The following is a 60,948-nucleotide window of genomic DNA, read 5'->3' as shown; positions in this document are numbered from 1 at the left end:
CTTTATACATGTTAAATTCTGTGCACAGTGTAAGAATTGCTTGCAACCAGTGAACTTGGAGGAATGAGAAGTGAGATCGAACTGTGAACCAAGTAACTTTTCTGAACTTATACACACATTACATACATGTGCGCTTAGAATTAGAAGGGGGTTAAGTTAGGTTAGAGTTAAGTTAAAGTGTGATTCTATTTTCATGTTTAAAGATAATTAAAAACAACTTTTGTTTCAATAACCATTTGTCTTGGTGAATATCTATTGCTGCTGGGTTTTGTGGTCCTCTGGGCTCATAACAAAAACTTCTCCCCTTTCACCCTTAAACCGTGTTTGTATCTCACTGAACCTCAGTGGAATAAGTCTACTTGCAATTACTCAGTCTAAATTTTTGATCACCTCTAGCAAATTTCTCATTCTTCTATGCTCCAGGGATCCAATTCCCAATCTGTTTAACCTTTCCCTGTAACTCAGTTCCTCAAGTACTGGCAACATGCTTGTAAATGAAAAAACACAAAATTCTGGTGAAGCCCGTCAGGTCAAACAGTGTCCTTTATGTAGCAAAAGTAAAGATACAGAACCATTGTTTCGGGCTTGAGCCCTTCATCAAAGTATGAACAAAAGGGTGGGGGGGGGGGTAGAGAAGGGGGGTAGCAAAGGTAGATGATAGGTGGAGAAAGGAGGGAGGGGACAGCAACAATGAGGGGATGGGAAGATGGATGGGTGGCTGGAAGAACTTAGAAGACAGGAAAGGGGAAAGAAAAAGCAAGCAGGTTTAATGGAAAGCAGTTAAAGGTGATGTTCATGCCATCGGGCTGGAGGCTATTCAGATGGAAAATAAGGTCTTGTTCCTCCAATTTGCAGGTAGTACATGGACAGACATGTGAGTGTGGGATTGAGATTCACAATTGAAGTGGAGGTTGCTGATATTACGGACGGAGAGGAGGTGCTGAGCGAAGCAATGTCCCAGTCTCTGACCAGTCTCTTCAATGTTGAGGCGGCCACAAAGGGAGTACCGGATCCAGTAAATCAGTCCTCCTGATGTACAAATGAAGTGTTGCTTCACAGTTTGGGGACCCAGACCGTGGAGGAGGCAATGTAGGCACAAGTTTTACACCTCCTGCAGGCACAGGGGAAGGTGCTGGGGGGTACAATGGGTGGGGAGGGATGAATTTGCAAACGGAGCGGTCCCAGCGTAAGGCAGAAAGGGTGGAAGAAGGAAAAATGTGTCTAGTGGTGGCATCCTGAAGTAAGTGCCAGAAATTATGGTGGATGATGTGTTGGATGGTAGGTGAGGATGAGGGGGATTCTATATTTGTTGTTTGGGGGGCAGAGGGGTCCAGGTTAGATAAGTGGGGAATGGAGGAGAGGCAGGTGAGGACTGAGTTGATAGTGGAGGATGGGAAGCCACAATTGTGGCAGGCAGGCATTTTGGAAGATCTGGACTGGAAGACCTCATGTTGGGAACAGATGTGGCAGAGACGGAGACATTGGATGGAATCTTTGTGGGGGACAAGATGTGAGGGACAAGATGTGAGGAGGTGTCATCCAGGGAGATGGAGGGTTTATAGTATATGTCAGTGGAAAGCTTGCCTCCTGAGATGGAGACAAAGAGATCCAGGAAGAGGAGAGTGTTATCGGAGACAGACCAGGTGAGTTTGAGATCAGGGTGGAAGTTGGTGGAAAGGAAGGTGTGGGTGGCAAGTGTTAGCATTTGCTGTGTCATGTGTAGGTTCCGAAGGGCGATGATTGGGAAGGGAGGAGTGGACAACAGAGTCATGGAGGGAGATGAAGAGGTGCTCGGTGCTGAGATGAATGTGGACGAATGAGATGGGACCCAATAGAGGTGTACAAGATGATGAGAGGATTGATCATGTAGACAGCCAGGGGCTTTCTCAGTGGGCTGAAATGGCTGACATGAGGGCGCATAGATTTAAGGTACTCTGGGCTAAGTACAGGGAATTGTAAGAGGCAAGTTCTTCACACAGTAGTGGGTGGGTGCATGGAATGTGTTGCCAACAACATTGGTGGAATCAGGTCCATAAAGTATCTTTGAAGAGCTGTGCACATGGAACTGACAGATCTTGGCCTGTACAATGGAATTTTACAGAATGAGGGTGTGAATCTAAATGAAACATTTTGAATGTTGAAAGGCATGCAGAGTAGATGTAGAAATGTTGCTTCCCATGGTGGGAAAGTCTAGGTCAATCGGGCACAACTTCACCAGGACTGAAGGGCATCCGCTTAGAACAAAGATGCAAAGGAATTTCTTTCGCCAGAGGGTGGTGAATCTGCTGCCACAGATGGTTACGGAGTCCAAGTCACTGGGTATATTTAAGGCAGAAATTGATAGGTTATTGATTAGTCAGGGCATCAAAGGTTATAGGGAGAAGGCCAGGCAGTGGATGAGTGGGAAAATGGATCCTCATGATTGAATGGTAGGACAGACTCGATGGCTGAATGGCCTGTCTTTGCTCCTGTGTCCTATGGACTTGTGCAGCGGGGAATTTCTAGGCAGGCTTGAGACTGGCTGAAAGGGTACTGGGTGTTGGAGCTGGGATGCAAGAGCACTGAAGGTTTCCTCATCATGTCAGAGGTTCAGATCTGGAGCTCAGGCTGCTACTGGATTCTGCGTGGCTGTGGGAGTGCAGAGGCAAATCAACGGGCACTCGGTGTCTCTGAGGGAACTCTCTTTTGCTTCTCTTTCTCTGACTGTAAGAGGTGCTTCAGGCATTTTCTACCGATGGCGGATCTGTCTGTCTTTCGGCAGACTAAAGCAAATTCTATTTAATATTGCACTGTTTTTAATTACTCGACAATAAAGGAATCTTGTACCATGAAGTAGGTTATATGAGCATTGCAGTTCAGGCCCACAACATTGTGTTGACCCAAGTAACCCTCCTTAAAAAAACATTCTGCACCTCATTTACTACAAAGTTGCCTCAATTGGAGAATGCGTCTTCTGAGGCAAGGTTAACAGCCGGTGTTTCGGAGTGAAGAAAATGAGAGGTGACCTACTAGTGATCTACAAGTGGACAGTATCAAATACCAGGACACCCAAAGGCGATGAGGGGAGGAACGTTTAGGGGAGAGGTCAGGGGTAGGTTTCTTACAGAGAGTTGTGGGTGCCTGAAATTTATTGGCAGGGGTGGTGGTGGAGTCTGGAACAGGCCCATGAATTTAAGAGAAAGTTATGGGTATGAGGGAGGGAAGATTTAGATTGTTGAGTAGTTGTGTAGAGGTTGACACCTCATCCTGGGCTGAAGGGCCTGCACTGTATTGAAATATTCGATAAATGCTTCAGTGGTTTCTCTGTTGCTTGAGAGGGGAGGGAAGAGGTGGTAAGGTATAGACGGTGATGGAGAGGAGTGGGAAGGTTATGCACTGTAGATGAGGTCGATGAAGGGGAAACAGAGAAACATAGAAGATAGGAGCAGGAGTAGGTCATTCGACCCTTCGAGCCTGCTCCACCATTCAACGAGATCATTGCTGATCTTAAAGTTCAGTACCCCGTCCCCGCCTTCTCTCCGTAACCTTTAATACCCTTATACTGAAGAAATATATCTAATTCCCTCTTAAATATATTTAATAAACCTGCCTCTACTGCCCTCTGTGGCAATGAATTCCACAGATTCATCACCCTCTGGGTAAAGAAATTCCTCCTCATCTCGGTCCTAAATGGTTTGCCTATTATCCTCAAACCATGGCCCCGGGTTCTAGATTTTCCCATCATTGGAAACATCCCATCTGCATCCATTCTGTCCAGTCCTGCCAGAATTTTATATGTCTCTATGAGATCCCCTCTCAATCTTCTAAACTCCAGCGAGTACAATCCCAATTTGTGCAATCTTTCCTCATAAGTCATTCCTGCCATTCCAGGTATCAGCCTGGTGAATTGCCTCTGCACTCCCTCCATTGCAAGAACATCCTTCCTTAGATAAGGTGACCAAAACTGCACACAATAGTCCAGGTGGGGTCTCACCAAGGCCCTGTACAGCTGCAGTAAGGTATCCTTGTTCCTATACTCAAACCCTCTTGATATGAAGGCCAACATACCATTTGCCTTTTTAACCACCTGCTGTACCTGCATGCTCGCCTTCAGAGACTGATATACAAGTACCCCTAGGTCTCTCTGCACTTCCCCATCTCTTAATCTATTGCCATTCAAATAGTAATCTGCCCTCTGGTTTGTATTACCAAAGTGGATAACCTCACATTTATCCACATTGTAGTGCATTTGCCATGTATCTGCCCAGTCCGTCAATTTATCCAAATCACACTGGAGCTTCCTGACCCCCTCTTCCGTGCACACAACCCCTCCTAGCTTAGTGTCATCTGCAAATTTGGAGATATTACATCCAATCCCCTCATCCAGATCATTAATGTAAATTGTGAACAGCTGGGGTCCCAGTACAAATCCCTGTGGCACCCCACTGGTCACCGCCTGCCACTCAGAAAATGAGCCATTTATCCCAACTCTCTGTCTTCTACCTGCCAGCCAGTTCTCAATCCACATCAATACTTTGCCCCCAATCCCATGAGCCTTGATTTTGGAAGCCAGTCGTTTATGCGGGACCTTATCAAAGGCCTTTTGGAAGTCCAGGTACACCACATCCACTGGCTCTCCCCCATCTATTTTACCTGTCACCATCTCAAAGGGTGATGAGGTGCAGATGGAGTTGATGGAGGAGGTTATGAGGTTGACACGGACTCATTTGAGATGAGGGAGTGTGATAAAGAGCAGACAGAGTTGATGAAGGGGAGGAAGTGTAAAGAGGCGTGGACGGAGTTGATTGATGAGGTGTAAATGAAGTTGTTGGGGGAAGAGGGTGGTGAGGTGTGGACAGAGATGAAGCAGGGGAGGTGATGAGATGTTGATGGAGGGATTAGAGCTCATCCCTTGGAGACTCTGCTCTCTCCGCCCTGTCCTTTTTGACTTCCCGCCTCCTCCCTCCATCCCGTCCCTGCCTCCCCCACCCCCCTTCCATCTGCTCGCTTCCCCCTCGAAGGTCAACTCTGCCAGGGGAGGTGTCCGGATAAGGTTCAGGAAAAAGGTGGGTCCTCAAGGCTTCGATCTGTGCGTTCTCCTGGTGAGAGATTGAGAGAGAGACATAGTGACAGAGGGCAGAAAGTGATTCGGTGGGGGGGGGGGGTGAAGAGGGCAGAGAGAGGAAGAGGGGCAGAGGGGGTGGGAGGGAGGGAGAGGGGAGGTGGGGGAAGGGAGCGGAGGTGGGGGAAGGGAGTGGGGGTGGGGGAGGTAGGGATGGAGAGAAATGGGGCAGTGAGAGAGGGGGTAGGGGGAGGCAGGGGAGGGAGAGCGAGAAATGGGGCAGAGAGAGGGAAATAGGCGAGGGATAATGGGAGGGATGGGAAAAAGAGTGTCAATCGGTTATATTTATGGGGTGGTTCTTGGGAGGGGAGGGGCAGGTGGATGGAGGCTGGAGGGACAATGCAGGTGGGAGGGCAGATGTAGGGAGGAGGGACAATGGAGGGGTGGACACAGGCTGGAGGGAGGGGCGGATGCAGGAGCAGGGAGGGGCAGAAGTGGGAGCAGGGAGGGCAGAAGCAGGAGCAGGGAGGGCGGATGCGGAGGCAGAGAGGGGCGGATGGAAGGGGGAGGGCGGAGTGGCAGAGCTGGGGTGAATAGAGGGGCATGGGGACAGGGGGCATTGGGGAGGGATAAGAAGGGCAGACCCACTCACCTCGCTGGGGATGGAGTCCAGGGTGAACCACAGGGTGAGAGCACAGCGCTGACCCCCAGTCACCTCTCCCACTTTGACATATGTCCCGTTCCAGCACCGGTAGCTCAGGACCCGCCCACAGGTCGGGGTGACATACTGCTGTGGGGGGCAGACCAAGGGGTTTAGGTCAATATCGTGGGTCAGAATCCTTCCACACCGTCCGATTGCACACTTCCGGGGTGGAACACAGAGTGAAGCTTCCTCCATACTGTCCCATCACACACTCCGGGGTCAGACACAGATGGAAGCTCCCTCCACACCATTCCATCGCACACTCCCATGGTAGAACAGTGAAACTCCCTCGCCTCTGTCCCATTGCACACTCCCGTGGTAGAACAGAGTGAAGCTCTCTCCACACCATCCCATCGCACACTCCCGTGGTAGAACAGAGTGAAGCTCCCTCCATACCGACCCATCGCATGCACCCGTGGTAGAATAGAGTGAAGTTCCCTCCATACCGACCCATCACACACACCCAGGGTCAGACACAGAGTGAAGCTACCTCCACACCTTCCCATCGCAGTCACGTGGTGGAATACAGTATGAAGCTGCCTCCACATTGCCCCATCACACACTCCTCCTGTGGGACAAAGAGTGAAGCTCTCTCCACACACTCCCAGGTAGAATATAGCGTTGAGCTCCCTCCGCACTATCTGAACACAAATCTCTGGCATGGGACATAGAATGGAGCTCCCATCACATTGTTCCATCACACACTCCACCTATCACCACCAGAAACATTTCATTTCCTTGCCTCATCAGAGAGGGAGGAGGCGATAGAGAGGGGGAGTGAAGAGGTGGGAGGGAGGGGAGGTATCTGAACAAAAGGGAGAAGAGTGGTGTCAAAACTCACCATGACTGCCCCCGTTTCGAGATCCGTGAGGATTGATCTCCCCCCTTCAAACTCATCGTTTAGATAGAGGTGCACGCTGGGAAAAGAGAGATAGAGCAATGCAGGGGGAGAAGGAGGGAGGGAGAAAGGGGGGGAGGAAAGGGGACAGAGAGAGAGAGAGAGAGAGAGAGAGAGAGGAAGGGAATGGAAAGGGAACAAAGAATGAATTCCTGTGTTCTATCCCTAGCGATATGATCCCAAACCTTGTAATGTGAGAATTGGCATGCTGAACGGCGGGGAGTGTTGTCAAACTGAGAGACCTCAAAGTACGAGGTCCGACGCAGTAAATGGTGAGGAGTGCTTTAGAACAGAGAGACTTTGGGTAACAGTGTTGTGGAGCAGAGGGTTCTCGGGGTATTAGGACTGACACGGTGAATGGTGGGGAGTTTTGTGGAGCAGAGAGAGCTTGGAAAATGGTGAATAACATGGTGAATGTTGTGGAGAGTGTCGGAAAACAACAGAAAATATGGGCTATGGGAACCAATGGTGAACGGTGGGGAGTGTTGTAGAATAGAGAGGCCTAGGGGAACAACAGTGACATGGTGATTGGTTGGGAGTGTCGTCAAGCAGAGAGAGCTCAGGATATGGGGACAAACGTGATGAATGGTGGCAGGTATTGTAGAAGAGAAATACCACGGAGTACAAGCAACCACATGTTAAACAGTGGGGATATTGCCGAAAGAGAGACCTTGGGTTGAGGATGGACACAAAATGGTGGGATGTGTCAGGGAACAGAGTGATGATGGGGTACAAGTAACGGCACTCTGAACGATGGGCTACAGGAGACCACAGTGTTATAGAACAGAGATCTTGGTACAAAGTCCGATGTGGTGAATGGTAAAGCATGTTGTGGAACAGAGAGATCTCAGGGCTATGAGACTGACACCGGTGAAAGGTGAGCAATGTAGTTAATCAGGAAGACACCCAACATGGTAAATGGTGGATAGTGTTGTATAATCAAGAAACTTTGGGGTATGTGGACTGACACGGTGAATATTGGGGACCGTCATAAAGCAGAGAAACCTCAGGCTATGTGGACTGACAGACACGGTGAATAGTGCAGAGTGTTGTACAACAGAGAGACCTTGTACGGAGACTGACAGGACGAACAGAGGGGACTGTCAGAGAACAAAGTCATCCAGGTACAGGAACTGACATGAAGAACTGTGGACAGTGTGGTAAAACAGTGAAACCTTGGGCTACGTGGACCAACACATGAAGGGTGGGTTTAAAGAACAGGAGACCTCAGGGTATGAGGACTGGCAGGGTAAATGCTGGAGAGTGTTATGGAACAGAGAGACCGTGGGACTATGAGGATTGACACGGTGAATGGTTGCGAGTGTTATATAATGGAGAAACCTCTGTGGACTTACACAGTGAAATTTGGAGTGTGTAGCTCAGAAAGATTTTGGGGAATGGTGACTGATATGGTGAATGGTGGGAGAGTCCTGTAGAATAAAGACATTGGGGTATGGTGACTGACTCTGTGTATGGTGACGAGTGGTGTAGAACCAAGATACCTCAATGGGAAGTAACAGAGTGAACGATGGGGACTGTCAGAGAACAATGAGATCTCAGGATATGACGTCTGATACAGTGAACAATGGGAAGTGTTTCAGAACAGAGAGATCTACTGAACAGTTAAGAGTGTTGAAGAGCAGAGATTCCACGGGGTGTAAGGATGGACATGCTGAACAGTGGGGTGTGTTGCAGAACGAGACCTTGGGTTATGAGGACTGACATAGTGAATGGAATGGAGAGACGTCGGCATATGAGGAATGGCACCCTGAACAATGGGGAGTGCAGTGGAACAGAGAGTTCTCTGTGTACAGGGACAAATATGGTGAATGACTGTTAACGAACCAGGAGCCTTGGGTATAGAGGAACCGACATAGTGAACTGTATGGATAGTTGGAGAACCGAGATCTCGGGATATGATGACTGACAGTGAATAGTGAGAAGTGTTGCACTTCAGAGAGACCTCAAGGTATGAGGACTAACACATAAAAGGTGGAGAGCATTATTGAACAGACAGACCACATTATAGAACAGACAGACCTTGGGGTCTGAGGACTGACACGGTGAACACTGGGGAGAGATTTGTGGAACAGAGACACCTTGGGATGCATGGAATGACATAGTGAATGGTGGAAAGTATTGTAGAACAGAAAGACCTTGGGGGAAGAAGAACAATGCAGTGATTGGTGGAGTGTGTTGTAGAACAGAGACCTCATGGTACAAGATGATGAGGAATGGGGATGGTTGAGAACGGTGATCTTGGTGCTTGAGGATTGACAAGGTGAGGGTGGGGAGAGATGTAGAACAAGATGTCCTTAGGGTGCAGCGACAGACAATGTGAAAGACGGGGAGTGCTCTTGAACAGAGAGACCTTGGGGTATGAGGACGATTGGAAAATAGAGAAACCTCGGGGTTGGAGAACTGACGGTAAATGGCGGGGAGTGTTGTCAAACAGGGAACTTATAATACAGTAACCGACATGGTGAACTGTGGGGAATGTTGCAGAACAGAGAGACCTCAGTATGGGAACTGACACTTTAAACAGTAGAGAATGATGTAGAACAAAGAGAACTCATTGTATGGGGACCTAACAGTGAATGGTGGGGAATGACATGTAGGACAGAGAGACCTCGGCGTACAAGGTCTGACACAGTGAACAATGGGGAGTGCTGTCGAAACGAGAGACCTCGGGACTAACAGTAACAGGTGGGGTATGTCGGAGAATAGATACCCCTGTGGTGTATGAGATCTGATAAGGTAGTGTTGTTGAAGTGACACTGGAATATGAGTATCGACACGTTGAACTGTGGGAAGTGTTATAGAAAAGGAGACCTCAGTGTATGGGGACTGACACAGTGGCGATGGGTAATGTAGTGGAACAGAGAGTTCTCTGGGTTCCAGAACTGACACGGTGAACAGTGGAGTACATCATGCAACAGAGAGACCTCTGGGTATAGGGACCAACATAGTGAACAGTGGGGAGTGTCGATGAACCAAAGGCCTTCAGGGTATAGGAATGATAACAGTGAATTGGGCAGATTGTTGTAGAACAGAGAGGCTCAGGGTAGGAGGACTGACATGGGGAACGATGGGGGGCTGTCATAGAACAGAGAAACCTTGAGGTAGGTAGACCAACATGGGGTATGGTGGGGAGTTTTGTAGAAAAGAGCAAGGGGGTACAGGAACCGACATAGTGAACAGTGGGGAGTGTTGTGGAATAGGGCGGCATGGTTAAAATAGCAGTTGGCCCAGCGATCAGTATGGGTTCAAATTCCGTGCTGTTTGGAAGGAGTTTGTATGCTCTCTTCACGTCTGTGTGGGTTTTCCCCAGGGTTTTCAGTTTTCTCGTACTGTTCAAAACATACTGGGGGGGCGTAGCTCAATTGGGTGTAAATTGGACAGCACAGACTTGTGGACTGACATGGCCTGTAATCATGCTGTATGTCTAAATTAAGTTATAGATACTTCAGGGTACAGGGACCAATATGAACTGAGGGGAGTGTTGTGGAGCAGAGAAATCTCGGGTTACAAGGACTGACACGGTGAACGGCAAATTGTGTTGTTAAACAGACAGATGTTGGGGTACGAATAATGACACTCTGCATGGTGGGGAAGATTGCTGAACAGAGTTCTTTGGTTCTGGGGACTGACATGTTGAATGGTGCAGTGTTGTAAAATAGAAATACCTCCGTGTATGAGGGGGGGGGGGTTACTGGGGTCATTTGCGGGGTGTTGTAATATAGGTTACTGGGGGAATTTTGGGGTGTTAATCTTTACCTGAAGACTCCTGCTCCACAACGATTTCCGTCACGACTGGTCTCGGGGTCCCAGGTTGGGGATGGGACCTCCCTTCTGTTACCTAAGGGGGGAGGAGAGGGACAATTATCGTCAGGAGGGAGTGGGTGCAACGGTTGGCCTGTAAGTTGCCATTCAGAAGCCTGAGACCTGGTCTGTGGATTTTGCCCTCACTGACCTGCAGAGGCCAACTGACAGCGCAGGTGGGAGAGGCCGAGGTGCAGGGATCCGTCGGGTTTGTACAGGTGGTCAACGATGGTTCGACCTCTCTCCGTCACCTCGTGGAAGAGGCGGGTGGCCTCCTTCTCGACCAAACCATCTCGGGCAAGCTGCAGGCAAAGAGCGGGACGTGAGTCCTTTGCCTGTTGCCCATGCGACAGGTTGAGAGGTGTGGCCCTCTCTCTCAACTCCCTCTTTCCCCCACTCTTCTTCTCACCCCTCCTTCCCCATTCTCCCTTCCTTCTGTCCGCTCTCCTCCCCTGCTCACTCTCTCGGCCCCCTCTCACCTGCCTTCCCATTTCTCCCTCCCACCTCCTATTCCACCACCTCTGTCCACACTCTCCTTCCTCTTGCCTCTCTCCCCCTCCCTCACACACCCAACACCTCCACCCTCTCTCCCTCACCTGCAATCCCCCCACCCTTTCTCCCTCTCCCACATTCCCCTCACTCACAATCCCCCCTTCCTCCTCCTCTCTCCTGTCTCTTCTCTCTCTCCCCTCCCTCACACACCTGACAACCCCCACCCTCTCACCTCCATCACCTTCAGGAGGGAAATACCCCCCAGGAGTCTTGCATCCTTGTTCGATTTCCCTGGTGTCAACCTGTCCACAGCCTGAGGAGGAGTAAGGGCATGGAGTGTTATAACCTCAATCTCCACACCTTCCTACTGTTTCCCCCTCACTCACTCACTCACTGTGTCCCTCCCCCTCCAACCCCATCACCTCTTTGTCCTTCCTCTCCCTCCTTCCCCCCTCTTTTCCCATCCCCTTTGCTTCCCCCTACTTCCTTTCTCTCCCACTTCCCTCTCCTTCTCCATCCCTCCTGTCATGTCTCTGTGTTACTTGCGAGGATTATTAAATAACGTAGAGATGCAAGATTCAAATAACAGAAGAGACTTTACTTATTGATGCCTTCCACCATCTCAGGAAACTATTCACACACACACATACACATATGCCCCACAGTGGTGCACTACATTTACTACAGTAGAAGGGCGTATTCTTACACGGGTACAAAATAGTTCACATTATCCCGACTATATAACATCCCTCCTTCTCAAGATAAAGAAAAAATGTGCTCTTTATCACTTTCTTTCCAGTGCAACTTAAGTAACTGAACTTGTACACTAGTTTATTTACACTATTTTTATATTTATTTTCACACAAGCTTGTACATTACCATCATTGGAAACTCGTATTCCAATGTACATATACCCCAGGCTTGTGTCTTTCCCAGCTCCCTCCACATCTAATACAGTTCAGCTCATCCAGACTTTGACCAACAACAAAAAAACTTTCTACACCAGGGAAATAAATAATAATTAGGGAACAGGGATTGTTGCGGTTCAGTGGGTGGCTGTTGTGCCTCTATATGTTCCTGACTTTCCTTGATCGGGATTAGTGTGGGGGAATGGGGGGGGAGGATGCCACAGCAGGGAACGGGGGAATCAATCACCGCCCTAAGCCTATACAATTGCCAGATCCTTCGAAAGGTGGTGTCATATTTGTGTTATGATGTTATTTTCTCCAGGGGAATGCAGCTCTGCATTTCTACATTCCACGGTCCAATACTGAGATTAGAGTCGGTCTTCCAAGTAGTCACAATGTACTTCCTGGCCACTGCCAATTCCAATAACACAGATTGGATTTGAAATTTGGACATCTTCATTGTAAGCCTTATGCCCATTATGTTTCCCAGCAGGAACAATTCTGGATCCTGCGGGAATCATTTACCTATGATTTTCTTCAGGGCTTGGCCTAGATCAACCCAGAAGGGACTCACCAGGTTACATACATGAAAGTCCCAGTCGCAACGCCAAATCTAAAGCATTGGTCCGAGAGTTCTGGTTTTGATCTGTTTATTTTCTGCGGCGTTGGATACAGCTGGTGCAGAAAATTATATTGCACCAACCTGTACCTTGCATTGATGATCATGGTCATGCTTTCCCGGCATAAGTTGGACCAGCATCTCTCATCAATTACAGTACCCAAGTCCGATCCCCATATTTCTCTCGGCCCGGTTTGGGTCCATCTGACTGGAGCAGTAAATACATTGCAAAAATGAATTTCTTTCCACTCCCCCTTCGAATCATGGTCTCTATAGCACTGTACCGAGGTAGGGCCATATTTGGACCCAATATGTCCCGTAAAAGAGATCTTATTTGAAGATAGCAGTGGAATGTCTGGATTGATAAGTCATATTTGTTTTTGAGTTGCTCAAACGACATTAAATGCCCCTGCTTGTAACAGTCCTCTCTGCACCTGATGCCAGGTGTCCAGGATCTTGTTACCTACCATTAATGGTATTAATTTATTAGGAGTCGGAGCGTTTTTGGGGACAGCCCCACTTTGATGTTCAGATTATTGGTTAATTTTATTCCCGATATTAATCACTTGTTTTAATGTGGAGCTGCCTTTCTTTCCTGACAGCAATTTGGCATCCCGTTTATAAATAAAGTCCTCTGCTGTCCTCTCGCCCACCAGGTGCAGATCAATCTGTGCCCACCTCCTGTCTGGAAGAAAGAAGCGATGTATTTCAATTGAGCTGCCCAATAGTATTTTTTAAAGTCTGGCATTCTCAGTCTGCCCAGACTATAATCCCATGTTAATTTTTCCATGGAGACCCTTGCCACCTTTTCTGACCTTGTGTAGCAGCGGTTTGAAGAAACCCCGGGGCAACGGCATGGACAATGTTTGAAAAAGATACCGGAATCTTGGCAACACATTCATGTGATGCTGTTAACCCTGCCCACTAATGTTATGGGCAGGGGCATCCATCTGTTTAAGTCCTCCTCAGCTCTCTCCAGCAAGGGGGTGCAATTTAACTTGTACAAATTATTCAAGTTGTCACCAATATTAACTCTTAGGTATTTAATCCCCTCCTGTGGCCACTTTAAATTGCTATTTTCTTTAAGTTGCCTCTAATTCCACTCAGTGAGTGGCATCACCTCACTTTTTTCCCCTAAATTGATCTTATATCCAGTTTCCCATAGTCCTTCAGTACCACATTCAGTCGAGGCAAGGATGTCGCAAGGTCTGTCAGATATATCAGCAAATTAGTTGATTTTCTGCTCCTCCTGGCCCACTCTATAACCTTTAATGTCTGGGTCCTGGCAAATGGCCTCAGCCAATGGTTCCATTGCTAGCACGAAGAAAGCTGGTGATAGCAGGCACCCTTGTCTACTAGATCTGGTAAGTGGGAAAGCTGAAGAAATTTATCCATTGGTCACAACCTTGGCCTTGGGGGAATGGTATAGCGCCTTAATCTAATTTGTGCCAAATGCATTACATTCAAAAGTCTGCCAACATTGTCTGCTGCTTGTCTCTCCTACACAAAGCCTGCCTGGTCTTTGTTTATTAATTTCAGCAGATGCAATACCAATCTGTTTGTCAGAGACTTGGCAAGGACCTTGTAATCAGTATTCAGCAGAGAAAATGGTCTGTAAGAGGAGGGCAAAAGTGGATCTTTACCCTTCTTCAAGATCGTGGTAACAATCGCCATTGTGAAAGATTCTGGGGGGATATTCGTGTTTCCCTTCCCTGGTCTATCACCTTCATATACAGGGGCATTAGCAAGTCCGTAAATTCTTGATAAAACTCAGGTGGGAATCCATCATCCCTTGGAGACTTGCCAGTTTGTAGTGCACTCTATGATTTCCCCAGCTCTTCCTCTATAAAAGGAAAGTCTAGTCCCATCTGCTCCTCCGGGTTTAAATTTGGGAGATCCAATCTGGCCAGAAACTCATCTGTTTTATTAGGATCCCCAGTCAATTCAGATTTGTACAGTCCTTCATAAAATTCTCTGAAGGTCTTATTAATTTCCTTTGGTTTATGAGTTATGGCCATTCCCTGATTGTATTGCATTAATTATTCTAGAGGCTTGTTTTGCCCTCAACTGCCAAGCAAGGACCTTATGAAATCTTTCCCCCAACTCATAATACTTTTTCCTTGACCTCATAAGGGCCTTCTCCATACTATACATCTGAAGCATATTATAAATTCTAATTTCTTGTTTGTAAGAGCTCTATAGTGGTCCTTTGAACCTGATTCCCGGAAATCATTCTATGATTGGGTAATGTCTTTTTCCAATTCACCACCTCTCTCACATAATTTTTCTTGACCATCTTTGTGTACCCAATTATCTGGCCCCTTAAGTATGCCTTCAGGGTGTTCCACAGAAGGAATTTATCTGGGGTGGGGGGGGGGGGGCAGTGGTCCTCACAGACCACGGCTATTTCTGTTATGAAACTACAAAACTCCATTTTATTTTTAACAACAGTGTTAAAACACCATCTCTATGCTGTGTCCTGCTTTTCCAGTATTTCTATGGTCAGAACCGGAGGGGGGGAAATATCGTCCAAGAGGAGCCTTGCCCTACACTCAGCTTCCATGATCCTACCCTGTATATGGGCTGAAGCCAGAAAAAGGTCTATTTTAGTGTTGCTTTGAGTAAAACAAGTAATCCCTCTCTCTTAGATGCTTTTTCCACCACGCATCTAATCAAATTCAGCTCCCTCATGAAGTCAATAGTGGTTTTTGCCACTCTAGTCCTAATTATACGTTTTGTGGATTTATCTAGCCCAGAATTCAGACGTAGATTAAAGTCACCCCCATTAGAATATTTTCATTTGCCTCTGCCAATCATAGGGAAATGTCCTGTGTAATTTTTTCATCATCATAGTTGGGGGCGGAGACATTCACTCGGGTCCAGAGTCCTGAATATCCCATTTTGTCTGTAATCACCTTCTGCACCTGCACTGGAACACACTTCCCTGCTAGGATTGCTACCCCCCTTGCTTTTGAGCCAAACGAAGAGGATATGACCTGACCCACCCATCCCCTTTTTAGCTTTTGATGTTCCCATTCTGTTAAATGCATCTCTTGGAGGAAGGCCAGATCTATCCCCATTTTGTTAAATGCATGCCAAAACCCTTTTTCGTTTCACCGACCCGTTTAAGCCGTTCACACTTTTAGCCATTACACATGGGTTCCCTCCCTAAATGTTTTCTCCCCATCTTCACTGCCTTCCCCCCCACCCCCCCACCTTCCCCCACCCCCCACCTCCAACCTCTTACCATCCGCCCATTGCTCCACTCTGTCAGAGCCGTGATAAGCCCTAGGGGAAAAAAAAACACCACAAGCCCATTCACCCACAACACCATAACATACATTTCCACTCACAACCATTTTCCTTGAGATAATAAAAGGAAACATACCATACATAAATCTCACCCGTCCTCCGCTCACACCTCTGGCAGTCTCCCTCCTCCTCTCACCGCCATTACTCCTTACCTTGCGGTCACCATGACTCTCCATATGCTTTTTTAGAATATGTATGAGTGAGCATGACTGTCCATCCTCACCCTCACCTCTCTCCTCTCATCCAGTGCCAGAACCCTCCCAGACCCTTACATATAACATCTTCTATCATTTTTAAAAATCAGGAAACAGAAATCTGAGTCCTCCCAGTCCATCACTTTTAATAATTTTATTGTCCATTTTTCTCTTTACCACTTGGATTTTTGAATAGTTCTTATTGATAACATGCTGGCGGCAGTATGTTGCTTCGCCATCTTGTGGATTTGGCTGCGACCGTTGGGCTCTGCGCTGCTGGTACACGTGTAGGTGATGTAACTTGTTGTACTTCACCTGACAACTGCTGTGTTGATGTTTCGGTATTAGTGGTTGTGGTCTCTTCACTTGATACCTCACTTGATATTGGTGTTTTGCTGGTATTAAAGCTTTCTGCTTCATCACATCTTGTGTCGGCCGGATGTGAATCCTGTTCCTCCTCAGATGATTGCCGGAGTCTGTCTCGGCAATGTCTGATCTTGGTTTCTCAGCTTCTCTGATGAGATTTGTTGGGATCCATGTTTTGAATATGCACATGCTGCCCTCTGAAGAGTTCTGGCAATATTTGTGCGTGTTTTTTATAATGATGGCATCCTTCTTCTTGCATATCAGCCAGTCTTCTGGTTTCCTCCTGGTCTTCTGGAGGGTGTATTTTGCTTGGCAGAGTTGTTTTATATCTCCTGCCATTTAGAAGTTCTGCCGCGGACTTCATGTCAGCCCTTAAAGGAGTTGCTCGTAATGATAGAAGAGCCAGGTCTGGGCCTTCTTTTGTTTTACAACTCTTAACTAATGTGTGTTTCACAGTTTGCACTTGTCTTTCAATGAGCACATGATCTTGGGGGTAGTATGGGGATGTTGTAGTGATAACAAACCCATATTCTGCAGCCAGCTTTCTGAATTTTTGTGACGTGAACCGTGTTCCAAAGTCACATATTACTTGCTCGGGTATTCCTTGTTCAGCAAGGAACGCTCACATTTCTGAGGTGAGAGTTGATGCTCTCAGGTCTTTCACCCTTTTGACAATTGGAAACTTAGAGTAGTAACATTCTTGATTCTCGTTGAACAAGTCTGCTCCCACTGTGTGCCTGGCAGGTACTACTGTGAAATCATTTCCTCTTTTTGTTGTGTGTTTCTGTACTTTTGGCATATTTTCTTTACCTGGATCTCATAATTGACAGAGATGAATTGCAACTCCCAGCAGCTATCCAGACAGAAATGCTGGTCCGTCAGCATCTTCCATGTAGAGCGTACAAAGGATGTTCTTTCCCTTATGACAGCCATTGATCTGAGCTCTCCCGAGCTGCTTGATCATGGGTTGTTAAAGTGACATTTGCTGTATTCAATGCACCATCTTTTGGATACCTTTTGATTATGTTCTTTGGGAACATCTGGCGGTAGAGTCTGAGTGGAAGGACATTGCTTTGTGATCCAGTATCCAGCTTCACCTTGAGGTTAAATCTCATAGGCTTGTTCTGGATTGTCCTGTGTATTTGGATCCCTGTGTGTGACTCACTTCCTTCTTTCTTCTCAGCCAATATCTCGTGAAGGTGTATGGATTCCATGTCCAGTATCTGGGAGTCAGGGTCCTCTCTGTTGTTTCCTTTTATGTAGTGGATCTTCTTCTTGTCTTTTTTCTTCACTGGTATTGTTTTCTTTATATCAACTTTGCACAGTGGTTTGCTTTACCACAGGCTCTACATTCAGAATCATATATGGGGCATATGTTTTGTCTACCTCACTTCCTGAAGATCTTGGGGAGGGTTTGAACTTTTCTGGTTGTGTTCTTTATAGCATCAACCCCTCCTTCTCTTTGCTGTGGGTGCGTCTCCATAGATAGGGATTTCATTTGCGACCTCGTGGCTTTGAAGGCAATGGCTGTGTCTATAGCTTCAAGCTATCCTTCCCGCTAAGAGACTTTTCCACTGGGATGGGAACTCTCCCATATTAGTTGATCAGCTAATCTTTCCACTACATCCTTAAATCTACATTTTGCAGCAACTATTTTCAGTCTAGTGAGGAAGTTATTAACAGTCTCATCAGTCTCTTGCATTAAGCCTTGAAATTCATAGCATTGAATTCTATGATTAGACCTGGGTTCAATGTGAGAAGCAAACTTTGCAAATATCTGCTCTGGATCATTTTTCTCCACCCCGTGAGCTCTCAGCGATTAAATAAGTCACGACCTCGCTCCCCTGTCCAGACATGTATAGAACTGACCTTCTCCTCTGCTGTGGCATTTTTAAGAGCTTTTCAATGCTAAATTGCAATTCTGCTGAAACGTTTTAAACGATTCAACAATGTCTTCAGCCTCCCGTCCATCACTGGATGAACTGCTGTTGCTCCAGCCATTTTTTTTTCAGTAATGTTTTTTTCCTTCTTCCCCTTCATATTCCAAGTGACTTACAATCAATTGTATGGCTTTTCTCCTGTTCTCTTATACCAGGGCCACCATGCTATGTCTCTGTGTTATGTTGGAGGTTTTTAAATAACTTAGAGATGTAAGATTCAAATAACAGAAGAGACTACTTACTGATGCCTTCCAACATCTCAGTAAACTGTTCACACACACTCATATACATACACCCCACAGTGGTACACTACAGTTACTACAGTAGAAGGGTGTACTCTTACGCAGTTACAAAATAGTTCACATTATCCTGACTGTATAACACCTCCCATTCCCTCCTCTTCCTCCCTCTCTCACTCATCCCTCTGCCTCCCCTCTCCTTCCCCACTCCCTCCCCTTCTCCGTCTCCATCCCGTAAGCACTACCTAGTGGTCATAGAGCATTTGGGATTGTGGGTCACAGCCCGCAGTGTGGTTGAGGTTGGGGGGGGTGGGGGGGAGTCATCCTGCATGATATTGTGGGGCTGGGTGGGGTGGGGTGAAGTGTTATGTCAGGTGAGGGTGAGGTGATATGTAACAGAGTCATAGGTCAGTAGAGGAGCCGGGGTTGGGTGGATCATGCCAAAAGCGAGGAAGGAGGGACCTCACACAGGTCGAGTGTCATGGGGTCAAATGCCGATGTGGAAAAAGGCGTAAAAGTTCAGAGATGGAGTACCATGGGGGTCAGGGATCAAATGGCAGAACATGGGGCAAGAGAGGGGACAAAGGTCAGGGTGAATGTGGGTCATGGGATTCAGGTCTCAAATGCAGGAGATGGGGCACAAGGGGGTAAGGTGCAAAGGTCAGGTTGAACAAGTCATGAGAGTCAGGGGTTAAATGCCAGTAGTGTGGACATGTAGAAGCAAGGAGCAAAGGTCAGGGTGATGAGGTTCAGGGTGAAGTGAGCAGGAAGGAGCAAACGTCAGGATGAGGGGGAGCTTGTGATGATCAGGGGTCAAATACTGGGAGTTAGGGCACAAGATGGGAAAACTATCAGGACAAGGAGGTTGTGAGGGTCAAGGGTCAAATACCAGGATTATGGGCGCAAGAAGCGACAAAGATTAGGGCGGGGGTCATGATAGTCAGCAATCAAATGTTCTGAGGTTGAGTTGGAGGAGAGTTGAAGGTTGTGGTATGTCTTGGGGGTCTGGTGTCAGAGAGGGATTTCTCTTTCCTTTGTCCCTCTCTCTAACCCCATGAGCCAGACTCACATTGGACAGGCCACGGAGCAGGCGGCACTCACGGTGGGACAGGGCACGATCCAGCACGTAGTGCTCAGGACCTGTCTCCGGGGTTCCCACCTCGGTCACCGCCAGCGAGGCAAGGTGCGGCGAGGCAGCTGCAGAGAAAGAGAGAGTAAAGGAGATAGGAGTGTCCAGGTGAGGGCAAGGCTTCATTTGGGTCCTCCCATGGCAGAGGAGAGATTCAGGCGAGATCAGGCCTCATTTTGGGCCTACTTTAGTAAGGAGGAGTCACTCAGTCAAGATCAGGAGCGAGGAACAGGCTTTTGGATTTTCACTATGGCAGAATAGACTCAGGCAAGGCTCAGGTCAAATTTTGGGGATACCCTGGGAGATGAGGCGCAGCAAAGCCCAAGCCCTATTTCAGGCATTCCCCAGGAAGAGGAGGGACTCAGACAAAGTCTACTCTGGGGAGAGGGGGTGATTTATAGAGTTAGGGTGAAGAGTCAGAGAGAGATGTACCTCGCAGGGCCTCAAGCCCCCTCAAAGGCTTGGCCTCTCGTCGGGATGTCTTGTTCTCTGACACAGACGCCTGCCGCTCATTGTCCTGCCTCCTGCAAAGTGAGAAGACATCTGTCAGCACAGAGGGATCCCAGAATTGGGAGGGCAAAAGAAGTTCCTGCACAGGGGAATGGCAGAAGGAGCTCCATCTACGGGAGGGAGGAGGCTCCACACTGAAAGAGGGGCAGCAGCGGAAGGAGCCCTGCAATTGGGATGGGGGGAGTGGGGGGAGTGAGGGTAGAACTCCACACTGGGGGGTGGGTGGAATGAAAGCACCGCACTGGTAGGGGGTGGGGAGGGAGGCCGAGATGGAGCTCCGCATTGAGTGGGGTGAAGGGAGCTCCACACTGATGGTGAGGGGAGGGAGCTCCTACTGGGAGGTGGGATGGAGCTCCATACAAGGGGGTGGGGAAGGGTAGTTTCCCATTTTGTGGGGGGGGTGTGTGTGGAGGGAGTTCCGCAATAGGTGGGTGGGGAGGGAGCTCCACATGGAAGGAGAGTGCCCCGCACTGGGGGGCGGAACGGGGGAAGAGAAACTCTGCACTGAAAGGGAGGGAGGGAGCACCACATGGGCCAAGGAAGCTTCCCACTCACCTCAGCTTCTCCCTCAGTGAAACGGGAACGATGTCCACAGGGGTCCATGATTCCTGAGAACAGATGGAACGTTAGTCAAGTGGGTGCTCCCCCTCACAGTCCCATCCCAGCAAGGGACAGAGGGACCATCGAATACGAGGGTAGGACATGGTGAATGGTTGAGCTTGTCGCAGGATGGAGGCACCACTGCATACGAGTGTTGGGTACGGAGAATAATGTGGAGTGTTGCAGGATGGACAGACCTCGGGAAATGTTGGTGGGACACGGTGGGGAATGGTAAGGTGCGGAATGACTTTGAGGAACAAGAGTGGGACACGGTGAACGGTGGGAAGTGTCTTGGGATGGAGAGACATTAACATACGAGGGCAGAACATGGTAGGGAGTGTCGAGGTACGGAGGGACCTCAGGGTACAGGGAGTGACCCGGTGGGGAGTGCCGAAGAATGGAGGGACCTCAGGGAATGAAGGTGGGACATGGTAAATGGTCCATGTGTTGAGGGGCACAGGGTTCTCAAAGCACAAGGGTGGAATGGTGAATGGTGGGGAGGTCTCGAGGAACTGAAGTACCTCGGGGTACAAGGGGGGCACTCACTGGGTCCTGAAATTCCTCGCCTATCCCATCCATGGCCAGGTACAGTAGCCTCTTCTCCAGCAAGGAACGCTCCAGGTGTAGCCGGATCTCCTGTGGGGGATGAGTGAGGCACCGCATCAATGCAACCACTGCCTGCTGCTTCTACCTCCCCTCTGGCTGGGAGATCCAGATGAGCAATTGTGGGAAGACCTTATGGAGAGATCCTTGGGTATGGGAGAAGATCCCTAGGGAGGAGATCCTGTGGGGACACCTCAGAGTGGGATTATGAGGGGGGGTAATCCCAGGGAGAGATCTACATGGTAATCCCATGGGGAGATCTCATGGATCCTGTCAAGAGATCTGTGGGTGGAGTTTCCAAGGTGAGATCCATGAGGGAGGATTTCCTTGGAGGGGGTAGATCCCATACAGAGATCCCAGTGTAGATCCCATAGGTAGATCTAGGGGGAGATCTGGTGGGAGATTTGGGGAGGGTAGATCCCATGGGGAATTCCATAAGGGAGGTCGCATGGGGAGATATGAGGTTGTCCCAAAATGTAACACTTACCTCCCTGGCCCTGACCTGCTCCGACCTCTCCTCCCCAAGTCGGGATTGGAAGTATTCCAGGTCACCGAGCACAGCCTGATCATTGGGCCAGAACAACAGGCAGGTTCTGGAACATTCCACAGCTCGCTCGTAGTCTCCGACTGCAGGGATGGAGGCAAGGGGGCTTAGTGAGGGGAAATCAGGAAACATGCCCCTTCTCCTTCCATACCATGGCAGGGTGGGGGGTGGTTGGTGGGGGTAGGGTGAGTATTGAGGGGGCAGAAGAGGCTTGGACATTTCCTCCCTGCCTGTGTTTGGCCCCTTATCACTCTGAAACTGTCCCATCTGTGCATCCGTCCACAATATCTCACCCACCTGCCCAAATCCCTCTTAGCTCGTCATATCCATGGCTGACCCACCTGCTCCACGACTCTCTGACCCACGCTATCCATGGATGGATCCCCTGCACTCTGATCCTACCTGCCCACAATTTTGGTAAGCCTACCATCTCCACGGATAATCCCACGCATACTGGTCCCACATTCTCCCTTGGATCTATAAGACATTGGAGCCCATTCAGCCTACCCTGCCATTCATTCATGAGCTGATCCATTTTCCCATCTAGCCTCACTGCCCAATGTTCTCCCCATAACCTTTGAAGCCCTGGCAGATCCTGTCATTCTCCCAATACAACCAATGACCTGGCCTCCACAAATGCCTGTGGCATCAAATTTCAGAGATTCATCATCCTCTGACTGAAGAAATTCCTCTCCATCTCTGTTCCAAGTTGACGCCCTTCAATCCTGAAGTTGTGCCCTCTTGTCCTAGACTCTCCCACACAACCTTTCTATATCTATTCTGTCCACGACTTTCGACATTCGTACTGTTTCAGTGAGATCCCCTCTCATTCTCCTCCAGTCAGGTTTCTCCTTCAGTTTTACAGCTGTCCTAGACATTGACGACACCAGGAGGAGATGAGAAAGAATAATGAGTAATGGCTTTGACATAAATGATGTCACTGGGTTTAAAAGGTGCATGTTTCCCTCTGTCAACAGTTTCTGGCTATCCCAAACCCTCCTCCCTCACCACTATTCGAGGCCCCAAACACTTCCCTTTAAATGAAGCAACTCTTCACTTTTGAATCTGCAGGGTTCATCTACTGCATCCAGTGCTTGTCACCTCTACCTTGCAGAGACTAGGAGCAGGCTGGGAGATCGCTTTGCTTAGCACGTTGGCTCCGTCCACCACAATAACCTGGATCTCCCAGTGGTCACCCATTTCAATTCCCCATCCCATTCCATTGCAGACAGTCTCATGCACTGCCAGACTGAGACCACCTGGAAATTGGAGAAACATCACCTCAACTTCAGTCTGGAGTCCCTCCAACCAGATGGCATTAATGTCAACTTCTCTGGTTTACATTATCCCCACACCCATGTATCCCCATTTCTCCTTTCCTCTGGCTTAGCCTCTTCCCCTCCTCCCCCCACCCCCCCCCCCCCCACAATCCACCCAATTGTCTTCTTTCTTCCAGCTCCGCATTCCCAGAACCACCACCTTCACCTGATCAATCCTTACTGCTTCTACCCTTCTATTCATGTCCACCTATGTCCTCCTGCCTGTGCTCATCCCCCCTTTTCCCCTCCTCCTCCTGCCCTTTATTCAGGTTTCTAACTCCTACCTTGATGAAGAGCTCAGGCCCAAAACGTGGGTTACACGTCTTTACCTCCTCTGGGCGCTGACTGCAGTAGTAGCACAAACATTTTAAAGAAACTCAAAACTTTTGTGTTTTTACTGCAATCACAGCAGCTGCAGACTTTCCTGATTCAAAATATTCCAAGTGTGGCCTAACTAGAGTTTTATTGAGCTGGAAAATTTCCTCACGACTTCTGAACTCAATTTTCCGGCATACCATAATACTCAACTACCCTGCCAACCTGTGTGGCAACCTTTAGAGAGTCATGGATTTTGACCTTAAGGTCCCTCTGTTCTTCCACACGGTTAAGAATACTATCATTAACCACATCCTCAGCTTTCTGGTTTGTCCTTCCGAACTTCATCACCTCACTTATCTGGATTGAACTCCACTTTTTGCCAGTGCTCCTTCTCTCCATCCCTCTCTCCCTCCCTCCTCCACCTAAATCCTCCCTGATTTTTGCTCATCGTTAAACAAAGGGCTCAGGCCCGAAACATCGGTTATATATCTCCTATGGATGCCGTGAGACCTGATGAGCAGGTTTGTGTTGGAGAACGCATCTTATGAGGGCAATGTTAAGAGAGCAAGGGCCTTTCTCTTTGGAGCACAGAAGAATAAGCAGTGACTTCATCGAGCTCTGCAAGATTATGAGAGTCATTGATAGGGTGGACATGACGACATTCGCAAATACCATCTGTTTAAGGTGGGGGGGGGGAGAGACATCAGGGGCAGTTTTTGAAAAACATTTTATACAGAGTGGTGGTGCCTGGAATGGATTGCCAGGGTTGGTGGTAGAGTCTTGGACAACACAGGACATTTAAAATATTCTTAGGCACATGGATGAAAGAAAAATAGAGGGTTCAGATTTGGAGGTTGGGAAGGAGAGGTTATTCTGGGGGATGTTTACATTTTAAAAAAAAATTAGGAACATGGATCCAAGAGAAAGAGGGAGGGGAGAGTGAGGTTGCTGTGGGATACACTAACATTTAACTCTTGAGGACATGGATTTAAAATATACTGATGGTTACGGGATGTGAGGGAGGATTTTGTGGACTGAAACACGAAAGTCTGCAGACATTGTGATTGCAAAAACACAGATGTTCTTGAGGATCTCAGCAATTCTTGCTGCGTCCACAGGAGGTGAAGATAGATTACCGATGTTTTGGGCCTGAGCCCCTTCTTCAGGGTATGAGTGAAAAAGCAGGCAAGCATCGGAATGAAAAAGCAGGGAGTCGGGATAGTAAGAAGAGAGCAACTGGCAAAAGGTGATAATTTATCAAGAAACAGGAGGATGGGAGAGGAAAGGTGAGAATTGATTGGGGAAGGCTGGTGACTCAGTCAATGCAGAGCAGGAAGAAAGAATCAAGACGGGGAAGGAGGAGATGGAGCTGGGGTGGATACTAACAGAAATTAAGAGAGGTGGAGGATCACAGAAAGAGAGGGAGGGGGAACTTTTGATGGGGAGGTTTAAATTTAGAAGTCAGACACATGGATGTAAGAGAGGTAGAAGGTGGGTTATGACGACTGAAGGAGGGGAGATTGATGTGGGGAAGGGGAACAGATTAAATAGAGATGAAGAGGGACGGGAAGGTGAGATTGTTGAGGATGGTGAAGAGGACCGTTTTTGTGAGGGCAGGGAGTGGGAGAGTGAATGGAAAGGACACTCACCTTGATGGTAGGCAGACAACAGGAGGGTGAAGACAGAGGGCAGGAAATCTGGAGGGCGGCGAGGAAGTCGGGGCCTTGATCCCAAATCTCTGATGCACTCCTGGTTGCAGTGGAGAACTTGCACAAGATGGTCTGGTTGAGGAGGGGGAGGGAGAGACGGGGTGGGTAAGAGACATCAGTCTGTTGCATGGGGTTCATCTCATTGCACACTCCTGCAGCGTCAGCCCCTTCTTTCCCGACCTCTCTCCCCCCATCCTCTGCTCCCCCTCCCTCCAGTCTCTCTCTCCCCCTCCCCCACACCCTCTCTGCAGACACTCTTGCATCCTCTCCATTCCCACCCCCTTCTCTCCCTCCCCTCCTATCTCCTTCCCCCTCCTCTCACTCCCCCCTTTCTCCCAACCTCCGATGGCTTCGTGGAGGTGACTCTGATACGCCAGGTAGCTGTAGTCCTCGAACTGAAAGGGTCCAAGACATTGGTCACGACACTCGGAGAGAGAGGACAGATAGTGTCCTACAGATTGCTCCAGCTGAAAAATGCTTCCCTCATGCTGCTGGAGATCATAAAGTCGGACACCAGCCTCGTATGTATCCTGTAAGGGGGGGGGGGGGAATAGGGGGAGAGGGAGAGACAAGATTAGATAGGAGAGGCAGAGAGGTAAGATTAGATCATCAAGTTACCTAATTTCCACAGTGGAGAAAGGGGCCGAACTACTTCTCCTCCCTCCCTGGGACAGCAGCACTGATTCCCTCCCACCCCACCCCCCCACCTCACTCTCTCCCCATGACAGGGGGCCAGATTTCACCCCTTCTTGGGACAGGGAGACAGATTCCCCTTTCCCCCCCCCCCCCCCAACCCACCCCTGGTCAGTAGGGCTGATTCCCCCCTTGCCCCTGGCTCTGGGTGACATTCCCCCCCCCTTCCCTCCCTGGGACAGCAGGACTGATTACCCTCCCTCCCTAGAACAGGGGACTGATTCCCTCACTCCCTGGAATACGGAGACTGAGTCCCCCAGTTCCTCACCCAGTGTAGCTGAGGTTCCAGGTCTTGGAAGTCCTCTGATTTGACCCCGTCCATCAGTCGGTACATGTCCATGTTTTCCAGCATCTCCTTGTGGTCTGGGTGGGCTTCCAGGAACGTTTGGGCAGCTGATGCTGCCTTCTGAAGCTGCCCAGTCTGTCAGGAAGACAAGGCCACAGAGGTCGGGATGGGGAAGGTGCAGGGGGAGGTGGGCCAGTTGGGTTTATTCAAGTCTATGCAGTTTGTCCCAGATCATTGGAGGTGAGGGGAAAGGGGGGAGAGGGAGGTGCAGAGAAGGGAAGGGAATTGGGTTGGGGGAAATAGGACTGGGAGATGTAGGGGAGAGATGGGCGGGTAGGTGATACAGGATGGGGGGTGAGGGGTAAGAGACAGGACGGGGAGGGTAGACATGATGGGGAGGGGATGGTTCATAGAAGATTCTCTCTTCCCTTGTCTCTCCTTCCCCCCCTGAATAATTTAAATTCTGACCTATGCAGAACATTGAATATTCCAGCACAGTCCAGCCCATTTGGCCCACAATGTTATGCCACCTTCAATAAATCTACTCAACCTTCTCCCCTTTCCCTCCCTCTCCCATAACCTCTAGTTTTCTTTCATCCATGTGCCTAAATGGTATATTAAATGTCCCTATTCCAGCCTCCACTACCACCCCAGCAATGCATCCCAGGAACCCACAACTTTCTGTTTAAAAAATAAGGTTCACCTGATGTCTCCCCTAAATCTTCCTCCTCTCATCTTGTTCAGATATCCTCTGTTACTTGCTGCTGTTGCACTGGAAAAAAAAAAGATGCTGGCTGTCCACCCTAGTAGGCATCTATATATAACCTCTCACCCTTTGCTCCAAAAAGAAAAGCCTGCCCCTCCATCTCCAGCTCTGATAACCTTGGCTCGTAAGATAGGTTCTCCAATCCAAGCAATATCCTGGTCAATCTCCTCTGCACCTCGAAAGCTTCATTGCCCATCCTGTAATGAGGTACCAGAACTGATCACAATACTCTAAGTGAAGTCCATTACCAGTCCAGAGTATCCCAAAACCCAGCAGCAAAAGATATTCACCATGACAAGGGGTTACTTAAACAAAAGTTGCTTTTAATTATCTTTGAACATGAAAATAGAATCAAACTTTAACTTATCTCAATTGACTCACTTAACCCCCTTCTAATTCTAAGCACGTGTATGCGATGTGTGTGTACGTTCAGCAAAGTTCTTTGGTTCACAGCCCAATCTCACTGGTTGCAGGCAATTCTTGTACTGTGCACAGAAAAGTTAACATTAGTAAAATTCACAAGGTGAATTAACAGGTAAATGGTTACCACTCAGAAGGGTTCTTGTTGGTTTTCAGAGAGAGAGTTTTTCTTATTTCAGGTCACCACATAGTTCCTTTCTGTTTCTCCTATTCCAAGGGAAACACTGGACAGCAAGTCCTCTCCTTTGATCAGGTCATCTTCCAAACCTCTGGAACCGATGTCTGTGTCTCTCTCTCACTCGTCCAGCTGTTAGCAAAGCCTCTTTTTTTCCTCTCTGCTCTCTGTCTGCAAAGATCATATGACCCTCCAGACAGCAAGTTCTGTTTTCCAGACTAAGTTGCCACTACCTGTTTTACATTTGTTGCCTTTTGCAAATAACACTCTTGCAAAAGCTCCTGCAAAAATTATGTGTTTTAAAGAGTTTGTGTGTGACCTTCTCTAACAAACCTTTCTCAATTTATCTCCTAAACACCTTTATATACTCTGTCACAGGTCTAACCAGAGTTTTGTAGAGCAGCAACACCACCTCACACTTCTTGAACTCAATTCACCGAAATAACAAAGGTCAGTGTGCCTTAAACCTTCTCAACTAGCATGGAAAACTTGATCTGGAGCACAGAGATCTCTGTTACTCTGCACTATTGAGAATTGTGCTATTATCCATGTACTTCACCTTCATATACAACACTGATATTCTTTTTCCTGCAGACCCAGCAGGATTTCTAGCTATCGATTTTGCAAAAATAAAAACCCAAAAACAAACTAACTGTGCACTACAGAAAATAAATATTCAGTGATAAATTATGAACAAGTAAGAATCCTTAACTTAGTTTGATTGAGTTGGTTGTTGAGGAGTCTGATGGCTGTTCCTGAATCTGGTGGTGGGAACCATATGCTGTCTCTACCTCCTTCTCAGTTTCTTTTACCTCTTTCCTATCAAGTTTGACCTTCCAGATTGCCCCCAAACCTTCCTCCCTTCACCTTAAACACCTTCTGGCATTTGCTACTGTCGCCCTGGGAAAAGAGGCAGAGATAGGGGTGGGCAGCCAGCACCTTTCCCCAGTTGAGAGAAGCACATACCAGAGGACCTCTAGTTAAGGCGAGTGGAGGAAAGTTCATGGGGAGATATATTTCCTTAGAGAGTGGCGCAGAACATCACTCTATGCTCTCCACACTGAACGGGGAGGAGGCCTCTCTTTCCCTCTGCCCCACCAGTCCCCCATTGAACTCACGACAACAGGGAAAGGTCCAGCACCAGAGTCCCACAACCCCTGTAAACTTCACTCCACACTAATCTCAATCTCCCATCCCTCACACACATGACCCTATCTCTCATCCATCCATTTGCCTCAGTCTTTTAAACGTGAACCTGCACCACAACAACCTCCCGGCCCCTCCCTCATTCTCTGTAAAGCTCACTTTCATTGGCCTGTTGGACAGAGAGGGTGAAGGGTGGAAGAGGAGAAGGGGGAGTTGAAGGAAGGAAGAGAGAGCTGAAAGAGAAGAGGGAGTGGGAAGGTGTCAGAGGCAGGAGGGATGAGGAGAGGATGGAGGGGGAGATAAAAGCAAGAAGGAGAGAGAGAGGGTAGTGGGTGGAAGAGGGAGATGGGTAAAGATATTGAATGCCCCATTATACACAGTTCACGAGAGGCGTTGATAGGGGTGGACAGCCAGTGCATTTTTTCCGGGGCAATAAGTTTAAGTGGTATGAAAAATTTAGAATGTTTTCTTTTTATTCATCCTCTCTCCTTGCTCCCTTTCACTACCCATCTTTCCCCCTCCTGTTTTCACCCCTTTCTCTTCTCCCCCTTTCTCTCCTCCCCGCACCCCTATCCACTTCCCAGTTTCCTTATCCATGCACTCATCTTCCCTCTGAACACCCCTCTCTCAACCTATCCCTGATCCCTTTTCTCTCCTTCCCTCCCATCTCTCTTCCCATTCCCTCACCCACCCACCTGCCCTTCTACCCCTGTATCCCACCCATCCCTCCATTCCCATCCTCATCCCCTCCACCCACTTTATCACACCCCCCTCTATCCTGCCTCAATGCCCTCCAGCTCCTTCTCCCTCCCCCTCATCTACCCCAGGCTTCCCCTTCCCGTCTTCCTCTCTCCCTGCTACACTACTCTCCCCCATGTCCCACATCCCTTTCCTCTTCCCCTACCCCAGCCCTCTTCCTCCCCCTCATTCCCCTACCCCATCTCCTTCCCACACCATTCCCCCCCCCACCATTTTCCCCCCATATCCCCCAACACTACCCTCTCCTCATCCCTTCTCTCTCTCCTTTCCGCTTCCCTACCCCTGCCCTCCTCCTTACTCCCCCACCTCCTCTCATCTCATCTCCTCTCCTCTGCCCCGTCCTCACCTTGTAGTAACACAGCTGCAGGTAGTTGTAGGGATGCCGGAGGCGGAACGCTGCCTCCACCTCCTCGCCCACCCGGTGGCGGGACACGTCCCCCAGCACGCTGCCCAGGCAGTGGCGGAGGCAAGCGGCGCGATGCAGTAAGCGGCCGAAGAAGGCGAGCTGGGACAGGGGATCGGCCAGAGGCGGCGAAGGGTCCTGGGCAGGCGAGTCCCAGGACAGCGGTGGGACCCGACTGCAGCGCTCCGAGCAGCGGCTCCGCAGCCGCCGCAGCGCCGAGCGGCCGAGCAGCGAGCGCTCCAGCAGCCGCGTCGCTTCGCCCCAAATGCCGAGCTGGTAGTTCTGCAGGCCGGATGTCCATAGCACGTCGTAGGGCTGCTGCAGCAGGGGCTCGGGCGCCTCCGGCAGTTGACCGAAGCAGCTCAGCAGAGGCAGCAGAAAAATACGACTCACCCACCCCATCCTCGGCAGGAGAGAGAGGAAACGGGACACGTCAGCCAGGGGAGGGGACAGAGAGGGGGGGGGGGGGGGGGAAGGGGAGGGGAGAGGAGAGAGTGGGAAGGAGAAAGAATGGGATGGGGAAAGGGAGTTGGGGGAGGGGAGAGAGGGGGAAGGAGAGACAATGGGATGGGGAAAGGGAGTTGGGGAGGGGAGAGAGGGTGAAGGAGAGGGAATGGGATGGGGAAAGGGAGTTGGGGGAGGGGAGAGAGGAGGAAGGAGTATGGAGGGGAGAGAGGGGGAAGGGGTATGGGTAAGGAGAGAGAATGGGATGGATAAAGGGAGGGGGAGGGGAGAGAGGGGGAAGTGGTATGGGGGGAAGGAGAGAGAATGGGATGGGGAAGAGCTGGGGGAGGGGAGAGAGGGGGACGGAGGAAGTGGGAAAGGTGTGGAAGCGAATGAGGGAATGTCAGGGAGTTGAGGGATAGGCGGAAGGGGACAGAGAGGAGGGGAGAAGGGGCAGAGGGAGGGGAGAAGGGGCAGAGGGAGGGGAGAAGGGGCAGAGGGAGGGGAGAAGGGGCAGAGGGAGGGGAGAAGGGGCAGAGGGAGGGGAGAAGGGGCAGAGGGAGGGGAGAAGGGGCAGAGGGAGGGGAGAAGGGGCAGAGGGAGGGGAGAAGGGGCAGAGGGAGGGGAGAAGGGGCAGAGGGAGGGGAGAAGGGGCAGAGGGAGGGGAGAAGGGGCAGAGGGAGGGGAGAAGGGGCAGAGGGAGGGGAGAAGGGGCAGAGGGAGGGGAGAAGGGGCAGAGGGAGGGGAGAAGGGGCAGAGGGAGGGGAGAAGGGGCAGAGGGAGGGGAGAAGGGGCAGAGGGAGGGGAGAAGGGGCAGAGGGAGGGGAGAAGGGGCAGAGGGAGGGGAGAAGGGGCAGAGGGAGGGGAGAAGGGGCAGAGGGAGGGGAGAAGGGGCAGAGGGAGGGGAGAAGGGGCAGAGGGAGGGGAGAAGGGGCAGAGGGACATGAGAGGGGAGGGGAAGGAGGCTGGGGCACGGAAAGGGGAGGAAGGAGTGATGGATGGAGGGGACATAGGAAGGAGTGATGGATGGAGGGGAGATAGGAAAGAAGGTGGATGGGGGAATGGTGGGAGTGGGAAGGAATGAGGGATTAGAGAGGGAGAGATGGGAGAGGGTGAAGGGGAGGGGACAGAGGGCAAGAGTCAGGGTGAGGTGTCAGAGGTGAGTGGAGAGAAAGGGAAGAGAGAAATGGAGGAGGAGAGTGGTATCAGAAAAAGGGAGCAAGAGAGGGAAGTAGGAAGGGATCAGAGAGACACAGGATTGAGAAGTGTGGAGAGAGGGAAAGGGTAAGAGGAGAGGATGGGATGGAGAGGGAAGCAGGGCAAATGGGGAGGTAGAGGGAGAGGGTGGGAAGGGGTCAGAAAGAGTGGAAAGAGAGAAGGGGATGAGAGAGATGCCAGAAAGGGATGCAAGAGAGATGAAGGGAGAGAGAGAGAGAAGGAGGCAGGGCCAGTGAGAGGGGGCAGAGGAGAGGAAGAAGGAGAAGGGAGAGGAGGAAGGGTTCAGGGATAGAGTGAGGGAAGGAGTAGGGGTGAGATAGGGAGGGAGTGGGAAGATATGAGAGGGCAGAGGGAATGGGGAGTGGTCACAGAGGGACATATGGGAGAGGGAGGTGGAGGCAGGAGAGGGAAAGGGAAAAAGGGGAAGGGAGGTGAGTGAGGAAAGGAGGGAGGGGACAGGAGACAAAGGAGGTGTAATGAGAGAGGAGAATGAAGGAGGGGTGGGTCAGAGAGGGAAAGGGAGGAATGGTGATGACGAGGAGAGAGTGGGGAGAGGGAGGAAGAGAGGGAGACATGAGAGGTAGAATTGGAGGGGGAGAGTGTGAAGGAGGGTGGGAGAGAGAAGGAGGGATGTGTGAGAAAGGAAGATGGGGACAGGGGAGGGGAAAGAGAGTGGTGGGAGAGAAGTGGGGGACAGGGAAAGAGGAAGGGGTCCGTCCCACGGAGACAGTGGAACTGGGCAAGGGGTGGAGGGAACGAGGGAGGGTCACGGAGAAGGGATGGGCAGGTGGAGTGATGAGAAAGGGAAGGGGCAGTGAGAGGACAGAAGGGGAGAACGGGAGATGAGAGAGATTGAGAAGAGAATGTGGAGAGAGGGGGAGTGAGAAAGTGAAGGCGGGGTCAGGATAGGGGAGAAGGAGAGGCAGAGAGGGAAATGGGTAGAGTTCAGAGAGGGATACGAGGAGAAGGGGTAGGGGAGGGGTCAGAGAAGTAGAGACGGGGAAGGGGAGAGACAGAAGGCAGGGGTCAACAGAGATTGTGAAGGCAAGAGGAGAGACAGAAGGGAGGGGTCAACAGTGATTGGGAAGGGGAGAGGAGAAAGAGAAGGACGGATGCCCGAGAGGGAGACAGTGGAGAGGGGGAGGGGAGAGACGGAAGGAGTGAGGGGTCAGGTAGACAAGGGAAAGGGGAAGGATGGAATGGTTAGAGAGAGGGAGACATGCCCTGCTTTCTTTATCGTAAGGACATACTTGAGAATTTTCAAATAAATGCTATGACTATATTGGAACAGGGGTTTGCTGTGAGACTCAGATAATTCTTGAGGGCATCTACAGCTTGACATCTGTTTCTCATATTACATAGCATGAATTATTTGTCTGAAGACTTGCTTCCATGGTACTGGAAACATTAGGAGAAGCCTCGGATGAATCATCCACTCAGAACCTCAGAATGTCTTTACCATTTCCACTGCTGACCCTCGATGACGATTGGTTTATAGTCCAGAATCTTATCCTCAGCTTTGCTAGGTTTTAAGGAACGCGAGAAGAGCATCTGCTGGAAAGGGCTCACATGAAAGCCCACACCCCCCCCCCCCCCCCCAATTGGGTGGGCAGATTTGAAAGGCCAACCTGTCGATTTGGCTCCTTCCCATTTTGATGTTATGTCACTCCCGTTTCAAAAAATATCGTGGTGATCTGAAATGTTGCTTGTCCATTAAAAAACTCGGATGTGGGATAGGTTTCAATTGCAGAATGAGTAAAACAATGACAGGGGCCGACGCAACAAACCGAAGTGGGAGAAGGAAAAGATCGTGAGAGGAGTCGATCCGGTGAAATCACAGAATCTTTTGTTAGAATCGGGCAATTGACAACTAGAGGAAAGAGGTTCAAAGTGGCTGGTGGAGGATTAACTGGAATCTGAGGGGAAGTATTGCTCCACAGAGGGTGGTGAGTTCGTAGAACAGGCTGCTGGGGGAGATGCCGCGAGGAAGGTAATAATGGATGGATATCTGGATCAGGGGAAGAATATGGGCCAAACGCAGGCATTATAACTCATCAAGACAAATTTATTGTCATTTGATTGCACATGAACAACCTGATGAAACAGAGTTCTCCGGTCCTAGATGCAAAACACGCAGACAAACAAGCAGACATAGCACACAATAGAGATGCAGAACTAGTATTCATCCATACAATGAAACAAACAAAACAGAGAGAGATAAAGTAATTTTTGTAAATATGAGAATCTCAGATGATCCATTTGATCGTTCAGCATTCTTACTGCCCGTGGGAAGAAAGTGTTCCTCAACCTGGTGCTGGCTCTGATCCTCCCGTATCTCTGAGTCCTTCTCATGCACCTGATTGTTACCTCGTGTTCAAACCTCTCGTATTCGTTTTATTCTCTACTGCAAATAGTTGCCTAATTGTGATGTCTTTTTGAACTGTACAACACTTTGGTCAACATGAGTTGGTTGAAATGTGCTACATAAAAATAAATAAACGAAACTTAAACTAATCGCTTCCCCAACGGGATCAGTTGACAGATGATGTGTGCGGGTGCGAGGGGTCCTCAAAGATTTTCACTTCTACATCTATATGATTACCTGATCTATTTGGCATACATTTGCAGTGCACCGATGGGAAGACTGATTGAACCTCTTAATCCAAATATTCAGCTAAAATTGAACCACCAAATGAATTCTCCACCGAAACTCTCATTTGTCTAAGGCGATATTTGTTTGCTTATTTGCGTAGATGAAATACTTGTTCTGCATATATATTGTATGTGTATTATGTCTGGTTGTGTTTCCCTGTATTGTTCACCGAGGACAGGAGAATATTGTTTCGTCGGATTGCACTTGTGCAATCAGTTGGCAATGAACTTGACTTGACGGGACCTGAAAATAACTGTTGCCAAAAAATAAAAGTAATGAGCGATTCTGTCGGAATGGCCAGTGTAAATGTGGTTTACTGCTGCTTTGCCTCGAAAGGTTTCGAGTAGAGGAATTGTTGGAAGCTGCTCTGTAGGAGACAGCGGCTCTCTGCAAATGTAAGAACAAGAGGACTTAAGTAATGGCGCTACTTGTTGTATTATCCGAAGAGTGGGATTGACAGCCAGGCAAGTGATTGGGGTATAGTTTGCTCCACCCTTGCAGCCTTTTGGCACTTTCAGGTGGCCAAATTCTTTGCTAGTAAAGCCGCATATTATGGCAATATTCGGCTGTTGGGAGGCCACTTGAATGCTCAGGAGACGCCTCTCCTCCGAGAGGGATAATCGCCACACCACAATGGTCCCCCCCCCCACCCCCCAGCCATCTGAATGCAGCCACCTGAAAGCTGCTGCTAAGGGGATGACAGTCAGCTGGTGAGCGCCTGACAGCTCTACTCCCAGCAGTCCCTGCCCCCCAACACTGATCCCGTTGCCCAGCTCTCTCCCAACAGCCCGATATCAGTCCCCACACTGTGGGGTGGCTGTAGCACAACCCGCGTCAGCCGCCCCAACCGCTGCAACCCGCACCCGCCGTTTCATTTTATACAGCCCGCTCCGTTCGCACCAACCCCTACAGTCCGCACAGACCATTCCAACCACTTATGCCCGCGCCGGCCTCTCCAACCCCAACACCCCGCGCCATCCTCTCCAACCCCTACAGCCCGACACCTATCCCTACAGTTCGCACCGGCTATTCCAACCCCTAATGCCCACGCCGGCCGCCCCAACCACTTCAGCCCACGTCTGCCGCCCCAATCTCTTCAGCCCTCACCAGCCGCTCCAACCATTACAGCCCACGCAGGCTGTCCCAACCTTAAAAGCCCGCCCTGGATGCCCCAACCACTTCAGCCCGCGCCGGCCGCCCCACAATGTGGGGACTGATATCGGGCTGTTGGCAGAGCTGGGCAGCGGGATCAGTGTGGGGACGTCCCCGTGCTGATAGCCTGTGCCGGCTGTCCGAACTCTGACAGCCAGCCATTCTAAACCTGACAGCCGAAAGGGACAGGAGCCGGACTGTGCTCAGAGGCGCATCCGGTGGAGCTGTCCCTTCAGGTGGCCAGCGCTGCGCTTTTAGCGCAGCCACCTGAACAACAATTCAAAGGGCTGCTTCCTCGTGAAGAAGACATGTGAGAAACAATTCCCTGATATGAGAAGTGCCTCCGGCTGCAGTTAGGGAACTGGAGCTAGAGCTGGAAGATCATTCGGGTGACGGAATAACTGATAGACAAAAGTTACAAGGAGGCGGTTACACCTCGGAGGCAGGAATCCAGTTGCCGGCTGTTTGTCGGGAGAGGGGAATGGACTAGGCAGATGCTGTAGGGTACCCATGTGTCCATTCCTCTGAGGAGTAAGTATACAATTTGGATACTGTCAGGGGTCCACTGCCCATGGAAAGTCAAGGCAACGAGTTATAGAAAGGACAGGAAAAAAGGCGAGTTGAAGTGAGAGATTAGTTGGTGAGGAGAATTGATAGGAGAGTCTGTGGAAGAGATCGAGAAGATAATATGTTTCCTGTCAGGGGCCACTGTCAGAAATATCTCTGATTGAGACCATTGAACTATTGAGAGGGACGGTGAGCAGCCAGTTATAGTTGTGCACATTGGTACAAATGACATGGCCAAGAACAGTTATGAGGATTTAAAGGGTGAATATAGGTAGGTTGGAAGGAGGCTACAGAACAGGTCCTCGTGAACCCTGCAGGGCTCGCTGTGCCACGCGATAGTCAAGGGCAAGAGGAGGACTTGTGGCAGATGAATTCAGACTGATGAGTTGGAACAGGGCGTAGGTTTTCCGATTAGTACATTCCCTGGGGAAGATATTGCCAGTACGAAAAGGAAGGGCTGCACATGAACTGGAGACGGACCAATATCGTTGCGGGCAAGGTTGAGAGAGCTGTTGGGGATGGTTTAAATGAGCTCGGCAGAAGGATAGGACCAGATTATTCGGTGGTATAATGAAGGAATTGTTGAATGGATTGATGTCATTTAATTTAATATAGAGATACAGCAGGATTGCAACCCCTGCAGGCCCAGGATCGCATGTCACTCACAAACAGAGATGATCTTATTTTCGATCGTGGGTGGAAAACGATGCGTCTGGAGGAAACGCAGGGCAAAATTACAAATTACAAAGTCCTTGCTGACAGCGCCGTGTTCGAACACTGAAATGCCTTACGTTCTCCTGCTCCCGTCTTTATATGTTCTTCACCACCATACAGACAACTGGCAAAATTAAAATAAGCTGTGAACGGACTAGGTTTCAGTGGTCTTAAACTAGTAAATTCCATGTTTAACTCCATTACAGGGAGCAGATGCCTGGAAAGGCGGCCACTCAAACTGTCACTCCTATGTGGAGGGCGGCCGATTGCGGGCACCTATACTGTGGATTAGATTGGACGAGGAGCCAGGAAATCTCTCAATCACGTGAAAGGCCCGTTTATGACCATAGATGGAAGCAAAGAGTGCGAGTATTTCACTTTTCGTGTTACAGTAGGAAGTGCCTGAAAAGGTCGGAGAGAACGTCCGAAGCAGGCGTTTGTGAGGGGATAAGTATGTCAGTGAATTGAGCGGAGACTCTGGGGTAAAACCTATGAGGTCATCTGTTCAATGAACTGAAGGCATGGATTGGGTCAGTTTATTGAGAGACCAAAGAGAAAGGTGTCGTTATAGATCCTAGAAAAGAGAATAGCCGAGGACCTTCATCCCAAAATATTGTGGGGAACCGTGGAAGCCTGTTAACAACAATCAAACACCCATGTTGAAGAGGGTTTTGAAGGTTCCTGCTGTATGAGTCTCCACCAACACCTCTGTCAATGCATTCTAGGCAACTATCCCTCTCTCAGTAATAGAATGCACCTCTGACATTTCCCCCAAAACTTACACCCACTCACCTCAAACAAATCACCTCTGCTATTTGCTATTGTTGCCCCGGGGAAAAGGCGCTGGCTGTCCATCCCGTCCACATGATCCACTCCAGTTGAAATCCTGGTAATCCTACTCCCCGCCCTATCAAAACATCTATATCCTTCCTGCAAAAGGGCGCTCAAAACTGCTCACAAGAATTTAAATTTGACGTCTCTAATGGGTTTCAGAACCTCTCCTGAACATCCCAATTCCAATAACCAGTAAGACCATCGGAACAGAAACAGGCCATTCAGCCAATTAAGTCTGCTCCACCATTCAATAATGAGGTGATCTATTCTCCCATTCATCGAAAACTTCGATGCTTCAGTTAATCAATCTCTGCCTTCAGTAAACGCAGTGACCTGGCCTCCACAACCGCCGTGGGAACTAATTCCACAGATTGATCACGCCCTGGGTAAATAAATTTCTCAACATCTCTGTTCTAAGTGGACGCTGTTCAATCCTGAATTTGTGTCCACTTCTCCGAGAGTCCATAACCTTTGATTATGATTAGATGCCAAACGGTCTCTTTCCAACCTTGTCTTCCACTTTCAGGGAAGATAAGCCTAGAGCTTGGCGCCTGTATTAAAGCGACTGCGACTCGGGTTCGAATCTGGCCAGGAGCTAGCAAGCTCTCCGCATGACCCAGTGCTCCGGTCTCCCCCACCCTCCGAATCACACGGCGTAATCAGGTTAATTGGGCCAGAAGAGCTTGTTACCATGTTGTTATTTCTAAATTTGAAAAAAAAAATAGTCCGATACCTCTGTTGTGCTGTACTCCTCAATGACTATGTACGGGGAGTAAGCTGCAGAAACGGTACCAGAACGACTGACGTGGAAGGTCAAACTTTACCTTGCTACTACTCTACCTTTGCTTGCCATCCTCGCCGAAACCCGTTCCGTACCCACTCCCAGAAGAACAGGGACACCGAAACACAAACTGGAAACACTGTCAGACCTCATGCCGGTCCAGATCCACATCTCCACCATCCTCGAATCTGTTCCCCACTCATGATATAGTCGGAGATACAATCTCCTGTCTCGACAAGCACTCCTCCCATTCCTGATATTGTTGCAGACCTTTCGTGCTGTTCAGAGCCAATCCCAGACCCTGTATCCCATCTGGATAGCCCCAGATATTGATATTTTCGGAACCGAATTCTACATTCACAGCTTAATCAATTTCGGGTGTTTAATAATGCGAGTTAGACTTTTGATGCCGTTTACTAACTGTTGTCTGAATTTGCGCTGGGTCATTGCGTAGATTGACGTATTGATACAGGCGCTGACGCGAATGAGTAAGAGTCCCACCTCATTCGCCACGGCCGAGGGGCTCCGGAGATCCACGCCCTGGGAATTGACCGTGACTCGAGTGCAGACGTAAGTCACGGTTGCCGTCGTCCAGAGCAGTATGGAAGTGCCAGAGACGGTGAACAGTAAGACGATGGACACGCGACGATTCTCCATCTCGCTGTCCTTGCCTGCCCCTCCCTTCAGGCGCCGGCGGACCCGACTGGAGGCCACGATGTTTCTGACTGTAAGTACGTTCAGGAGCAACATGACGAAGAAGGGGAGTAAGGGGACTGAGATAGCCATCATCCATGAAACAACTATCCACCAGATCGAGGTGAAATAGGCAGATCTGGGCCAGCACCCGAAGTTCACGTTACCCATCATGAAGGTGGGCTCGTATATGAAATAAATGGGAATGCATTTTAAGCCGCTCAACGCACACAAGAACACGACAACAACAGCCGCCGTCCGATGCGTGCAATATCTGAGTCTCAACTTCGGACGGCAAATACTAACAAACCGGTCGAAGGTGAAGGACACGATTAACCAGACGGAGTAGTCCAACGTCACAATGCGCAGGTACATAAACGATGGGCACACTGAGCTCCGGGACAGGAAGGAGTTCGGGGAATAGTAAACGAAGAGTTCCCGAAGTAACACATGAGCGATGAGCACCAGCAGGTCAGAGATCGCCATCGCCACCATGTAACGCGTGATTCCTCTGGACAGACCGCATTTTCCCCGGTACAGGATCGCAGCCGTCAGGATATTGGCTGGACGAAAGACACAAAACTTCGTGAAATCACCGTTAAACAGCTGCCAAGCGCAACGAGATGGAAAGAGTGGACGGACTTAGCGATGGAAATGAATCACTTCAGGTAATCAGAGAAATCAACCAACACGCGCACAACCTTGTTGCATTCACAAGCACTGCTCGGTGGGGAGAAATAACACAGCAGAATGGAGCGGGAGAAAATCATTTCTATGAGTTTGCCATGCAGGACAGAAACAGGCCTTTCCATCTTCTTTGACTCGTTATATTTTCTCTAAGTCAGAGGGGTAGCCATGGGGACCCACAGGCCAAACTAGGGCCACCCACAAATTGGAAGAGCCACGCCTAATCTTCTACCTGGACACTCGGATGGCATTAACATAGACCTCCGGTTTCTTCTAGACCATTCGCCATTCTCTTTGTCTTCCCTATATCTCTGCCTCCTTTACGCCAGCTCTCCATTCTGAGAGCTACCACTTCCCATGTTTCTCCTCTCCCTACTTATCTACCCTACTAATTTTGTTCAGACGCCTGTCTACACTTTACTGGCACCCTGATAAAGGGTTCAGGCCCGCAACTTTGGTTATAAATCTTTGATAGCCAATCGAATTATTGGTAGTTGGACCAGTACTGTGTTTTTACGACAATCAAAGGGTAAGCAGACTATTCTGCTTCACTTCAACGTAATAAGTCGGCGCTTCAAATAACACGAATCCAACACCATCCCTTCTGCACATCCTCTTCATGTTCCCATCCAGCTCTTCCCATAGCTCCACAGGTACTGACCTCCCGATAGCGTGAGCCGGTCAAGACGGAGCGGTAAGCACAACTTTGTTAAAACTCCAGCCACTCTATTTCTAACCTCTTGAAGGTGAGCGCACGTTCTCCCCATGTCATTCCCCGGGTTCTCCGAGTCCTTCTCATAAACCTAGGATGTACGGTTTTTCAAGGGATTACATGGGTGTATTTGAGTGGGCTGGAAGGGTCTCATATTTGCTGTATCTCTGAAACGAACACTTGCATTAATATCATCTGCGGGAACAGATATCGACTTGAAATATTGAAGCTATTTCGCTGCCCAAAGAGAGAGCAAAAGCAGCGTCGTCCAGCATTTAAAAACCGTCCTCAGATGAGTTAATTTTCTCGATACCATTTATCTCACAGAAAGATTATCCTATAAAGATTTCGCCACGCTCTCTTAATCAGAACGACCACCACGTGCTTTTCTCTTTATTTCATATTTAACTCAGATATGGCTTTGGTTCCTGCCGTTCCTCTTATTTATAACTCAGTCTGTTGGTCTCCGATTTAACATTCACCTCTTCTTGCAACCCTGCCCACATTTCGTCCCTCAGCCATATAGATTGCGTTGTTTTGTCTCGGTAAACACCCACAAAATAAATACATATTCTCATTTTAGTGAGTGTGTGGTGTTTACAGGAGTATTTCCCCTTCCCAAAACCCCACAACCTTTCCAGTAGGGCCATGGAATAGGTTCCACGCATTGTAGAATATTACAAGGAGGATATTACCGTCAGTAGAACGCCCTCTGCGCATTCCACCAAGCGTTAGGGACTTGGAGAGTTCATAAATTAAAGGAGTAAACCTTCCTAAGATAGCGTCGATCCAATTGGAAGCGCTGCCGAAGTTTGTGACCGAATACCTCTCAAATCCAAAAGTGTCGGGCTTCACATTCCTCACACAGGGGCGCTTCCATTCCCATTATTCGCAGGAACGGATGTCAGTCCGTTTCCCACAGACGCGGAGAACTGGTCTCTATATTTGATCTCAAAACAGTACAACGATTGTTCTCCAACTCTCCATATGCGAAAGGGGGAAACTTTGCCCAGACAGAGGGAGAAAAGACTCTGCTACGTTTCGATCCGAATCGAGGCCCCGGAAGAGGGGAAGCAAAGATGAAAGGACACAGGACAGGACAGGTCTGAGGATACTGTCTACAAGCGGTGACAGAGGGCGAAGGGAGGTGTTGAAACCGGTATCAGAATACAGAGACAGGGCAGCAACACGCTGAACGATGAGGTGGGTCTTACCAGGAATTCCTATCACCGCAAGAATCGGGTAGAAGATTTCCTTGACTGACAGAATTGGGGCCGGGGCCATCGCAGTGTGGCTAGCAAACCTGGGTGCACAATGCAGATAACAGAGCGGCTTGGTTTCTTATTAACACTCGCGCCAATCCTCCAGAGGTATAGAGTGGTGTAGTTCATCACAGACCCTTTAAGAAACATATTTATTTCCTCACACGTGGATAATTTTAGTAATCGCCAAGTGACGCAATGCTTCTGCAAAGGGGTTGCTTCAATTACGCTGCAGTGTAATGAGATTTTCAGGTAAAATTTCAAGTTTAGAGAGAAATTTTGCTTTCAATTGCAAGTATTGTTATCTGACCGTCCAGAGGAAATATTGTTTTTCTCTACACCATGATGCCAACACGTGCACAAAGAAAACCTAACGTAAAATAATCTCTTAATTGTGTAATGTAAACTAAATACTAATAAATATTTTGGAATGAGTCATCCAGTTACCGAACACCGTTCACTAATCACACAGCTAACGGGAAGAACCCCATTTTCCAACCTGAAAGTCCTGATTTTGATTCCCTTGCACTTATCTCCTGATGGTAATTATGTTTGATCGATGGTTGAGGCCCTCAGTCGTTCTTTAAATTTAAGGAACTCATCAGTTGAATAGATGAAGGTGAGACCCTAATAATGATGTCGCCCGTTTGAATGATTCTCTACTCGCGTTGGGTCCGATGTTTTGTGGCTACCATTCCCCTCAATTATGCAGCACTCTCATTAGTGTTTATATATAATATTGCCAAGATGGGTCTGGTCACCGTGCTCTCATCAACCTGGTCAAGAAGGGTCGGTTTTGCACGCCATTCAACTGGTCAACCCACAGACAAGGCAGCAAGAAAAAACATGGCGACTTGGTGAGGGGCAAACGAATTGTCGACGATGTGGATCAGACACCATGACTGAGAGTGAACGGAAAGTTAACCAATCTCTGGAAGTGAGTGGGATAAGTTAACCAGGCCCAGGCCAAATGGGAAATATATGCCCCATTACAAAATCTGCTCCATTACAAAATTTCTGTGATCAGTGATAAATACATAGCATTTATATGTGGGTATGTACATAATATATATAATATATTATATATATATATATAATATATATCTTTCTTTGGCTTGGCTTCGCGGACGAAGATTTATGGAGGGGGTAAAAAGTCCACGTCAGCTGAAGGCTCGTTTGTGGCTGACAAGTCCGATGCGGGACAGGCAGACACGATTGCAGCGGTTGCAAGGGAAAATTGGTTGGTTGGGGTTGGGTGTTGGGTTTTTCCTCCTTTGCCTTTTGTCAGTGAGGTGGGCTCTGCGGTCTTCTTCAAAGGAGGTTGCTGCCCGCCAAACTGTGAGGCGCCAAGATGCATGGTTTGAGGCGTTATCAGCCCACTGGCGGTGGTCAATGTGGCAGGCACCAAGAGATTTCTTTAGGCAGTCCTTGTACCTTTTCTTTGGTGCACCTCTGTCACGGTGGCCAGTGGAGAGCTCGCCATATAACACGATCTTGGGAAGGCAATGGTCCTCCATTCTGGAGACGTGACCCATCCAGCGCAGCTGGATCTTCAGCAGCGTGGACTCGATGCTGTCGACCTCTGCCATCTCGAGTACTTCGACGTTAGGGGTGTAAGCGCTCCAATGGATGTTGAGGATGGAGCGGAGACAACGCTGGTGGAAACGTTCTAGGAGCCGTAGGTGATGCCGGTAGAGGACCCATGATTCGGAGCCGAACAGGAGTGTGGGTATGACAACAGCTCTGTATACGCTTATCTTTGTGAGGTTTTTCAGTTGGTTGTTTTTCCAGACTCTTTTGTGTAGTCTTCCAAAGGCGCTATTTGCCTTGGCGAGTCTGTTGTCTATCTCATTGTCGATCCTTGCATCTGATGAAATGGTGCAGCCGAGATAGGTAAACTGGTTGACCGTTTTGAGTTTTGTGTGCCCGATGGAGATCTACTCTTTGCAGATGATGCCGCTTTAGTTGCCCATTCAGAGCCAGCTCTTCAGCGCTTGACGTCCTGCTTTGCGGAAACTGCCAAAATGTTTGGCCTGGAAGTCAGCCTGAAGAAAACAGGTCCTCCATCAGCCAGCTCCCCACCATGACTACCAGCCCCCCCCACATCTCCATCGGGCACACAAAACTCATAATATATATATATATATATTATATATATATATTATATATATATATTATATATATATATAATATATATATATATATATATATATCATATATATTATATATATATATATAATATATATATATATATATATTATATCATATATATTATATATATATATTATATATATATTATATATATATGTACATAATGTATACATAACAGTGTGCATGATGTACTTACAAGTAACAACAGAATAAAAGAACTAGAACGATTTATTAAAAAAATGTAATGATTAGCAATTTTATTCTAAATATATATAAGACAATAGAGAATAGAAATGTAATAAGAAGCGGTAAATACATTTATGATTATTCTGTATTCGCGATTTCAGATCAGAAATGGTCATCACTTCTTCTCATTCAGAAATGCTTTACACTTTTTTCTTTGAACAAATTCATCAATTACACCAGAAAAATCAAACAACCTTGCCTTGTCACTGTTGATGTTCAAAACTGCTAAACCATGCAAACGTTCTTGCACCACTGTGGACTGAAACTATGACTTAATTCATTTTCAGACAGGGACGCTCCCTCATGAGAAACAGAAATAATGCGCAATACAATGAGGCCCATAAATTTTCGTCGGTAACACAGCATCTGGTTTGAAATTCACAGCAAATTATATTTTAAGAAGTTGTTCAATCTGAAGTTCACTTGAAATATGACTTGGGTATCACAGCTGAAACTGATTTGCTTTTTTTCCACAACTCCTTCCCATCCAATTGCTTAAAGTTTCACAAAAAATTCCAAAAGTCCACAAATGTTCTAATTTCAGAAAAGTGACATGAAAAGTCATCAATAACAAAGTAAATTATGTTGAAGAATACATTCAGTCTGAAGTAATTTTCGGCATCCTTTGAGTTGGGTACCATCTGCCATTAGCACACCAATTTCGATTGCCACATGCCAGGCTTCTTCAAGTATATCATTCCATTTCAGGATATCAATGTTGTCCCTTTCCGCAGATTCTATTATCAAATTGGTCTCGTGGATCATTGTGAGAAATTTAATCCAAATCAAATTCAAAGGTATTCATGTATTTTTTTTAAATATACCCTGAAGATCAGGCTTACACTCTGCGGTCAAATTAATAAGTTCACACAGGGCTGCCACTGGATTTCTAACACCTTCCAATTGCCAAGCAATTGGTCTCACAGTCAATTTTTGCTGACTACCTTGTCTTTGGAATTATATGCAGTGAGACAGGAAGGCGTTCTTTCAGTATCTCCCACTGCTAGGGACTTGAACTGAAGACAATGAGCATTTTCTGTATGATTCCAAAGAATATTATAGCTTCACCGCAGGCTTCAGCACAACATGTACAAATGAGATTCAGAGTACGATTTGCACAACTGGAGAAAATGCAGTTCTCATTCTTCTTCTTTAAGATAACCCATGCACCACTGCACTTTCCTGCCTTATTGGAGCCATTGTCCAATGCTCGTTTGTGGCTGACAAGTCCGATGCGGGACAGGCAGACACGGTTGCAGCGGTTGCAAGGGAAAATTGATTGGTTGGGGTTGGGTGTTGGGATTTTCCTCCTTTGTCTTTTGACAGTGAGGTTGGCTCTGCGGTCTTCTTCAAAGGATTTGCTGCCTGCCAAACTGTGAGGCGCCAAGATGCACGGTTTGAGGCGATACAGCCCACTGGTGATGGTCAATGAGGCAGGCACCAAGAGCTTTCTTTAAGCAGTCCTTGTACCTCTTCTTTGGTGCAACTTTGTTTCAGTGGCCAGTGGAGAGCTCGCCATATAACACGATCTTGGGAATGCGATGGTCCTCCATTCTGTAGACGTGATATACCCAGCGCAGTTTGATCTTCAGCAGTGTAGATTTGATGCTGTCAGCCTCTGCCATCTTGAGTACTTCGATGTTGGAGATGAAGTCGCTCCAATGAATGTTGAGGATGGAGCAGAGACAACGCTGGTGGAAGCGTTCTAGGAGCCGTAGGTGATGGCGGTAAAGGACCCATGATTCGGAGCCGAACAGGAGTGTGGGTATGACAACAGCTCTGCATCCGCTAATCTTTGTGAGGTTTTTCAGTTGGTTGTTTTTCCAGACTCTTTTGTGTAGTCTTCCAAAGGCGATATTTGTCTTGGCGAGTCTGTTGTCTATCTTGTTGTCAATCTTTGCATCCAATGAAATGGTGCAGCTGAGATAGGTAAACTGGTTGACTGTTTTGAGTTTTGTGTGCCCGATAGAGATGGGGGGGGGGGGGGGCTGGTAGTCATGGTGGGGAGCTGGCTGATGGAGGACCTCAGTTTTCTTCAGGCTGACTTCCAGGCCAAACATTTTGGCAGTTTCCGCAAAACAGGACGTCAAGCGCTGAAGAGCTGGCTCTGAATGGACAACTAAAGCGGCATCGTCTGCAGAGAGTAGTTCACGGACAAGTTGCTCTTGTGTCTTGATGTGAGCTTGCAGGCGCCTCAGATTGAAGAGTCTGCGGTACCGGATGTAAATAGCATCTTCATTGTTGAGGTCTTTCATGGCTTGTTTCAGCATCATGCTGAAGAAGATTGAAAAGAGGGTTGGTGCGAGAACGCAGCCTTGCTTCACGCCATTGTTAATGGAGAAGGGTTCATAGAGCTCATTGCTGTATCTGACCCAACCTTGTGATTTTCATGCAGTTGGATAACCATGTTGAGGAACTTTGGGGGGCATCCGAGGCGCTCTACTATTTGCCAAAGCCCTTTCCTGGTCACGGTGTCGAAGGCTTTGGTGAGGTCAACAAAGGTGATGTAGAGTCTTCTGTTTTGTTCTCTGCACTTTTCTTGGAGCTGACTGAGGGCAAAGACCATGTCAGTAGTTCCTCTGTTTGCGCGAAAGCCGCACTGTGATTCTGGGAGAACATTTTCGGCGACACCAGGTATTATTCTATTTAGGAGAATCCTAGCGAAGATTTTGCTTGCAATGGAGAGGAGCGTGATTCCCCTGTAGTTTGAGCAGTCTGATTTCTCGCCTTTTGTTTTTGAACAGGGTGATGATGATGGCATCACGAAGGTCCTGAGGCAGCTTTCCTTGGTCCCAGCAGAGCTTGAAAAACTCATGCAGTTTGGCATGCAGAGTTTTGCCACCAGCCTTCCAGACCTCTGGGGGGGATTCCATCCACACCTGCTGCTTTGCCACTTTTCAGTTGTTCAATTGCCTTCTATGTCTCTTCCCGGGTGAGGACCTCATCCAGCTCTAGCCTTAAGGGCTATCATTGACCCGAAAACTCACTGGACCATCTGATTTTTTACTTTCTCCTCCCAACATTACTTTTCCTATTTTACTTTTCCTGGCCATTACTTTATCTTCCCTACCCTTTTCCCTATCACTCTGGTTCCCATATCCCTGCCAAATTAGTTTAAACCTTGTCCTACTGCTGTACCAAACATACTTGCCAAAATGTTGACACCTTTTGGATTTAGGTGCAACTCATCCCTCTTGTAAAGATCATGCCTTCCCCAAAAGAGATCCTAATGATCCAAGAAGCCAAATCCTTGCCTTGTACACCAGCACCTCAGCCACACATTCATTTTCCTTATCCTTACATTCGTTTCATCACTTGCATTTGGAACAGGTAGTAATCCCGAGATCACCACCCTAGCGTTCTGTCTTTCAGCTTTCGTCCCAGCTCACTGTAATCCCTTTTCATTACCTCCTCCTTTTTCTTGTCAATGTCGTTTGTACCCACATGTACCAAGACATCAGGCTGCTCTCCCTCTCCTCTCAGAATATTTTGGACCCGATTTGTGATATCTCGTACCCTTGCACCAGGGAGGCAGCACACTATGTGGGTATACTTATCTGGCTCACAGAACCTCCTGTCCATACCCCTAACAATGGAGTCCCCAATAACTACTGCATTTCTCCTTTTCCTTTTCTTTTGCACCACTCTGCCAGGCTCATTGCCATTGACCTGGTGCCCGTGGCCATCTTCTGTCTGGTCATCTCCCTCAACAGAATCCAACACAACATAACTGTTGCTGAATGGGATAGTGACTGGTGTGCTCTCTGTTTTTCTCACTTTTTTCTTTCCCCCCCTGATGGTTTCCCACTTACCTGACATGGGTTCTGGAGTATTTATCACCCTGAAAGTTGAGTCGATTAACTCCTCACTCTCCCTTACAAGCCGCAGGTCATCAATCTGAAACTCCATATCCCAAATTCGCTCCCTTAGTAACTGCATATCGGTACACCTGGTGCAGATGTGGCCATTTGGGAGGGTGGAGGTCACCCATTGTTCCCACATCTGACACCCAGTACAGAGCACTAACCCTATTGGCATGACTCTGAATACGAAGGCAAATAACTCAGCTTACCTTTTTTCCTTGCCTGCTTTCTCTTCACTGCTCCACTCCTTGCTGGCTGCTCCTTTCCCTTTCACTCCTTTTATTGGCCCCTTGACCAATTAACCCTGTCACTTTCAGCAAGCTCCTCCTCCTCTGATTCACAGCCCGACTCTCTCCAAGCTCGTCCTCCGACTCCCAGCCGATCCAAGTAGGCCCAAGCCCCGGTAAGCCCCCGACTTTAATAGCTTAACTTCTCCTCACTTTCAGCACGCTCCTCCTCCTCTGACTCACTTTCAGTAAGCTCCTCCTCCTCTGACTCACTTTCAGCAAGCTCCTCCTCCTCTGACTCACTTTCAGTAAGCTCCTCCTCCTCTGACTCACTTTCAGCAAGCTCCTCCACCTCTGACTCACAGCCTGACTCTCTGCAAGCTCCTCCTCCAACTCCCAGCTGAACCAAGTAGGCCCAAGCCCCGGTAAGCCCCCGACTTTAATAGCTTACCTTATCCTCACTTTCAGCAAGCTCCTCCTCCTCTGATTCACAGCCCGACTCTCTCCAAGCTCCTCCTCCGACTCCCAGCCGAACCAAGTAGGCCTTTATTTATGTAAAGATCGATAATTAACATTCAAAATTATATCCAGATATGTAATTCGAACACTCAACTTCAAATTAATAATATTCTTATAAATTGAATAATCTCCTTCACTTACCGGTAATATTTCACTTTTTTCCCAATTAACTTTATATCCAGAAAGACAACCATATTATATTAAACATTCCTTCAAGTGCAAAAGTGACTGAGCTGGGTTTGTTAAATACACCAATACATCATCAGCAAATAAATTAATTTTATACTCCTCATCTAAAACTTTCATACCTGTATCTGTGTATTTTGTCTTATCAACTGTGCTAAAGATTCAATCACTAACACAAACAAAGCTGGTGATAAAGGACAACCTTGACGAGTTGATCGAGTTAACTTAAAGGATTCTGAAATTAAACCATTTGTCAATACTCGAGATACCGGTTTACTATATAGAGCCCTAATCCAACCAATAAAAAAAGGACCAAACTTAAATATCTCCAAAACTTTAAACAAAAAATTCCATTCAACTCTATCAAATGCTTTTTCTGCATCTAAGGATATCACCATCGGATGATCTGAGGATTGTCGAAATCTATTAATCAATCTAATCACGTGCAAAATATTATCTGAAGCATATTTATTTTTTATAAATCCTGTTTGATCAATATGAATCAACTTGGGTAAAAATTTAGCCAATGTATTCACTAATATTTTAGCTATTATTTTATAATCTACATTTAACAACAAAATTGGTCTATATAAAGATACTTTCAAAGGATCTCTATTTTTTTTAAGAATTACTGTAATTAAAGCACTGGAACAAGACTCAGGTAATTCATAATGTTTTCTCCAACTTGATCTAATACATCTCCAAACACTGTAGATAAATCATCATAAAATTTTTTATAAAATTCAACCAAAAATCCATCATCACCAGGCGATTTACCGTTCGGCATTTCCAGCATAGCCATTTTAATTTCCGAATCAGTAAATGGTTTTTCTAACTCCTGTATATCTGCATCCTCTAATATCGATAAATTCAACTGTGATTAAAAAAAAAGATCAATCAATCCAGTGTCTTGTTTTCCTTCAGATGTATATAACTTTTTATAAAATGAATAAAATTCATCATTAATCTCACAAGGTTTATAAGCAATAAGAGAATTCTGTCTAACAGCATTAATAGTCCTCGAAATCTGTTCTTTCTTTAATTGCCATGCCAATACCTTATGTGCTTTCTCTCCCTATTCGTAATACCATTGTTTAGTCCTATTAATCACACATTGATAAGATTGCAAAGTATTTTCTTCCAATTTCAACCTAGATAATTCTATTTTCTGATCTTCTGTAGCATCTTTCTGAAATTCCTTTTCTAACTTATCAATCTGTTTCTCTAATTCAAGACTCTGATTTAATCGATTCTTTTTTAGTTTAGAAGTATAACTAATTATTTGTCCTCTCAAATATGCTTTCATAGCATCCCATAATACAAACTTACTTTGAACAGAATTAGAATTTTCTTTCAAAAAAAATTAATTTGTTTTTTCAAAAAATCAATAAATTCCCTATTTTTTAACAACATTGTATTAAATCTCCAACGATAAGCTATTTTATTTTATCAGAAGTTTCATATGTAAAATATAACAAAGAGTGATCTGAAATCACCCTACTTTTATATTCCGCTTGTTGTATTTTCCCTTGTAAATGTCCCAATACTAAAAAGAAATCAATCCTCAAAAATGATTCATATCTAGATGAATAAAAAGAGAAATCTTTCTCTGTCGGATTAAAACGTCTCCAAATATCTACTAAATTAAGATCTTTCATCATCGCTTGGACCTGAATTGCCATCTTGGATTTCTTAACTTTCTTTGTAAATTTATTTAATAAAGGTTCCAAAACACAATTAAAATCACCACCAACTAAAATATTATCATTAGCCTGAATCAAATATAAAAATGCATCTGAAATAAATATTTCATCATCTGCATCTGGGGCATAAATATTAAGTAAAGTCCAAAATTCACTAAAAATCTTACCATTCAATTTAAGAATACATCCTGCCTTTTCCTCCATTGATTGCAATTCAAAAGATAAATTTTTATGTATCAAAATTGCAACACCTTTAGCTCTAGAATTAAATGAAGGAGAATATACATGCCCGACCCAGTTCCTCTTTAATTTCATGCTTTCATTCAAATGTGTTTCTGTAAAAAAGCAATATCAATTTTCATTTTCTTAATATATGCCAAGACTTGCTTACGCTTAATCGGACTGTTTAATCCTCGAACATTAAAAGTAGCAAACCTCAACTTTTACAAACCTACTATTATTACTAAATACCAATAATATCTTTATAGAAAAACTCAAATCAATGTATATAGGCCCTCCAATAGAAAACAAAATCACAAATTAAAAACTATCTAAAATGAAAATAAAAAAAATAAAGAAAATAAAATTTTTCCCCTAAAAAAAAACTATCAAAAGGTAGTAACCCCAAAACAAAAATTGTGTGTGGGTCACCCATCAGTGGCTGATGACTAGTAAATAAATTAGAGCAAATCTCTCCTTCCCCAGCCAAACAATGAATAATATCAAAATAGCTTTATAACAAAAGAAAATTCTTCTTTTCATCCAATGATTCCAATCTCGAAGATCCCATTTCAGAAGAAGTTGGACTCTTTCCATTCCTGTTTTTCCCATTTCTGCCATTTCTTCCATTTCCAGAATATCCAGATTGTTCTTTAGGAGATAATGGTGGACTACGTCTTTGTCCTCTTATATCTGGCAATGAATCAGCAAAAATCATTGCTTCACGTTCATTTTCAAAAAACCGAAATTGATAGTCTCCATAAAACACCTTCAACACTGCAGGGTAACGAAAAATAGACATAACCTTTACGCCACAAAACTTCTTTAACTGGATTAAATCGACATTGATGCTGAATGACCTCTTGACTCAAATCAGGATAAAAAAACTCTGCTATTCTGAATCAATAACGGAGTTTGTCGTTGTCTCACATTTTGCACTGCTAGTTGAAGTATTGCTTCTCTGTCCAAATAACTCAAACATCGAATTATTACCGGTCTTGGTGGTTGACAAGCTGAGGGTGTTCTTCTTAAAACTCTATGGGCTCTTTCCAGTACCAATCCCCCAGAGAAAAATTCTTGCCCTAATATTTGAAGGATCCAGTCTTTAAAGAAACAAAGAGGATCTTGTCCTTCTATATCTTCTGGCAAACCAACAATTTTCACATTATTCCTTCTGCTTTGATTCTCCAAGTAATCTATTTTTCTTTCTAACTCTTTCTCACCTTCTCCTAGTTCTATGACTGATTTTTCAACCTTCAACACTTTTTTGTGTTAGAAGTCACTTGTCCAAAAAAGCAGTCTGAAATTTTTAAAATTCTTCATAAGTTGCATCCACATGGGCTTTAACCATATTTAATTCTGCACTTATACCAACATTCATTTGAACCATCTCATTCATTATAGATGTCAACATAGGTTGAATAACTGCATTTAATTGCATACATTGTGAATTCGTAAATCTCAACTCTGCTCTCTCTGACATGGTGGCAGAACAAGGTAACTCCAGCTCCTGCTGCAATTCAACAGAAGGTATTTTAAAAGATTTACTGCGGGTCTGGACTCCCAGTGATGTCACTCCGACTTCCTCAAGGAGTCACCGCTGGTCTCCCCCCTGATCTCATTGTTTTTCCATCAATTCACGAAAATAAGCAATTTCTTCAGATTGAAGTGCATAAAAATAACAGAAGGGACAATTGATGGAGGAATCCAACATTGTAATGGGTATATGTCTTGGGTAAACTTGTACCTCTCACTTTGTTCATTTTAGATTGGTCACAGTGTTTGAGCTATCGAAAGAAAATAGACACACACACCGAGAGCAGTTCAGATTATACAAATATTTATTGCAAATTCAAAAGCTGATTTCAAACTGCAATATGCAAGGCCTTCCCAACTATACTTATCAACGCTTGGACTGGTCCCAACTGCTGAAGTGAGGCAATGACTGCACACTTGTAGTAGGCTGTCAGGGCACCGGTAGTAGCTTCTCCACCTCCCCCAACCTGGACGTTGGCTGGACTCAAGAAGTTCTTCTTGCTGAGAGATGTTGCCACCTCTCAGAGAGTCTCAAACTTCAGCAGCCGGATCATGGCTTATATTACCCAAAAACTGCTTACCCAGCACAGCAAGAAAGATAAGCGAGCAAGCTTGGCTTCTAGCGAATAACATAATTTTCAGCTTATCACTGAATACAATGGTATATTTTGCATCAAGGCTAGGCCTCTAACAGTCTGTGACCAAAACAAGTAGAAAGATTAAATGTTCTTGGTACACAGATGTCCTTTCGTCAGATAACTGCATCTCTGGCCCCTCGGTGGAATTTAGCTTATGTCTGTTGATTCTAAACACAAGCAGGTTCTCAGCCTTGCAGAAGCAAAGGCTGCAAAAGTAAAAAAAAACAGTTAGAATCTTCCATTACAATATATTACAGAATCAGTGATTCGCATCTCTTTTTTTTACACTTACATACGACCTTAAGTAACGCCGTCCTAACCACAGATCACCTAAGGCAGGGGTGTCAAACTCAAATTCACGGAGGGCCAAAATTAAAAACTTGGACTAAGTCGAGGGCCGAACTAAATATTTATTGAAAATTTTCAACAACATCTGCATGTTTTCTCTTCTTTCAACATATGTAATGTTAAACTTTTTCTTATTAAAATAAATGTTTAATAATAGTTTTGGATAAACTCTTTCCAGAAGCATTAACAAATGAGAAATAAAATATTCAATAAATAATATTTCTCTATAGAGGATTTGTCAAATGTTGCTAGTGTGCTGTCGAATAGTAAAACCTGAGGGCTATTGAGAATGTGGGAGAATAACATGATTCCTGAAACAATCAAATGGGTGACTGATTGTGGGTAAGAACTCTAGCAGGGTTATTTGCCATGACCTTTTTCCATTGGTACAGATATCCTTTGATTTACACACTTTTCAAGTTTTATGCCTAATGAGCTTGTATCCAGGTGCAGGACCATTTTTAACCAGGAATATATTTACCACTGTGACATGAAACTATTGGAAGATCGTTTTATCCTGAGATTAAAGTTCATAATACTTACTCAGGCCTGTGTGCGGGAGGGCGGGGTTTGCGGGCGATTGGGTTGGACAACGACAGTGCGGGGGCATCGGCTCTCGCTGCAGGGCGGCATCTCGGCGGATCAATGGCCCTGTCACCGTGAGTCACGGGTCAGCCTGCGGTAGGGAGGTGGAGTGGGCAACGGTCCTGGCGAGGTCAGGCCCCCCTGAGTTTCTGCCGGACCCCCCTTGTCCTGCTAAGTTTCTCCCGGACCTCCCTTGACCTGCTGTGTTTCTCCCAAACCCCCCTTGACCTGCTGAGTTTCTCCCAGACCCCCTCCCCTTGACCTTCTGAGTTTTTCCCGGACCCCTCCCCCTTGACCTGCTGAGTTTCTCTCAGACCCCCCTTTGACCTGCTGAGTTTCTCACGGACCCCCCTTGACCTGCTGAGTTTCTCCCGGACCTCCCTTCACCTGCTGAATTTCTCCCAGACCCCCCTAGACCTGCTGAGTTTCTCCCAGACTCCCTCCCCTTGACCTTCTGAGTTTCTCCCGGACCCCTCCCCCTTGACCTGCTGAGTTTCTCTCGGACCCCCCTTTGACCTGCTGAGTTTCGCCCGGATCGCCCTTTGACTGCTGAGTTTCTCCCGGAACCCCTTGACCTGCTGAGTTTCTTGACCCCCCCTTGACCTGCTGAGTTTCTTCCGGACCCCCCTTGACCTGCTGAGTTTCTCCCGGACCCCCTTTTCTTTCCGTGCCGGTGTCCCAGGACCTTTCCAGGGCAGTCTCCGCGCTCAGGACCGCGCTGGGATCCCGGTCAGCCGTGGAGGAGCAGGTGAGCGCGGCTAATCCCGATCCAGCCCACGCCACTCCCGAGATTGGCGGGGGGTTCCACCCTACCTGCCCGACCAGCCTCGCTCTCCACGTGTACTCCGGGCATCCGCCGCTGGTCCGGTGGGAAGGCGCAGGGCGGCCGGCGCTCCCATCGCCCGGCGGGGAGCCCCAATCTTCCCTCCGGCGTCCCGACTCCATCTGCAGCTCCAAGAAACGCTGTGCCACTGGGATTCCGGGCACTGGGAAGTGGCCTTGGCTTCCCCTGACACCAGTCAGGCCGCGCTGCGGTGGGGGTGGGGGGTGGGCGGGGGGACACAACAGCGTGTTTATAAAACCACCCACCACTACTTTTCAAGGACCAGGATTTTTCTCTCTCTCTCTCACCCTGGGACACAACGGTTACTGTGCATGCGCTATACTGGCGCAGCGGTCAGCTGCCACCTCTAATACATTTTTGATATGATCTTGCGGGCCAAATATAATTATATCGCGGGCCAAATTTGGCCCGCGGGCCAGAGTTTGACATGTGTGACCTAAGGAATCCTATTCAATTTGGACGAGACTACAGGTGATTTAGAACAAACCTTGGGTCAGGGAACAGAACACGGAGAAAGTGTCGGAAAACGCCTGTTATCACTTAAAGGAAGTTATTAATCCAAGCTGTCCTCATTTGTTTCTGAAACTTGCGATGGGCGTGAGGTGGGAGAGGAGAGCGGTAGTTAGAGATATTCGTTGTGATTGCCCTGTGAGGAGACACGGGCAAGTAACAGAAGCAATCCCTTATATGGGAATTCAATGGGTAGCGATCAGTCGGCAATATGAATTAGGGAAGAGGGGAATGTAGAGATATTGCACAACGTTCTCCGAATGAATTTGTTGCATTATTGAGAAATCTTAACTTTCCAGAATTATTAAGGGTTTGGGCCTGATTTTGGGCGGGGGGGGGGGGGTGCTGGTGGGGGTTATGTGGGGAAAACTTCCTCAATCAAAATATAAGGCATTAAACCGTCTGTTCAGGGAAGAGGGTGGCAAATGATCGTGCAGGGCAAGGGAGACCCATTTTTGAGCTGCAGTCGTAACTTCATTAATTTTAGCATATCTATTGAAAGTTCGAGACATCACGGTATATCCGTAGTGTCCACATGAAAGAACGCCTCAATCGTCTTATTCTTCACATATTCTTCTACACAAATACTGATGAAGTCGATAAGAGGCGCGATGCATTTAATTTAATATGGACTAGTCCACTTCAGACCATCGATTTTCACTTCCTCAAATTCTGCCCGTGAGCGAATGGTTACAGCATTTCTCCGTTATTTGACTTGCCAAGCGAAGGCGTGAGGTGCAACGGTTGGAATTGTTCACAGCGTGTGTCAGTGACTAAGGGGGTCTGCCGTGATAGAGGGAATCTTTACAAAACGGTCGTTCTCTTGATTGAAGTCCCCCTTATTTCGATTGCGGCTTCGATATATTTGGTTAAGATACTGTGCCTGGCGAATCATTCATCCAGCACTAGCATTTAATTTGCCTGCGATGGTACATCGTGGACACTTGATAAAACTGATGTGGAGACCGAAAGCAATACTTAGGACGGGTGTGTCACCGCTTGGTAACTATTCATAGAAAGAGATAACGCTTGTGAAATAATTCAATGATCAAAATATGTATTTTTATTATTTCACCGGTTCAAATCTCAGGATATAATTCACATTGGGTCATTTTCCCCCACGTATCTCTCCAAATAGCATGAAAGTAATTAATGTCCATGGGACCATTAAAGTTGATTACGAGGTGACGTAAAGTGTAAACATTGTTAATTCTAACTGTGCTTCTTTCCGTGGTTTGAGGTTAATGCGAATGAAAATGCCACTCATTAGATTAATTGTTATTACTGAAGTATAAATGTTCCCTGAAATAGAGTCAATTGTGTAGCAAGAACCTACCGTTGGTTCAGGCCGAAAATGGGTTATCCAGCCATTTTTCAGATAGTCAGAATTTACTATCCCATACTGGCAGCGGTCGGTATTCCGGGTAAGGAAAGAAATTCATTTGGATCTCTAATTATCTTACGATTGTTGAAACGTAGACACGATGTCTCTTTCCTGACAATTCTTCAGTTCATTTTAGAAAGGTTTGATGCTCGTTGATTAATTGAATAGGTTTTTTTCTTCCATTTGTTGTAAATCTATGATTACAGTTGAAATCTGATTCTATTAATCGCTGCCAAAGCATGATGTCTGGACTTGAAGGGTAGAATTACATGGGGCATTGCAATAGGTTTGCACTTTATTCCCTTGAATGTCGAAACATAAGGGGTATAACCTGATGGAAGTTTATAAAGTTAGGAGGGGTAAATACAAGCAGGAATTTTTCACGGTGCTGGTTAAATGGAGCATTAGGAGGAACGTCTTCACGCAGAGTGTGGTGAACGTTGCCATATGAAGTCAGGAAAGCAGGATAAATGTCGACATTCAAGAAGATTTTGACAGGTGAATGGATGGGAGAAGTGTGGGGATCCATGGTACAAGTGCACGTCATTGGGGATCAGCAGGAAAATCGTTTGATACTCACTAAAGGAGTCCTGAGGGCTTCTTTTGTGTCGCCGTGTTCTATGGTTCAAATAGGTCCTAAAGCAATGTACAATCTCTTAGGTGCTTGGCGTCTTGTCATTCACAGCGATGAAAGCTGTGCAGTTTGCCAGCTGATGCCAAGACGCTGATGAGGTCTCACTGTGCCATTATTTCAATCGCTGGCCTTGGTCAGTTCGAATAGGAGCCCATGATACCACAATGTTTCACTGAAGGCGTGGTAGGAGGTCGCAGGTGTCATATGTGTCAGTTCTCGATTAGATCCTAAATTAATCACTGCTTTCCCGAAAATTCCTGGTAAGGTAGTACCTTCACCTTTGTTGTTATTCGAGTAGTTGTTTTTTTATATATAAAACGAGGGAACCACAATTCTCCTGTTCCCAGGCAAGTGTGCATCATTTAAAATGAAATAGAAACAAACAATAATATTGTTTGTCGTTTGTCAGAATCAACCCAGTCCCCAGTGCCCGGCAGAAAAAAAGTGATATGCAATTCCCCAACCAGTTAAACGGCTATGAAATATCCAATGTCACCGCCATTCAAAAGTAAATCCATTTTAAATGTTCTTCCCGTGTCACCTTGGTAATATGGTGTGATGTTCCAGCAACAAAACTGTTTTTGGATCCTCACTGGATCACCAATGGCGCAAGCAGGTCAATCCAAAAGGATTCTATTAAAAAGAAATATACTGTAGTTTGACTGCCCATTATTTCCCCCTGTAACTGCAACAAGAAGAAGCCGTTTGACAGCCACTGACTTAGCGAAGGAAACTAACGTGGACCAAATAGCCATTCATAGCATGACGAGCGGAAAACATCCAGGTCAATCATATGCTTCATGAAGTTGGACTCAAAGCTTTCAAAGGCGAACATATTTTCCGTTGAGTTTCATGAACAACACGATCCTTCTCTTGATAGTAATGAAAACGAAGAATTACCAAATGTGAACGATGTTCCGAGGTCGGCTTGGGAACTGGAGACTGGTGTGCTCTGTCGAGATCGGGCTTAGTAGTAAATGCCTCTTTCCAAACACTTTCCCGAGGAAACTGGAGAAGAAATCCGTTAACTTGCCTTTCTCGGCATCTTACAAAAGCCCGAAGATCCGAACATTTTGGCGTTTGCTCCTGCTCCCTAAATAGACCACCCTCGAGATTAACTTGGAGTTGCTGGTAGACAGTGCTTCACACTTTATTGACTGACTCCATTCTCCACCGTTTCCAAACCATTCTCAGTTGCTGAAATTAACTGTAGGGCTTTTTCAATCTCGCGTTGACCCTCTTCCACTGCTCCAGTTTTTCTCGTGTTATCTCCCGCCTTTTCAGCGTGTCTGAAACGATGTCTCCAGTCAGAGGGGCTGTCTCCTCTTTATCATTTTTAGCAGCTTTAGATCCTCTCGTTGTTGTCATTTTCAAAAGTAATGATAGTAAACATTGAAGGGACCAGTTTTGAGCCACCTTGGTTAAAGATTAAGAAGGAAATGTTTAAAATTGGTCGGAGCACCTAACTAATACCTGGTCCACCATGCAGTCGCCAGTCTGGAAGGCCCCAAATGCTCTTTTCGAGATGCCATCAGCATTTCCCTTGCCGACATTGAGGAATTGTGAACCTTTATCTATGTGAGCGAAACAGGAATAACTGCAGACTCTGTGATTGTAATCAAAATTCTGGGGGTACGCAGGCGATCTTGCAGCGTCCATAGGAGGTAAAGATATATTTTCACCAGTCGGGCTTGAGTCCTGCCTCAAGATATGATTGAGGAAACACGACGTCTTAATTTCAGGCTGGGGAAACTGGAAGGCCAACAGACAAAATGTTTTAAGTGAGTATGATAAGAAAGATGAAAATTGATATTGGTCTGTGAAAAAGGGAAGGGAAGAGAGATAGATAGAGAGAGAGAGAGAGAGAGAGAGAGAGAGAGAAACTGAGCTGGATGAACGGATATTGGGAAGAGAAGAAGTCAATTTTAATTCCATTCCTCCAAATTGCAGATGGTATCAAGTCCCCGCCCCATTCTCTTCCTGATATAACTGTCCATGGTACCATGCAATTCAATTTCCGGCTGAGGCCGCTCGAAAATTAGAGGAACAGAACCTTGAACAAAAACCATCTTCTGCCCTCTGTTCCCCACGAACGAGGCGCATTGATGGCAACCCTGTTCCGGAAGGGAGAGAAGCCAGATCAACTCAAATGGGACGATGTCCGTTCTTGTCCCGAGCCTTGGGAAGCTTTTCATGTAGCGTGGTAAGATGTCGTTTTCTTTCATCAAAAGCCTGTCTTGTGATCAGGTGTGGCGCCATTCAGAATTTGTTCCATTATATATCGTCAACATTGCTCGCTATCAACTATTCTACCAACCCCGTTAATGAGATGATTTCAGGGGACAGAGAGAAAGTTATTGTTCCCTTTGTTCACTGAGGGGGCCACCTCCGCACTCCGAGAGCATCATGGTCATATTCCAAACTGGATCGGCCTCCAGATTTCTCGCTGTAACTTGATCCGGGAACTTAGACAATGGGGTGTCAGTTCGAACAGTCAACCACAACCAATCTCGATCAGCGCAGGCGGGCTTGTGAGCTGCCGGAACGCCTGATTAAGACTTTTCTGCATATAAGGTGAGGCAGATCATTTTCTCGCACGTGCACGTAACGCTATTTTTGCTCATTTCTTTCAGTTAATGTAACTGCGATTGTGATCCTGTCACTCCGAAACTGTGGCCTCTCCAAATGCCTCACTCGCTATCTTGTAGCCATGGCGGTCGCAGATCTGATGGTGGTTATCGTTGCCGTTATAATGCATCAGATTAATTTTATCTATTTGTTCGCGAATTTCTTGTTCGTAACTCCGATATGTTCCGTCACCTTTGCCCTGCAACAGGTAAACACGGACTGTTCCGTTTGGTTCACTGTGGCTTTCACTGTCGATCGTTTCATCGCCATCTGCTGTCAGAAGCTGCAAATCAAATACTGCACGGTCAGAACAGCCACCGTGGTGATAGTTGCAGTGGGTGCGGTGAGCTGTGCTCAGAATGGCCCATTTTACTTCGCAGTCCATCCACGGCGCTGCGTCCCCTCGCACGAATACATGAGGGCGCCGGTGTGGGCAGCATACAGACTATTTGAAAATATTATGACTCCGGTCTTACCATTCGGTTTAATTCTGATATTTAATACATTAACCGTCAGACACATTGTAGCGGTGAATAGGCTCCGTCGGAAACTGCGATGCAAGAGTGAGTTTAAGAAAGATCCCGAGATGGAGAAACGGAGGAAGTCGGTGATTTTGCTCTTCGCTCTATCCGCCAATTTCATTTTAACGTGGACACCCCAAGTTATATATTCTATGACACTGCCAAAGGAAAACTATTCCTATACGGATAAGTATTTCAGCACTCCGATGTATATCCTGCAACAATTTGGGGTGATGTTGAAGATGCTCAGTACCTGCACAAACACCTGTATCTATGGGCTGACACAAAGGAAATTCAGGGAGGAGCTGAAGAAAGGGGCGAGATACCTGTTGATCTGCAATGTGAAACACTTGAAATGAATCGTAAACACAATTAAAAACTTTCTTGAGCTTCAAAATACCTAATCAAGGCTGTTTAAAAAAATAAATAAATACCTCTGGAGATATTTCAGTTATCAACACTTTATGTTCAATTAATTGGAGTTCATACTGGACACCCAGTCATCACCCCGTCCCTATTCACGCACAGCTCAACGATGCTGAACTCCTCGTCCGTCGGCTCCTTCTCCCTGGCCT

General features: G+C 47.1%; 2 protein-coding genes across 5 annotated transcripts; one reads left to right on the top strand and one right to left on the bottom strand.

The window, feature by feature from the left end:
- Positions 1-525: 525 nt before the first annotated feature.
- Positions 526-30,339, bottom strand: LOC138748831 (prolyl 3-hydroxylase 1-like). 3 transcript variants are annotated; one of them, XM_069909634.1, is made up of 15 exons: positions 29,858-30,339; positions 26,228-26,380; positions 25,607-25,796; positions 25,207-25,338; positions 21,864-22,003; positions 21,320-21,409; positions 20,729-20,781; positions 20,096-20,187; positions 19,604-19,731; positions 11,189-11,269; positions 10,616-10,766; positions 10,420-10,501; positions 6,586-6,661; positions 5,694-5,831; positions 526-5,078 (listed from the first exon to the last, which is right to left on the bottom strand). In XM_069909634.1, exons 1-15 carry the CDS (start codon positions 30,314-30,316, stop codon positions 4,878-4,880), a joined length of 2,166 nt encoding a protein of 721 aa, XP_069765735.1. In that variant the 5' UTR covers positions 30,317-30,339; the 3' UTR covers positions 526-4,877. The 3 variants fall into 3 exon arrangements, with proteins under 3 accessions (XP_069765735.1, XP_069765736.1, XP_069765737.1); XM_069909635.1 differs by having other exon boundaries at positions 5,694-5,828; XM_069909636.1 differs by lacking the exon at positions 11,189-11,269.
- Positions 30,340-59,371: 29,032 nt separating this feature from the next.
- LOC138748274 (C-C chemokine receptor type 2-like) lies at positions 59,372-60,809 on the top strand. 2 transcript variants are annotated; one of them, XM_069908145.1, is made up of 3 exons: positions 59,372-59,427; positions 59,858-59,955; positions 60,061-60,809. In XM_069908145.1, exons 2-3 carry the CDS (start codon positions 59,935-59,937, stop codon positions 60,730-60,732), a joined length of 693 nt encoding a protein of 230 aa, XP_069764246.1. In that variant the 5' UTR covers positions 59,372-59,427; positions 59,858-59,934; the 3' UTR covers positions 60,733-60,809. The 2 variants fall into 2 exon arrangements, with proteins under 2 accessions (XP_069764246.1, XP_069764245.1); XM_069908144.1 differs by having other exon boundaries at positions 59,858-60,809.
- Positions 60,810-60,948: the final 139 nt, after the last annotated feature.

This window comes from Narcine bancroftii, chromosome 13 (assembly GCF_036971445.1).
Source record: "Narcine bancroftii isolate sNarBan1 chromosome 13, sNarBan1.hap1, whole genome shotgun sequence".
NCBI lineage: Eukaryota > Metazoa > Chordata > Chondrichthyes > Torpediniformes > Narcinidae > Narcine > Narcine bancroftii.
Note: the sequence above shows the minus strand (reverse complement) of the source record. Positions and strands in the feature narration are given on the sequence as shown.

Excerpts from the sequence above, each read along its gene's own strand:
- LOC138748274 (XM_069908144.1), top strand. The coding sequence starts at position 59,935 with ATGGCGGTCGCAGATCTGATGGTGGTTATCGTTGCCGTTATAATGCAT.
- LOC138748831 (XM_069909634.1), bottom strand. The coding sequence starts at position 30,316 with ATGGGGTGGGTGAGTCGTATTTTTCTGCTGCCTCTGCTGAGCTGCTTC. Across the intron at positions 20,782-21,319 it reads GCGAGGAATTTCAGGACCCA|GAATCATGGACCCCTGTGGA; the intron begins GTGAGTGCCCCC and ends ATCTGTTCTCAG. Across the intron at positions 10,502-10,615 it reads CTGTCAGTTGGCCTCTGCAG|GTAACAGAAGGGAGGTCCCA; the intron begins GTCAGTGAGGGC and ends CTCCCCCCTTAG.